This window comes from Vulpes lagopus, unplaced genomic scaffold, assembly GCF_018345385.1.
Source record: "Vulpes lagopus strain Blue_001 unplaced genomic scaffold, ASM1834538v1 ctg138, whole genome shotgun sequence".
In the NCBI taxonomy this organism is placed as follows: Eukaryota; Metazoa; Chordata; class Mammalia; order Carnivora; family Canidae; genus Vulpes; species Vulpes lagopus.
In genome coordinates this window covers 360,473-432,561 of record NW_024570577.1, presented here as the reverse complement: position 1 = coordinate 432,561, position 72,089 = coordinate 360,473, and positions in this window count along the sequence as shown.

Below are 72,089 nucleotides of genomic sequence, written 5' to 3'. Positions count from 1 at the left end.
CCCTAACCCTAACCCTAACCGTACCTAACCCTAACCGTATCCTAAACCTAAACCTTATTCTAACTCTAACCCGTACCCTTACCCTAACCCTAACCCTAACCCTCAACTTACCCCTAACCCGTACCTTAAACCTAACCCTAACCCTAACCCTCTTGCTAAACCATACCATAAACCTAACCCTAACCTTAACCCCAACCCGTTCCCTAAACCTAACCCTACCCCTAACCCATAACGTAACCCTTCCCTAACTCGAAACCTAACCCGTACCATAACCCTAACCAGTACCCTAACCCTAAACCTAACCGCAACCCATACCCTAACCATAACCCTAACCTTAACCCTAACCCTAACCTGTATCCTAACCCTAAACCTAACCCTCAACCTAACCCTAAACTGTATCCGAACCTAACCCTAACCCTAAACTTAACCAGTACCCTAACCCTAACCCTAACCCATAGCCTAACACGTACACTAACCCGTACACTTACCTAACCCTCACCCTAACCGGTACCCTAACCTAATCGTAACCCGTAGCCTAAGCCGTACACTAACCCTAACCCTCACCCGTACCCTAACCCGTACCCAAACCTAACCCTAACATTAAACCTAAACCTTAACCCGTACCCTAAACCTAACCCTAACCCAACCAGTGCCCTAACCCTAACCCTAACTTAATCCTAAACTGTACCCTAACCCTAACCCTAAAACTAACCCTAACCCATAACCTAACCCTAACCCTAACCTGTACCCTAACCCTGACCCTAAACCTAACCCTAACCCGTACGCTAACCCTAAACCTATCCGTAACCAGTTCCATAACCCTAAACCTAATCCTAACCCATGCCCTAACCCTAACCCTAACCCGTACCCTAAACCGTACCCTAACCCGTACCCTAACCCGAATCCTAACCCTAACCCTAATCCGTACCCTACCCTAACCCTATCCCGTATCCTAACCCTAACCCTAACCCTTACCAGTACCCTAAACCTTCCCCTTGCCCGTACTATAACCCGTACCCAAACCCAAACTCTAACCCTAACCAGTACCGTAACCATAATCCTAACCCATACACTTACCCTAACCCTAACCTTAACCCGTACCTATCCCTAACCATAACCCGTACCGTAAGCTGTACACTAACCCTAACCGTTACCGGTACCCTAACCCGTACCCTCAACCTAACCCTAACTCTAACCCTAAACCTAACCCGTACCATAAACCTAAACCTAATCCAAACCATTACCCTAACCCTAACACTACCCTAACTGTATACCGTACCCTAACGCTAACCCTAACCCGTAACTTAATTCTAACCCTAACCTGTACCCTAACCCTAACTGTAACTGTAACCATAAACCTAACCTTAACCCTAACCCGTACCCTAACCCTAACACTACCCTTTCTGTAACCCGTACCCTAATCCTAATCCTAACCTGTAACCTAACCTTAACCCTAACACGTACCCTAAACCTAACCCTAACAGTAACCTTAACCGTACCCTAAAACTAACCCTAACACTAACCAGTACCCTAAATCTAACCCTAACCCGTACCATAACACGTATCCTAACCGTTACACTAACCCTAAACCTAATCCTAACCTGTACCCTAAAGCAAAACCTAACCATAACACTAACCAGTACCCTTAACCAAACCTAACCCTAATCGTAACCCATACCTTAACCCTAATCCTAACCCTAATCCGTACCCTGAACCTAACCCTAACCCTAACCACTACCCTTACCCTAAATCTCACCCTAACCCGTACCCTAACCTGTACCCTAACCCTAACCCTAAACCGTACCCTAACCCTAACCCTAACCTTACTGCTAACCCGTACCCTCAACCTTACCCTAAGCCGTACTCTAACCCTAACGGTACCCTAACCCTAACCCTTACACTAACCCTAACCCGTATCCTAATCCGTACCCTAACCCGTACACTAACCCTAACCCTAACCCTAACCCTAAACCGTATCCTAACCCTAACCTTTACCCTAAACCTAACCCTAACCTGTAACCTAACCCTAACCTTAACCATTACCCTAACCCTTACCCTAACCCTAATCCTAACCTGTACACTATCCCTAACCCTAACCCTAATCCGTACCCTAACCCTAAGCTAACCCTAACCAGTAACCTAAACCTAACCCTAACCCGTACCGTAACCCATCCCCTAACCCTAACCCTAACCCGTAACCTTACCCTAACCCTAACCACTACCGTAACCCGTACCCGAACCCTAATCCTAAACCATAACCTAACCCTAACCCTAACCAGTACCCTAACACTAACCCTAACCCTAACCCGTACAATAACCCGTAACTTAACCCGTACCCTAACCCTAACTCTAACCCTACAGCTAACCCGTACCCTCACCCTTACCCGAAGCCGTACCCTAACCCTAACCCTTACCCTAAACCTAACCCTAACCCTACTGCTAACGCCGTACCCTCATCCTTACCCGAGGACGTACCCTAACCCTAATCCATACCCGAACCCTAACCATTACACTAACCCTAACCCGTACCCTAACCCTAACCCGTACCATAACCGTAACCCTAAACCTAACAAGTACCCTAACCCTAAACCTAAAACTAACGCGTACCCTAACACTAACCCTAACCCTTACACGTATCCTAACCCTAACCATCACCCTAAACCTAACCCTAACCCGTACCCTAAACCTAACACTAAACCTGATCGTACCCTTACCCGTACACTAACCGTAACCCTAACCCGTACCCTAACGCTGAACCTAACCCTAAACCTAACGCTAACCTTAACCCTAACCAGTACCCTAAACCTAACCTAACCGTAACCCTAACCCCTACCCTAACCCTCACCCTAACCTAACTAGTACCCTAACCCTCCCCTTACCCTAACCCTAATCGTACACTAACCCTAACCCTAACGCGTACCTTTACCCTAAACCTAACCCTAATCCGTACCTGAACCCTAACCCGTACCCTAAGCCGTACACTAACGCTAAACCTAAACCCTAACCCCAACCCTAAACCTTTCCATAACACAAACCCTAAACACTTACCCGTACCCTATCCCGTACCCTAAAAAATACCCTAACCCGTACCAACAACCTAACCCTAAACCTAAACCGTACCTTAATCCTAAACCTTACCCTAAACCTAACCCTAACCGGTTACCTAACCCTAAAACTAACCCGTACCCTACACCGGACCCTAATCCTGAACCTACGGCTAACCCTTACCCTAACCCTAACCCTAACCCTAACCTGTCACCTAACCGTAATCAGTACCCTATTCCTAACCCATACCCTAACCCTAACCCTAAACCTAAACCATACCCTAACCCTAACCCTAACTGTAAACCCAACCCATAACCTAAACCTAACCCTAAACCGTACCCTAACAGTACCCTAACCCTAATCGGTAACGTAACCCTAACACTAACCCTAAGCCTAATCAGTACCCTAACCCGTATCCTAACCCATACACTAACCCTAACCCTAACCCGTACCATAACACTAACCCTAACGCTAACCCGTACCGTAACCCTAGCACTAACTCTAACGCTAACCCTAATCATAATCCTAACCCGTACCTTAAGCCTAACTCTAACCCTAACCCGTACCCTAACCCTCACCCCAACCCTAACCCGTACCCTAACCCAAACCCTAACCCTAAACCTAACGCATACCCTAACCCTAACCCTAACCCTAAACAGTACCCTTACCCTAATCCTAACCCTAACCCGTACCCTACCCAATCCCTATCCCGTAACCTAACCCTAACCCTAACCCTAACCCGTAACCAAACCCTAACACTAACCCTAACCCTAACTCGTACCCTAACCCGAACCCTAACACTAACACTAACGCCTACCCTAAACTAACACTAACCCTAACCAGTACCCTAACCCTAACCCAAACCCATACCCTAACCCTAACCTTAACCCGTACACTTACCCTAACCCTAACCATAACCCGTACCCTAACTCTAAACCTAACCCGTACCCTAAGCCATACCCTAACCCTAACCCTAACCCGTACCCTAGCCTGTACCCTAAAACTAATCCTAACCCTATCCCTAAACCTAACCCGTACCCTAGCCCTAACCCTAAAACAAACCAGTACACTACCCCTAAACCTAACGCTAACGCTAACCCTAACGCGTACCCTAACCCTAACCCATACCCTAACCCGTACCCTAACCCTAACACTAACCAGTACCGTAACACAAACCCTAACCCTAAATGTAACCAGGACCCTCACACTTACCTTAAGCCGTACCCTAACCCGAACATGGACCCAAACCGTAACCCTTACACTTACTCTAACCTGTACCCTAACCCTAACCCTAACCGGTACCCTAACCCTAAGCCTAAATCTAACCCATTCCCTAATCCTAATGCTAACCCTAACCCTAAGCCCTAACCTAAACCTAACCCTGCCCCTAAACTGTACCCTAACCCTAACCCGTACCCTAACCCGTACCCTAACATGAACCCAGCCCTAACCCTAACCCGTAACCTAACCCTAACCCTAACCCTACTGCTAATCCGTACACTCACCCTAACCCTAACCCGTACCCTAACCCTAACCCTAACCCCAACCTGTACCCTTACCCTAACCGTAACTTTAAGTCATACAGTAACCCTAACCCTATCCCGTACAGTATACCTAACGCTAAAACTTACCCAATTACTAACTTGTACCCTAACCCCAACCCTAACCCTAACCCTAATGCGTACCCTTACACTAACCCTTAACCAAACCAGTACCCTATCCCTAACCCTAACCCGTACCCTCACCCTAACCCTAACTCTAACCCGTGACCTAAACCTAAACCTAACCCGTACCTTAACCCTAAACCTAACCCGTACCCTAACCCTAACCCTAACCCTTACCCTAACCCTCACCCGTACCCTAACCTTAACCCTACCCTTATCTCTACCCTAACCCTAACCCTAACCCTAACCCTAACCTGTACCCTAACCAAAACCCTAACCCTACCCCTAACCAGTACCCTAACCCTAACCCTAATCCGTATCCTAACCCTAACCCTAACCCTGATCCGTACCCTAACCCGAAAACTATTCCTAAGCAGTACCCTAAAAATAACCCTAAGCCGTAACATAACCCGAACCCTAACCCTTAACCTAAACCGTAACCTAATCCTAACCCTGACCCGTACCCGAACCTTAACCCGAACCCTAACCCTAACCCTCACCTTTACCCTAACCCTTACCCTCACCAATACCCTAACCCTAACCCGAACCTGAAACCGTACCCTAACCTGTATCCTAACCCTATCCCTAACCAGTACCCTAACCCTATCCCGAACGCTAAACCTAACTCTTAACCTCACCCTGACCCGAAGCGTAACCTAACCCTAACCCGTGACCTAACCCTGACCCTTAAACTAACCCTAACCCGTACCCTAACCCTAACCCTTAACAGTACCCTAACCCTAACCCGTACCCTAACCCGTACCCTAACCCTAACCCTAATCCTCACCTTTACCCTAACCCTAATCCTAACTCTTACCCTAACCAATACCCTAACACTAACCCTAACCCGAAACCGTACCCTAACCCGTACCCTATCCCTACCCCTAACCAGTACCCTAACCCTATCCCTAACGCTAAATCTAACTCATAACCTCACCCTTAACCGAAGCCATACCCTAACCCTAACCCATAACCTAACCCTAACCCTTAAACTAACCCTAACCCGTACCCTAACCCTAACCCTGACCACTACCCTAACCCTAACCCTAACCCTAAGCCGTACCCTAACCCTAACGTGTACCCTTCTACTAACGCCAAACAGTACCCTATTCCTAACCCTAACACTACCCCTAACCCATACCCTAACCCTAAACCAACACCTAATCCGTACCCTAAAACTAACCCTAACCCGTAACCTAATCCTAACCCTAACCCTAAACCGTACCCTACTCTAACATTAACCCTAACCCATACCCTAACCCTAACCCTAACCGTAACCCTAACCAGTACACTAATCCTAACCCTAAACGTAACCCTAAAGCTAAACCTAACCCGTACCATACCCTAAACCTAACCCTAAACCTAACCCGTACTCTAACCCAAACCCTAACCCAACCAGTACCCTAACCCTCACCAGACCCCTCACCCATACCCTGACCCTAACCCTATCCCTAAACCCAACCCATACCCTAACCATAAAGCTAACCCTAACCTGAAACTTAACCTTAATCCGTAACTTAACCTAACGCCTACCCTAACCCTAATCAGTACCCTAACCCGTGCCCTATCCCCTACCCTAAACCTAACACTAATCCGTACCATACCCTAACCCTAACCCGTACCCTGACGCTAACTCTAACCCGTGCACTAAACCTAACCCTAACCCTAACCCTATTGCTAAATCGTACCCTAACCCTAACACTAACACTAATCCTAATAAGTACCCAAACCCTATCCCTAACCCTAATCCTAACCCGTACACTCACCCTAACTCCAACCCGTACTCTAACCCTAACCCGTACCCTAACCCTAACCCTTAATCAAACCCTAACCCGTACCCTAACCCTAACACTAACCAGTACACTAAACCTAACCTTAACCTTAACCCTAACCGAACCCTAACCCTAACCCTTAGCTTTACCCTTACCCTTACCCTAACCCTAACCCATACCCTAACCCTCACCCTAAACAGTACTCTTAACCTAACCCTAACACTAACCCTATTGCTAAACCGTACCCTTATCCTAACCCTAACACTAACCCTAACCCGTACCCTAACCACTACCCTAACTGTAACCCTAATCCTAACCCTAACCATAACCATAACCCTAAACCTAACCCTAACACTAACCCTAACCCGTACCCTAACCGTACCCTAACCTTAACCCTAACCCTAAACCGCACCTTAACCCTAACCCTAACCTGTACCGTAACCCTAACTCTAACCCTAACCTGTACCCTAACCCTAACACGTACCTAACCCTTACCCTAACCCTAACCCATACCCTAACCCTAACCCTATACTTATCTCTACCCTAACCCTAACCCTAAACCTAACCCTAACCTGTACCCTAATCCAAACCCTAACACTTACCCTAACCAGTACCCTAACCCTAACCCTAAACCTAACCCGTACCCTAATTCTAACTCTAACCCTAACCCTAATCCGTACCCTAACCCTAAACCTATTCCTAACCTGTACCCTAACACTAACCTAACCCGTAACGTAACCCATACCCTAACACTTACCCTGAACCGTAACCTAATCCTAACCGTAACCCGTACCCGTACTTTAACCCGAAACCTAACCCTAACCCTCACCTTTACCCTAACCCTAACCCTAACACTTACCCTAACCAATACCCTAATCCTAACCCTAACCCGATACCGTACCCTAAACTGTACCCTAACCATACCGCTAACCAGTACTCTAAGCCTATCCCTAATGCTAAACCTATCTCGTAACCTCACCCTTACCCGACGCCGTACCCTAACCCTAACCCGTAACCTAACCCTGACCCTTAAACTAACCCTAACCCGTACCCTAACCCTAACCCTTACCAGTACCCTAACTCTAACCCTAACCCTAACCCGTACCCTAACCCTAACCCTAACCCTAATCCTAACCCGTACCCTAACCCTAACCCTTACCCTAATACGTACCCTAACCCTAAACCTATTCCTAACCAGTACCCTAAAACTAACCCTAACCCGTACCGTAACCCGTACCCTAACCCTTACCCTAAACCGTAACCTAATCCTAGCCCTAACACATACCCGTACCTTAACCCTAACACTAACCCTAACCCTCACCTTTACCCTAACCCTAAACATAACCCTTACCCTATCCAATACCCTAACCATAACCCTAACCTGAAACCGTACCCTAACCCATACCCTAACCCTACCCCTAACCAGTACCCTAACCCTATCCCTAACGCTAAACCTAACTCGTAAACTCACCCTTACCCGAAGCCACTCCCTAACCCTAACCCGTAACCTAACCCTAACCCTTAAACTAACCCTAACCCGGACCCTACCCTAACCCTTACTAGTACCCTAACACTAACCCTAACCTGTACCCTAACCCTAACCCTAACCCTAAACCGTACCCTAACCGTAACTCTAAACCTAACCGGTTCTCTAACCCTAACCCTAACCTGTACCCTAACCCTAACCCTAAACTTAAGCTGTACCCTAACCGTAACCTTAACCCTAAACCTTAACCTAACCCTTACCGTAACACTAACCATAACACTCACCCGTACCCTAACCCTAACTCTAACCCTACCCGTACCCATACCCTAATCCTTACTCTAACCCTAACCCTAACCCGAACCCTATCCCTAAACCGTACCCTAACCCTAACTCGAACCCTAAGCCGTACCCTAACCCTAACCCTAGTGCTAAACCTAACCCGGACCCTTACCCTAACCATAACCCTAACACTTTCCCTAACCCTAACCCTAAACACTTACCCCTACCCTAACGAGTACCCTAACCCATACCCTAACCTGTACCATAACCCTAAACCTAATCCTAACCCGTACCCTAATCCTAACCTTAACCGTCACCCTAACCCTAATCCGTACCCTCACCCAAACCCTTACCTGTATCCTAAGACTAACACTAATCCTAACCATTATCCTAAGAGTACCCCTAACTCTAACCCTAACCCGTTCCCTAACCCTAATCCTAACCGGTACCCTAAACCTAAACCTAAGCCTAACTCGTACCCTAACCCTAACCCTATCCCGTATTCGAAACCTAACCCTGACTGTAACCCGTACCCCATCCCGAACCCTAACCCTAAATCTGACCCATACCCTAACACTAACCCTGACCCTAACCAGGACCCTAAACCTAACCCTAACCCTATCCCTAACCAATACACTATCCCTATCCCTAACCCTAAACTGTACCCTAAACCTAACCCGTACCCTAACCCTTAACGTAACCCTAACCCTAACCCGTTCCAGTACCTTAACCCTAACACTAAACCTTAACCTAACCCTAACCCTAACCCGTAACCTAAACCTAACCCTAACCCTAAGACTATGCCTAACCTGTACACTAAACCATACCCTAACCCGTATCCTCACCCAAATCCTAACCCTAAACCTAACCCTAACCCTAACCCGTACCCTACCCTAACTCTAACCCGAAACCTAACCCTAACCCTAACCCTAACCCTAAACCGTATCCAAACCCTAACCCTAACCCGTAACCTAACCCTAACCCTAACCACAACCCGTACCCTAAACCTAACCCTAAACCTAACCCCTACCCTAAACATAACCCTAACCCTAACCTGTACCCTAAACTTAACCCTGACACTAACCCTAACCCGTACACGAACCATAACCCTAACCCATACCCTTACCCTAAAACTAACCCTAACCCGTACCCTAAACCTAATCCAAACCCGTACCCTAAGCTGTACCCTAACCCTAAACTTAACCCATACCCTAACTCGTACCTTAACCTATCCCATACCCTAAACCTAACCCGTACCCTAACCTTAACCCTAAACCAAACCAGTACCTTAACCCTACCCTAAACCATACCCTAACCCTAATAGTAACCCTAAACCTATCCCTAACCCATACCCTAACCCTAACCGTACCAAACCTAAGCCTACCCCTAACCCTAAACCTAAACCGTAGCCAAACCCTAACTAATCCTAACCCTAACCCGTACCCTAACACTAACCCGTACCCTAAACTGTACCCTATCCCTAACTCTAAGCCTCACCCCAAACTGTACCCTAACCCTGACCCTAACCCTAACGCATACCCTAGCCCAAACCCTAACCCTAACCAGTACCCTAACTCTAACCCTAACCCGTAACCTACCCTAAACATAACCGTAACACTAACCCTAAAGCTAACGCATACACTAACCCTAACCATAACCCAACCTAACCCTAACCCTAACCCGTACCCTTACCCTAAACCTAACCCTAAACTGTACCCTAACCCTAAACCTAACCCTAACCTAACCCTAACCCATAACCCTAACCCAAACCAGTACCCAAACCTAACCCTAAGCCTAACCCTAAACCTAAACAGTACCCTAAACCTAACCGTAAACCATACCGTAACCCGTAACCTAAACCAAATCCTAACCCTAACCGGTACCCTAACCCTAACCCTAACCCTAACCAGTTCCCTAACCCTAAACCTAACCCTAACCCTAACCCATACTCTAACCCTAACACTAACGCATACCCTTACCCTAACCCTAAACCAAACCAGTACCCTAACCCTAACCCTAACACTAACACTAAACAATACCCTAACCCTAACCCTAACCCGTAACCTAACCCTCACGGGTCCCTAACCCTAACCCTAACACTAACCCGTACCCTAACACTAACCCTAACCCTAACCAGTACCCTAACGCTAACCATAACCCATATCAGTACCCTAACCCTAACCCTAAACAATACCCTAACCCTAACCCTAACCCGTACCCTAACCATAACCCTAAACCTAACCAGTATCCTAAACCTAACCCTAAACCTAAACCTAACGCTAAACTCTACCCTAACCCTAACCCTAACCTTACCAGTACCCTATCCCTAACCCTGACCCTCACCCTACCCTAACCCTAACGCTAACATGTACCCTAACCCTAACCCTGACCCGTACCCTAACCGTACCCTTACACTAATCCGAACCTTAACCCTAACCCTAATCCGTCAACTAACCCTAAACCTAACCCGTACCCTAACCCTAACCCTAACCGGTAACCTAACCCTAACCCAAACGCTAACCCGTACCGTAACCCTATCCAAACCTAACACTAACCCGTACCCTTACCCTAAACCTAACCCTAACCAGTACCGTAACCCTATCACTAACCCTATCCCTAACTCATACTCCGACCCTAAACCTAACCCTAACCCTAAACCTAAACCTAACCATAACCCGAACACTAATGCGTACCCTAACCCTAACCCTAAACCTAACCCGAATCCGTACCCTAACCCTAACCCGTACCCAGCCCTAACCCTAACCCTAACCCGTATCCTAACTCGTACCCTAACCCTAACGCTAACACTAACCCTAAACCCTACACTATCACTAACCCTAACCCTAATCAGTACCCTAACCCTACCGCTAAACCAATGCAGTACCCTAACCCTAACCCTAACCCTAACGTTAAACTGTACCATAACCCTAACACTAACCCTAACCCTAAGCCATAACAAACGCTAACCCTAACCCGTACCCTAAAACTAATCCTAACCCTAACCCTAAACCGTACCCTAACCCTAACCCTAACCCTAACCAGTACCCTAACCCAACCCTAACCCTAACTCGTACCCTAAACCTAACCCTAAACCTAACCCGTATCCTAACCCTAATCCTAACGCTACACCTAACCCTAACCTCTACGCTAACCCTAACCCTAACCCTAAACCTAAAGAGTACCCTAACCCTAACCGTAACCCTAATCCTAACCCTAACACGTACCGTAACCCTAACCCTAACCCTAACCCTAACACGTACCCTAACCCGTACCCTAACCCTAACCGTAACCCATAACCTAACCCTAACCATAACCTTAACCAGTACCGTAACCCATACCCTAAACCTAACCCTAACCCGTAACCTCACCCTAACCCTAACCCTAACCGTACCCCCTAATCCTAACCCTAACCCTAACCCTCAGCCTCACCCGTACTCTAACCTTAACCCTAAACCTAACAAGTACCCAAACCTAAACCTAACCCGTACCCTAACCCGTATCCTAACCCTAAACCTAACCCGTACCTTAACCCTAACCCTAAACCTAAACCTAACCCGTACCCTCACCCTGAACCTAAGCTGTACCCTACCCCTAACCCGTACCCAAACCCTAACCCTTGCACTAACTCTGAACCATACCCTAACCCTAAACCTAACCAGTACCCTAACCCTAACCATAACCCTAACCCTAACCCTAACCTGTAACCTAACTCTAACCCTAACCCGTACCCTAACCCTAATCCGTACCCTAACCTGTATCCTAACCCGTACCCAGGCCTAACGCTAACCCGTAACCAAACCCTAAGGCTAACCCTACCGCTAACACGTACACTCACCCTAACCAGAACCCGTACCCTAACCCTAACCGGTTCCCTAACCCTAACCCTTACTCTAACGCTAACCCTAACCCTAAACCTATTGCTAAACTGTACACTTACTCTAACCCTTACACTAACCCTAAACCTAACCCTAACCCGTACCCTAACCTTAACCCTAACCCGTACCCTAACCCTAACCCTAACCCTAACCAGAACCCGATCCCTAACCCTAACCCTAACGCGTACCCTAAACCTAACCCTAAACCAAACCAGTACCCTAACCCTAACCCTAACCCTAACCAGTACCCTAACCGTATCCCTAACCTTAACACTATCCCGTACCCAAACCCTAATCCTAACGCTAACCCTAACACTAACCCTAACCCGTACAATAAACTTAACCCTAGCTCTAACCCTATTGCTATCCCGTACCGTAATCCTAACCCTAACACTAACCCTAACCATAACCCTAACCCTAAACCATACCCTAAACTTAACCCTAACCCGTACCCTAAACCTAACCCTAACCCTAAGCCTAACCCTAACCTGAACCCCTATCCTAACCCTAACCCTAACCGTAACCAGTACCCTAACCCTAACCCTAACCCGAACCCGTACACTAACCCTAACCGTAACACGTACCCTAAACCTACCCCTAAACCAAACCAGTACCCTAACCCTCACCCTAACCCTTACCAGTACCCTAACCCTAACCTTAATCCTAATCCTAACCCGTACCCTAACCCTAACCCTAACCCTAATCCGTACCCCAAAACGAACCCTCACCCTAACCACTCCCCTATACCTAAACCTAACCCGTACCGTAACCCGTATGCTAACCCTAACCCTAACCCTTAACCTAACCCTAAACCTAACCCAAAACCTAACCATGACCCTAACACATACCCTCACGCTAACCCTATACCTAACCCTAACCCTAACCTTAACCCTAACCTGTACCCTAACCCTAACCGAAACCCTAACGCTCACGCGTACCCTAACCCTAACCCTAACCTTAACCAGGACCCTAAACCTAACCCTAACCCGTACCCTAACCCGTACCCTAACCCTAAACCTAACCGTAACCTCATCCTTACCCTATGCCGTACCAAAACCCTAAACTGTACCATCACCCTAGCCCTTACACTAACCCTAACCCTAACGATTACCCTAACCCTAATCCTCACCCTAACCCTAACCCTAACCCTAACCAGTACCCTATCCTTAACCCTAAACCTAACCCGTACACTAACCCTTACCCGTTCCCTAACCCATACCCTTACGCATACCCTGCCCTACCCCTTACCCGTAACCTAATCCTAACCCGAAACCTACCCCTAACCCGTACACTCACCCTAACCCTAACCCGTACCCTAATCCTAACCCATACTCTAACTCTAACCCTTACTCTAACCCTAACCTGTACCCTAACCCTCACCAGTACCCTAACCCTAAACTTAACCCTAACTCGTAACCTAACCCTAACACTAACCCTAACCCTAATGCGTACCCTTACCCGAAACATAAACCTCACCCGTACCGTAACCCTAACCCTAACCCGTACACTAAACCTAACCCTAACCCTCACCCTATTGCTAACCCGTACCCTAACCCTAACTGTAACACTAACCCTAACCCCTACACTAACCCTAACACTAACCCTAACCAGTACCCTAACCCTAACCCTAACCCGTTCTCAACCCTTACCCTAACGCGTACCCTGGCCCTAACCCTAAACCTAACCCGTACCCTAAACCTAACCCTAAACCTAACCTGTACCCTAAGCCTAACCCTAAACGAAGCCGGTACCCTAACCCTTACCCTAACCCTAAACCTAAACCGTACCCTAACCCTACCCAAACCCTAACCCAAACCGTAACCAAACCCTAACCCTTACCCTAACCCTAACACGTACCCTAACACTAACGCTAACCAGTACCCTAACCCTAATCATAACCCTAACCGTACACTAACCCTAACCCTGACCGTAACCCTAACCCGTAATCTCACCATAATCGTACCGTAACCCGTACCCTAACCCGTACAATAACCCGTACCCAGCCCTAACCCTATCCTGTAACCTATCCTTAACCCTAACACTACTGCTAAAACGTACACTCACCCTAACACTAACCCGTACCCAAAGCCTTACCCGAACCCTAACCCTAACCCTTACTCTAAACCTAACCCGTACCCTAACCCTAACCGTAACCAGTACCCTAACCCTAACCCTAACCTTAACCCTATCCCGTACCCTAACCCTAACCTTAACCCGTACCCTTACCCTAACCCAAACCCTAACCCGTACACTAACCCTAACACTAACACTAACCTGTACAATAAACTTAACCCTAGCCCTAACCCTATGGCTAACCCGTACCGTAAGCCTAACCCTAACACTAACCCTAACCCGTCCCTAACCCGTACCCTAACCGTAACCCTAACCCATACCCTAACGCTAAACCTAACCCTAACCCTAAACCTAACCTTAACCCTAACCCGTACCCTAAACCTAACCCTAACCCTAACCCCAACCCAAAATCCTACCCTAACCCTAGGCCTAACCCTAACCCTAACCCATACCCTAACCCTAACCCTAAACCCCTATCCCGTACCCTAACTGTAAACCTATCACTAACCAGTACCCTAACACTATCCCTAACCCTAACCCGTACCCTAACCCTAACCCTAAAACTAATCCGTGTCCTAACCCTAAACCTAACCCTAAACCTAACCCTAACCTGTACGCTAAAGTAACCCTAACCCTAACCCTAACTAGTACCCTGACACTAACCCTATCCCAAATCCTAACCCATACCCTAACCCTAACACTAAACCTAATCCTTACCATAACACTAACCCTAACCCTGACCAGTACCCTAAACCTAACCCTAACCCGTACTATAACCCGTACCCTAACCCTATCCCTTACCCGTAACCTAACCTTAACCCTAACCCTAACAAGTACCGAAACCCATACCCAAACCCTAACGCTAACCCTCACCCTCTTCCGTACCCTAACCATAACCCGTACCCTAACCCTAACCCGTACCCTAACCTTAACCCTAAACCTAACCCTAATGTGTACCCTTACCCTAAACGTGAAGCAAACCTGTACCTTACCCTAACCCTAACTCTAACCCTAAACTGTACCCTAACCCTAACCCTAACACTAACCCTAACCCTAACCCTAACCCATACCCTAACCCTAACCCTAACACGTACACTAAACCTAAACCTAACCCTAACCCTTTTGTTAACCCGTACCCTTACCCTTCACCTAACACTACCCTAACGCTAACCCGTACCCTAACCCTAACCCTCACCCTAACCCGTGCACTAACCCTAACACTAACTTTAACCGTACTCAGTACTTTAACCCTAACCCTAACCCTACTGGTACCCTAACCCGTACACTAAACCTAACCCTAACCCGTACCCGTAACCTAACCCTAACCCGTACCCTAACAGTAACCCTAACCCGTACCCTAACCCCAACCCTATCTATAACCCTACGCCTCACCTGTAGCTAACCCTAACCCTAACACTTACCCGTACCCAAAGCCGTACCCTATCCCTTACCCGAAGCCTAACCCTAAACCAAACACGTACACAAACCGTAACCCTCACCGTAACCCTAACCCTCACCTGTAACCTAACCTAACCCTAACACGTATCCTAACCCTAACCCTAACCCGTACCCTAACCCTAACCGTAACCCGTACCCATACCCTAACCCTAACCCTCACTCTACCCCTATCCAGTACCCTAACCCTAACCCTAACCCTTATCCGTACCCTAACCATAACCCTAACCCTAACCCGTACCGGTACACTAACCTTTCCCGTACCCTAATCCTAATCCTAAACTTAACACTACGTCTAACCTATACCATAACCCTTACGCTAACCCTAACCTGTACTCTAACACTAACCCTAACCCTAACATGTACCCTAACCCTAAACCTCAGCCGTTCCCTAACCCTAACCCTAACCCTAACCCTAAACAGTACTCTAACCCAAACCATAACCCGTCGCCTAAGCCTATCCTGTAACCTAACCCTAAACCTAACCTAACCCTGACCCAAACCCTAACCCGTAACCTAACCCTAACCTAACGCTACCCCTAAACTGTACCCTAACACAAACCCGAAACCAAATCCTAACCCATAACCGAACCCTAACCCTAATCCTAAGCAGTACATTAACCCTAACCCTAACCCTTTCCCTAACCCGTACCCTAACACTAACCCTAACCAGTACACTAACCCTAACGCTAACTCATATCCTAACCCGTACCCTAACCCAAAACCTAAACCTTACCCTGACCGTACCCTACCCTAAAATGTACCCTAACCCTAACCTAACCCTAACCCTAACCCGTACACCTACCTACCCTAACCTCTAACCGTACCCTAACCTAAACCTAACCTAACGTAACCCGTCCCTAACCCTAACCCTAACCGTACCCTAACACTAACCTAACCCTAACACTACACACCCTAACCTACACCTAACCCTAACCACCTTACCCTAACACCTACCCTACCCTAACCTAACCGTACCTAACCTAACCCTAACCTACGTAACTAACCCGTACCTAACCCTAACCCTAAACCTAACCCTAACCCTAACCCTACCTTACCCTAACCGTACTAACCCTAACCGTACCCTAACTACTAACCTAACCCTAACCCTAACCCTAACCTAACCCTAACCCTAACCTAACCCTAACCCGTATACCTAACCCTAACCTAACCCTAACCATAACCAGTACCCTAACCCGAAACCTATCCTATCCCGTACCCTACCCACCTTAACCCTAAACCGCACTCTAACCCTAACCCTACCCCTAAACCGTCCCTAACACTGACCCTAACCCTACCCAGTACCCTAACCCTAAACCGTACCGTAAACCGTACCCTAACCCTAACCCATACCCTATACCTATCCATAACCCTAACCTGTACCCTAAACCTAACCCTAAACCTAACCCTAACCCTAACCCTAACCAGTACCCTAACCCTAACCCTAATCCTTACCTGTACCCTAATCCTAACCCTAAAACTAAACCGAACCCTAACCCTAACCCTAACTCGTATCCTAAACCGTACCCTAAACCTTACCCTAATCCGTATCCTAACCCTAAACCTAACACTAAACCGTACCCTAACCCTAACCCTAACCCTTACCCGTAACCTAACACTAACCCTAACCCGTACCCTAAACCTAACCCTAACCTGTACCCAAACTCTAACCCGTACCCTAACCCTAAACCGTAGCCTAAACCTAACCCTAACCCTAACCCTAACCCGTTGCCTAACCGTAATCAGTACCCTAAACCTAACCTGTGTCCTAACCCTAACCCTCAACAAAACACTAACCAGTACCCTAAACCTAACCCTAACACTAAACCTAAACCATACACTTACCCTAACCCTAAACCCAACCCGTACCTTAACCCTAACCCTAAACAGTACCTGAAACCCTACCCTAACCCGTACCCTACCCTAAACCATAACTTAACCCTAACCCTAACCCTAACCCTAATCCGAACACTAAACCATACCCTAACCCGTCCCCTAACCCTAACCCTAACCCTAACCTATACCCTAACCCGTACCCCAACCCGTACCCTTAACCTAACACTAACTCTAAACCTAACCGTAACCCATACCCTAACCGTAACCCTAATCCGTACGCTAACCCATATCCTAACCTGTACCGTAACCTGTACCCTAACCCTAACCCTAACCCATACACTAACCCGTACCCTAAACCCTTCCCTAACCCGTACCCTAACCCTAACCCTGAGCCGTAACCTAACCCTAAACCTAACACTAACCCTAACCCGTACCCTAACCCTAACCCTGAGCCGTACCCTAACCCTAAACCTAACACTAACCCTAACCTGTACCCTAACCCTAAACCTAACACTAACGCAAACCCTAACCCGTAACCCATCCCTATAGCCATACCCAGCCCTAACCCTAACCCGTAACCTAATCCTAACCCTAACCCTAACCCTACTGCTAACCCGTACACTCACCCTAAGCCTAACCCGTACCCTAACCCTAACCCGTACACTAACCCTAACCCTTACTCGGACCCTAACCCTTACCCTAACCCTAAACCAAACCAGTACCCTAACCCTAACCCTAACCTTAACCCTAACCCATACTCTAACCCTAATCCTAACCCCAAACCGTACCCTTACCCTAACCCTAACTTTAACTCGTACACTAACGCTAACCCGAACCCGTACACTATACCTAACCCTAAACCTAACACAATAACTAACCTGTACCCTAACCCGAACCCTAACACTAACCCTAATGCGTACCCTTACCCTAACCCTAAACCAAACCAGTACACTAACCCTAAACCTAACCTGTACCCTCACCCTAACCCTAACTCTAACCCGTAACCTAACCCTAAGCCTAACCCGTACCTTAACCCTAACCTTATCCCGTACCCTAACCCTAACCCTAAACCTAACCAGTACCCTAAACCTAACCCGTACCGTCACCCTAACCCTAACTATAATCCAAATCCTAACCCTAACCCTAACCCTAATACTAACCCTAAACTGTACTCTATCCCTAACCCTAACCCTAACCAGTAACCTAACCGTAATACTAACCCTAACCCGTACCGTAACCCGTAACCTAACCCTGACCCTAACCCTAACCATACCCTAACCCTAAGCCGTACCCTAAACCTAACCCTAACCCGTACCCTACCCTTACCCTAACGCTACCCCTAACCCTTACCGTACCTTTACCGTAACCCTAACACTCACACTAACCCTAACACGTACCCTTACCCTAAACCAAACACTAACCCAAAACCTAACCCGTAACCCATCCCTAAACCGTACCCTAACACTAACCCTAAGCCGTACCCTAACCCTAACCCTAAGCCTAACCCTAACCCGTACCCTAACCCCAAACTTAACCCTTTCGGTAACACTAACCCTAAAATCTAACCCGTACCCTAACCAGTACCCTAACCCGTACACTAACCCATACCATAAACCTAACCCTAAAACTAACCCGTACCCTAATCCTAACACTTACCCTAACCCTAAACCTAACCCTAACCCGTCCCCTAACCCTAACACTAACCTGTAACCTAACCGTAATCAGTACCCTAAACCTAACCCGTACACGAACCCTAACCCTAAACCTCAACCATACCCTATCCCTCACCCTAACCCTACACCCAACCCATACCCTAACCCTAACCTCAAGCCCTAACCCGTACCCTAACCCTATCCTAACCTTACCCTAAGCCTAACCCTAACCCTAACACTAACCCTAACCCTACCCTAATCTAACCCTAACCCTACCCTACCCTAACCCTATCGTAACCTAACCCTAAACCTATAACCTACCCTAAACCTAACCCTAACAACCCTAACCTAACCCTAACCGTACCTAACCTAACCGTACCGTACTTAATCCTAACCTAACCCTAACCCTAACCTAACCTAACAGTACCCTACCCTAACTCTAACCCTAACCTAACCGTACTAACCTACCTAAACCTACCCTAACCAGTACCCTAACTACCTAACTAACCTAACCCTAACCTACCTTCCCGAACCTACCTAACCTAACCGTACCTAACCCTCACCCTAACTAACCTAACCGACCCTAACCTAACCTAAACCGTACCTAATCCTAACCAACCCTAACCCGTACCCTAACCCTAACCTACCCTAACCCTAAAACCGTCAACCTAACACTCCTAACCTAACCTCTAACCTACTAACCCTAACTAACTGTACCCTACAACCTAAACCTACCTATACCTAACCTAACCTAACCCTTACCCTACCCTAGCTACACTCTAACCCTAAACCTAACAGTACCCTATCCCTAACTACCTACCTAACCCAACTATAACCCAACATCCCTAACCTAACCTAACCGTTTCCCTACCCTAAACGACCTAACCCGTTACCTACCTAACTAACCTAAACCTAATCCCTAACCGTACCTAACCTAACCTAACCCTAACCCTAACCACTACCTACCTAACCCTAACTTAACCTACCCTAACCTAACCTAACCCTAAACTACCTAACCTAACCTACCCTAACCGTAACTATCCCTAACCCTAACCTAACCCTACCCTACTACCTAAACCTACCTAAACCCGTACCTAACCCTAACCCTAACCTAAACACCGTACCTACCACTAACCCTAACCTAATCTAACCGTACCTTACTAACCTAACCTCGTAAATAACCTACCTAACCATACCCTAAACCTAACCTAACCTAACCCTTACCTGAACCCGTACCTAATCCTAATCTAACCCTAACCCTCACTTTACCCTAACCCTAACACTAACCTTCCCTAACATACCTAACCCTAACCCTAACTTAACCGTACCCTAACCCGTACCTAAACCTACCCTAACGTACCTACCCTACCTAATCTAAACTACGTAACCTACCCTAAGCGTACCTAACCTACCTAACTAACCTAACCCTTAACCCAACCCTACCCGTCCCTAACACGTACCTAACCCCTAAACCCTACCTAACCTAACCTAACCTACTAACCTAACCCTACTACCCTACCTAACTCCTCTAACCTTACGTACCTAACCTAACCCTAATCCCCTACCCGACCTAAACCCTAACACCGCTACCATCCCTACCTAACTACCCTAACCGTACCATCCTAACTACCTAACCCTAACCCACTACCCTAACCCTAACCGTACCCTAACAACCTAACATCCCTTAAAACCTAACCGTACCTATCCTACATACCCTAAACCACTAACCTACCCTAACCTAACCTCACCCTAACCCTAACCCTAACCCGTACCCACCTAACCTACCTGTATCCTAACCCTAACACTAATCCTAACCAGTACCCTAACACTACCCCTAACTCTAACCCTAACCCGTACCACAAGCATAACCCTAACCGGTCCCCTAAACCTAAACCTAAGCCTAACCTGTACCCTACCCCTAACCCTAACACGTATTCTAAACTTAACACTGACCCTAACCCGAACTCCAACCCTAAACCTAACCCTAAAACTGACCCATTCTCGAACAATAACCCTGACCCTACCCAGTACCCTAAACCTAAACCTAACCCTATCCTTAACCAATACACTATCCCTATCCCTAACTCTAACCTGTACCCTAAACCTAACCTGTACCCTAACCCTAAACCTAACCCTAAACCTAACCATAACACTTACCCTAACCCTAACCCTAACCCTAACCAGTACCCTAACCCTAAACTATCCCTAACACTAACCCGTACCCTAATCCTAAACCTAACCCTAACCCTAACACGTAGCAGTACCCTCACCCTAACACTAAACTCCTACCTAAACATAACCTTAGCACCGTCCTAACCCGTACCCACCTAAAACCTACACCCTACCTAACCCTAAACCTAACCCGTTCCCTAAGCCGATACCTAACCCCTAACCAGTACCCGAACCTAAACCTAACCGTATACCGTACCTTATCCCTAAACCTAGCCTAAACCATAACCCTTAACTTTAACCCTAACCTAACCAGTTCTTATCCCTTAACGTCCCCTCTAACTAACCCTACCCTAAACCTAACCCCCTACTTTACCTAACCTAACCAGTTTCTATCCTTAACCGTACCTAACCCTAACCCTAAACCTAACCCGTATCCTTACCCTAACCCTAACCCTAACCTTAACCCTATGCCTAACCCTAAGCCTTACTCTAACTCCTAACCTAACCCAAACCCTAATCTGTACCCTAACCCTAACCCTAACCCTAACCAGTACCCTAACCCTAACCGTAAACCTAACCAGTCCACTAACCCTAATCCAAAGCCTAACCCGTACCCTAAACCTAACCCTAACTCTAAGCCTATCCCTAAACCGTACCCTAACCCTAACCTTAACCCTGAACCTAACCCTAACCTGTACCCTAAACCAAACCCTTACCCTAACCCTAACCAGTACCCTAACCCTAACCCTAATCATATCCCGTACCCTTACTCTCACCCTAACCCTAACCCATTCCCTAACCCTAACCCTAACCCGTTCCCTAACACTAACCCTAAACCTGTACCTAACCCTAAACTGTACCCTAAACCAAACCCTAACCCTAACCCTAACCAGTACCCTAACCCTAACCCTAATCATATCCCGTTCACTAACCCTCACCCTAATCCTAACCCGTTCCCTAACCCTAACCCTAACCTGTACCCTAACACTAACCCTAACCCTACCCAGTACCCTAACCCTAACCATAACATGTAGCGTAAACTATACCCTATCCCTAACCAATACCCTATCCCCATCCATAACCCTAACCTGTACCCTAAACCTTAACCGTACCCTAACCCTAAACCTAACTCTAACCCTAACCCTAACCCTAAATAGTACCCAAACCCTAACCTCACCCTAACCCTAACCCGTGCCCTAAACCTAACCCTAACCCTAACCCGACACTAAACCTAACCCTTACCCTAACCCTATTGCTAACCCGTATCCTAACCCTAAACCTAACACTAACCCTAACCCTAACCCTAACCCGTACCCTAACGCTAAACCTAACCCTAATCCTAACACTAACCTTAACCCTAAACCGTACCCAAAACCTAAACCTAACCCTAACCCTAACCCTTACCCTAACCCTAACCCTCACCGTACCCCTACCCAAAACCTAACCCTACCTTAACCCTAACCCTTACTCATAACCTTACACTAACCCTAACCCTAATCCGTACCTTAATCCTAACCCTAAACCGTACCCTAAGCCGTACACTAACCCTAACCCTAACCCGTACCCTAACCAGTACCCTAAACCAAACCCTAAAACTAACCCGTGCACTAACCCTAACCCTAAAACAACCAGTACACTAACCCTAAGTCTATCCCTAATCCTAATCCGTTCCTTAATCCTAAACCTAACCCTAACCCTAAACCTAACCCTACACCTAAGCCGTACCCTAACACTAAAACTAACCCAAACCCGTATCATAACCCTAACCCTAAACCTAACACTAACCCATACCCTAACCCTAACCCTATCCTGTACCGTAACCCGTACCCTAAACCTAACTCTAACCCGTAACCTACGCCTAACCATAACCCTAACCCGTACCCTAAACCTAACCCTAACACTTACCCAAACCCGTACCCTTACTCTAACCCTAACCCTAAGCAATACACTAACCCTAACCCTAACCCGTACCCTAACCAGTACCCTAAACCTACCCCGTACCCTAACACTAACCGTTATTCTAACCCTAACCCATACCCTAAACCTAACCCTAACCAGTACCCTAAACCTAACCCTAAACTTAACCCTAACCCGTACCCTAAACATAACCCGAATCCTAACCCTAACCCGTAACCTTACCCTAACCCTAACCCTAACCTGTTCCCTTTCCCTAACCCTAACCCGTACCCTAAACCTAACCCTCACCCTAACCCTATCGCTAACCCGAACCCTAACCCTAATCCTAACATGAACCCTATCCTGTACCCTAACCCTTACCCTAAGAGTAACCCTTACCCGTACCCTAACCCTAGCCCTAACCCTAAACCTAACCTAACCCTAATCCGTAACCTAAACCTAACCCTAACCCTAACCCTAAACCGTACTCTAACCCTAACCCTAACACTAACCAGTACCCTAACCCTAACCCTAACCTGTACCCTAAGCTTAATCCTAACCCGTACCCTTACCTTAACCCTAACCCTAACCCGTACCCTACCCTAACCCTAACCCGTACCCTAAGCCGTACACTAAACCTAACCCTCACCCTAAACCGAAACCTAAACTTAAACCTAACCCATACCCTAAACTTAACCCTAACCCTAACCCTAACCCTAAACCCTATTCTAACCCTAACCCTAAACGTAACCAATACCCTAACCCGTAACCTAACCCTAACCCGTACCCTAACCCTAACCCTAACCCATACGATTATCCTAACCCTAACCGTAACCTGTACCCTCCCGTAAACCTAGTCCGTACCCTAAGCCGTACACTAACCCTTACCCTAACCCATACTGTAACCCGTACCCTAAACTTAACTCTAACATTAAAACTAAACCTGACCCGTACCCTAACCCTAACCCTAATCAAACCAGTAACCTAACCCTAACCCTAAGCCTAACCCTAAACCGTACCCTAAACCTAACCCTAAACTTAACCCTAACGCGATCCTAACCCTAACCCTAAGCCTAACCCTAACCCTAACCTAACCCTAACCTAACTCTAATCAGTACCCTAACCCTAACCCTAACCCTAATCCTAATCTGTGCCCTAACCTTAACCCTAACCCTAATCCGTACCCCAACCCTAACCCGATACCTAACCAGTACCCTAACCCTAACCCGTACCCTAACCCGTACCCATTCCCTAACCCGTACACAAAACCTAACCCTAACAATAACCCGTATACTAACCCGTACCCTAAACTTAACCCTAAACCTAAACCTAACCCATACCCACACACTAACTGTAACCCTAACCCTAAAACCTAACTCTAACCCTAACCCTACGCAAACCCTAATCCTAACCTTTACCCCAACACTAACCCATACCATACCTAACCCGACCCTAAACCTAAACCTACCCATACCCTAACACTAATCCTAACCCAAACCAGTACCCTAAGCCTAACCTTAAAACTAACCCGTACCCGTACCCTTACCCTGACCCTAACCCTAAACCTAACCTGTAACCTAATCCTTACCTTGACCCGTTTCCTAACCTTAACCCTAACCCTTACCCTATCCCTAACCCTAACCCTAACCCTAACTCTAACCCTAACCAGTACCCTAAATCTAACCCTAACCCTATCCCGTACCCTAACCCTAACCGTAACCCTAAACTTAACGCTAACACATACCCGTACTCTAACCCTAAACCTAACCAGTACCCTAGCACAAACCCTAACCCCACGCTCAACCTGTACCATAACCCTTACCCTAACCCTAACACTAACCCTCACCCGTGCCGTACCACATAACTTAACCCTAAACATAACTCGTAACCTAAACCTAATCTAACCCTAACCCGTACCCTAACCCTAACCCTAACCCTAAGCCATACCCACCCTAACCCTAACACGTACCATAAACCTTACCGTAACGCTCATCCTAACCCATACCCGTACCCTAGCAAAACCCTAACTCTAACCCTAACCCTAAACCGTACCCTATCCCTAAACAGTTCCCTACCCCTAACCCTATCACTAACCCTAAGCCGTACCCTAAACCTAGCCCTAAGATTAACCCTAACCCGTACCCTAACCCTAACCCGTACCCTAACCCTAACCCTAACCTTAACCCTAACCCTAACCCGAACCCTAAACCTAACCCTAACCCTAACCAGTACCAATACCCTAAATCTAATCCTAAACCATACCCTAAACCTAACCTTAAAACTAACCCCTATCCTAAACCTAACCCTAACCCTAAACCTAACCCAAACTGTACCCTAACCCTAACACTAACCCTAACCCTAACCAGTTACCTAACCCTAACCATAACCAGAACCATAACCCGTAACCTAACCCGTACCCGTACCCTAAACCTAACCCGTACCCTCACCCGTACCCTAAACCGTAACCAGCCTTAACACTAGCCCGTAACCGACCCCGAACCCTAATCCTAAATCTAACCCTAACCCTTACCCTAACCCGTACTCTAACCCTAAACCTAACCGGTAACATAACCCTAAACCTAATCCTAACACTTACACTAAACCTAACCCTAACACGAACCCTAACCCGTATCCTAACCCTAACCCTAAACCTAAACCTAACCCTAACCTATACCCTAAACCAAACCCTAACCCTAAACCTAACCAGTACCCTAACCCTAACCCTAACCCTAACCATAACCCTAACCTATAACCTAACCCTAATCCTAACCGGTACCCGTACCCTAACCCTAACCCGTACCCTAACCCGTACAATGAAGCGTACCCAGGCTTAACACTAAACCGTAACCGAACCCTAACCGTAACCCTAACCCTATCCCTAACCTGTACACTCACCCTACACCTACTCGTACCCTAACCTGTCCCCTAACCCTAACCCTTACTCTAACCCTAAACTGTTCCCTAACCCTAACACTAACCAGTACCCTAACCCTAAACCTAAACTTAACCCTAACACGTACCCTATCCCTAACCCGTACCCTAACCCTAACCCTCACCATAACCCGTAACCTAAACTTAACACTAACCTGTACACTAAACCTTACCCTAAACCTAACCGTATGCCTAACCTGTACCCTAACTTTAACTCTAACACTAACCCTAACCCTAACCCGTACCCTACCCGTAATGTAAACCTAACCCTAAACCTAACTGCAAACCTAATACATACCCTAACCCTAACCCTAAGGCAAACCATTACCCTAATCCTAATACTAAACCGTACCCAAAACCTAATCCGTACCATAAACCTAACCCTAACGCTAACCCATACCCTCACCCTAACCCTAAACCAAGGCAGTACCCGAACCCTAACCCTAACCCGTACCCTAACCTTAACCCTAAACTTAACCCTAACGCATATCCTAACCCTAACCCTATCCCTAACCCTAACCTGTACCCTAACCCTAACCCTAACCCTAACCCTAACCAGGACACTAACCCTAACCCAAATCCTAACCCGTACCCTAAACTTAACCCTAACCCTAATTCGTACCCTAACCCTAAACCTAACCCTAACCCTAACCCTAACCCTAACCCTAATCCGTACCCTAACCCTAAACCTATTCCTATCCAGTACCCTAAAACTAACCCTAACCCGTACCGTAACCCATACCCTAACACTTACCCTAAACCATAACCTTATCCTAACCCTAAGCAGACCCATACCTTAACCCTAACCCTAACCCTAACCCTCACCTTTACCCTAACCCTAAACCTAACCCTTACCCTAACCAATACCCTAACCCTAACCCTAACCCGAAACCGTACCCTAACTCGTACCCTAACCCTACCCCTAACCAGTACCCTGACCCTATCCCTAATGCTAAACCTAACTCGTAACCTCACCCGTAACCGAAGCCATACCCTAACCCTAACCCGTAACCTAACCCTAAGCCTTAAACTAACCCTAACCCATACCCTAACCTAACCCTTACCAGTACCCTAACCCTAACCCTAACCCTAAACCGTACCCTAACCCTAACTCTAAACCTAGCCCGTTCCCTAACCCTAACCCTGACTTGTACCCTAACTCTAACCCTAACCTTAAGCCATACCGTAACCCTAGTCCTAAACCATAACCTAACCCTTACCGTAACGCTAACCCTAACCCTTACCCGTACCCTACTCCTAAATCTAACCCTACCCATACCCGTACCCTAATCCTAACTCCAACCCTAACCCTAACCCGTACCCTATCCCTAACCCTAAACCTAAACCGTACCCTAACCCTAACCCTTATCCTAGACCTAACCCTAACCCGTACGCTTACCCTAACCCTAACCCTAAACACTTACACTTACCCTAACCAGTACGCTAACACCTACCCTAACCCATACCATAACCCTAACCTAATCCTAACCCGTACCCTAATCCTAACCCTAACCATCACCCTAACCCTAACCCGTACCTTCACCAAAACCCTACCTGTATTCTAACCCTAACACTAATCCTAACCATTACTCTAATAACTAGCCCTAACTCTAACCCTAACCCGTACCCTAACTCTAACCCTTACCGGTACCCTAAACCTAAACCTAAGCCTAAACCGTACCCTAACCCTAACCCGAAACAGTATTCTAAACCTAACCCTGACCCTAACCCAAACCCCAACATAACCCTAACCCTAAGCCTGACCCATACCCTAACACTAACCCTCACCCTAACCCGGGCCTTAAACCTAACCCTAACCCTATCCCTAACCAATACACTATCCCCATCCCTAACCCTAAACTGTACCCTAAACCTAACCCGTACCCTAACCCTAAACCGTAACCTAACCCTAACCCTAATCACAACCCGTACCCTAAACCTCACCCTAACCCTAACCCAAACCCCTACCCTAAATATAACCCTAACCCTAACCAGTATTCAAAACCTAACCCTAACACTAACTCTAACCCGTACCCTAACCATAACCCTAACCCGTACCGTTACCCTAAAACTAACACTAACCCGTACCCTAAACCTAACCCAAACCCGTACCCTAGCCGTAACCTAACCGTAAACCTAACCCGTAACTTACCTCGTACCCTAACCTAACCCGTACCCTCAACCTAACCCGTACCCTAACCCTAACCCTAAACCAAACCAGCACCTTAACCCTACCCCTAAACTGTACCCTAACCCTAACAGTAACCCTAAACCTATCCCTAACCCATACCCTAACCCTAACCCATACCAAACCTAACCCTAACCCTAACTCTAACCCTAAACCGAATCCAAACCCTAACTAATCTTAAACCTAACCCGTACCCTAACACTAACCCTAACCCTAACCTGTACCCTAAACTTAACACTAAGCTTGCCCTAAACTGTACCCTAACCCTAACCCTAAGGCGTACCCTAACCCAAACCCTGAACCTAACCAGTACCCTAACTCTAACCCTAACCCGTAACCTACCCTAACCCTAACCCGTAACCTAACCCTAACACTAACCGTAACTCTAACCCATACACTAACCCTAACGATAACCCTAACCCTAACCCTAACCCGTACCCTAACCCTAACCCTAACCCTAAACCGTACCCTAACCCTAAACCTAACCTAACCCTAACCCATAACCCTAACCCTAACCAGTACCCAAACCTAACCCTAACCCTAACCCTAAAACTAACCCGTACCCTAAACTTAACCCTAAACCAAACCAGTACCCTAACCTTAACCCTAACCCTAAACCTAAACCTTACCTTAACCCTAACCCTAACCCTAACCCGTAACCTAAACCTAACCCTAAACCGTACCCTAAGCCTAAACCTAACCCTAACCCTAACCCATACCCTAACCCTAACCATAACCCTAACCAGTACCCTAACCCTAAACCTAACCCGTACCCTAACCCTACCGCTAACTCTAACCCGAACTCGTATCCTAACCCTTAACCTAACCCTAAACCTAACCCTTACCTGTACCCTAAACCTAACCCTAACAATAACCCTAACCCTAACCAGTACCCTAAATCTAACCCTAACCCTATTCATAACCCGTACCCTAAACCTAACCCTAAACTTAACCCGGACGCTAACCCTAACCCTAACCAGTACCCTAATGCTAAACCTAACCCGTAACCTAATCCTAACCCTAACCATAACCTGTACTGTAAATCGTACCCTAACCCTACCCGAAATCATAAGCAAACCCTAACCCAAACCCTAACCCGTACCCTATACCTAACCGTTACCCTAACCCTAAACCGTACCCTAACCCTAACCCTAACCCTAACCAGTACCCTAAACCTAACCTAACCCTAACCAGTACCCTAACCCGTACCCTATCCCTAACCCTAACCCATACCCTAGCCCTAACCCTAACCCTAAACCTAACCCGTACCCACACCCTAACCCTAAGCCATCCCTTAACCCTAACCGGTACCCTAACCCTATCCCTTACACTAAACCTAACCCGTACCCTAAACCTAACCCTAACCCTAACCCTAAATCATAACCCATACCCTAACCAGTACTCTTACCCGTACCCTAACCCATACAATTACCCATTCCATAACCCTAACCACAAGCCTAAACTGTACCCTTATCCTAACCCAAACCCTAAATCTAACGTGTACCCTACTCCTAACGCCAACCCGTACCCTACCCCTAAACCTAACTCTAACCCTAACCCATAGCTTAACCCTAAACCAACCCCTAACCTGTACCCTAAACCTTACCCTAACCCTTAACCTAACCCTAAGCCTAACCCTTAACCGTACCCTACCCTAACCCTAACCGTAACTGTACCCTAACCCTAACCCTAACCGTAACCCTAACCAGTACACTATTCCTAACCCTAAACGTAACCCTAAACCTAAACCTAACCCGTACCATACCCTAACCCTAACCCTAACCCTAACCCGTACTCTAACCCAAACCCTAACCCTAACCAGTAACCTAACCCTAACCAGACCCCTAACCCATACCCTAACCCTAACCCTATCCCTAAACCCAACCCATACCCTAACCCTAAAGCTAACCCTAACCCGTAACTTAACTCTAATCCATAACTTAACACTAACGCCTACCCTAACCCTAATCAGTACCCTAAACCGTGCCCTAACCCCTACCCTAAACCTAACACTAACCCGTACCCTTACCCTAACCCTAACCCTAACCCATACCCTGACCCTAACCCTAACCCTTACCCGTACACTAAACCTAACCCTAACCCTAACCCTATTGCTAACCCGTACCCTAACCCTAACCCTAACACTAATCCTAACAAGTACCCTAACCCTATCCCTAACCCTAATCCTAACCGTTACACTCACCCTAACCCTAACCCGTACTCTAACCCTAACCCGTACCCTAAACCTAACCCTAACCGTAACCCTAACCCTTTCGCTAACTGTACCCTAACCCTACACCTAACACTAACCCTAAACCGTACCCTAACCCTAACCCTAACCCGTACCCTTACCCTAACCCTAATCCTAACCCGTACCCTACCCTAACCCTAACCCGTACCCTAAGCCGTACACTAATCCTAACCCTAAGCCATACCCTAAGCCCTAATCTAAACATAACCCTAATCCTAACCCTAAACCTCTCCCGTACCCTAACCCTAACCCTAAACCAAATGAATACCCTAACCCTAACCCTAACCTAACACTAAACTGTACCCTAACCCTAACCCTAAACCTAACCAGTACCCTAGCCCTAACACTAACCCAAATCCTAACCCGTAACTTAAACCTAACCCTAACCCTAACCCTAACACTAACCTGTACCCTAACCCTGACCCGTCCCCTAACTCGTACCCAGTGCTAACCCTAAACCGTAACCTATCACTAACCCTAACCCTAAACCTAACCCGTACCCTCACCCTAAACCAAACCCGTACCCTTACCCTAACCCTAACCCTATGACGTACCCTAAACCTAACCCTAACCCGTACCCTATGCCGTACACTAACTCTAACCCTAATCCGTGCCCTAACCCGTACCGTTAACCTAACCCTAACCCTATCCCTGATACTATCCCATACCCTAACCCTACCCTAAACCAAACCAGTACCCACCCCAAACCCTAACCCTAACCCTTAACCGTACCCTAACCCTAACCCTAAACCTAACCCGTAACCTATACCTTACCATAACCATTACACTAACCCTAACCCTAACCCTTACCCTAACCGGTACCCTAACCGGTACCCTGACCCTAACCCTAACCCTAACCGTAACCATTACCTGAACCCTAACCCTAACCCTAATTTGTACCCTACCCTAACCCTAACCCTAACCCGTTCCTAACCATAACCCTAACCATTACCCAAACCTTAACACTAACCCTAAACCGTACCCTAACCCGTACCATGATGCTAACCCTAACCCTTACCCTAACCCTTTACCTAACCCTTACCCTAACACTAAACTGTACCCTAACCCTAACCCGTACCCTAACCCGTACCCTAAACGTAAATCTCAACTTAACCAGTATCCTAACCCTAACCCACACCCTAACGCGGAACCTCACCTTAACCCTAAACTGTACCCTAACCCTAACCTTAACCCTTAACCTAACCCTAAACCTAACACTAACCCATACCCTAACCCTAACTCTAACCCTAACCCTAAGCAGTACCCTAACCCTAATCCTAACCCTAACCAATACCCTCACCCTAACCCTAAACCTAATCCTACCCCGTACCCTAAACCAAACCCTAACCCTAATACATATCCTAACACTAAACCTAACCCTAACCAGCACCCTAAAACTAAACCTAACCCGTACCATAACCCTTACCCTAACCCTTAACCTAAACCGTAAACTAATCCTAAACCTAACCCGTACCCGTACCTTAACCCTAACCCTAATTCTAACCCTTACCTGTACCCTAAACCTAACCCTAATCCTTACCGTAAACAGTACCCTAACCCTAACTCTAACCTGAAACCATACGCTAACCTGTACCCTAACCCTAACCCTAACCAGTACCCTAACCCTATCCCTATCGCTAAACCTTACCCGTAACCTCACCCTTACCCGAAGCTGTACCCTAACCCTAAACCGTAACCTAAACCTAACCCTTACACTAACCTTAACCCATCCCCTAACACAAACCTTACCCCTAACCAGTACCCGAACCCTAACCCTTACCCTAATCCATACCCTAACGCTAACCCTAAACCTAACCCGTGCCCTCACCCTAAACCGTACCCTAAACCATACCCTATCCCATACCCAGCCCTAACAATAACCTGTAACCTAACCCTAACCCTAACACTAACACTCACTCGTACAATCACCCTAACCCTAACCCGTACCCTAAAACTAACCCGTAACCTATCCCTAACCCTTCCTCTATCCCTAACCCATACCCTTACCCTAACCCTAAACCTAACCAGTACACTAAATCTAACCATAACCCATACTGTAACCCGTACACTAACCCTAACCCTAACCAGTAACCTAACCCTAATCCTAACTCTAACCAGTACCGTAACCCGTACCCTAACCCTAACCCTAAAGTGTAACCTAACCCTAACCCTAACGCTAACCAGTACCCTAACCCTAACTCTAAACCTAACCCGTACCTTAACCCTAACCATAACCCTAACCCTACCCCGAACACTTACCCTAACCCTAACCATAACCCGTACCATGATCCTAACCCTAACCCGTACACTAAACCTAACCCTAAACCTAACCCTATTGCTAACCCTTACCCTACCCCTAAACCTAACACCCACCCTAACCCGTACCCGAACCCGTACCCTAACCGTAACCCTAACCCGTACCATAACACTAACCCTAACCCTAACTCTAACCCTAACCTTAACCCTACCCATACCCTAAAGTTAACGCTAACACTAACCCTAACCCCTACCCTAACCTTAACCCTAACCTGTACCCTTACCCTAACCCTAACCCGAACCCGAACCCATACCCTAACCCTAACCCTAACACTAACGCCTATCCTTACCCTAACCCTAAACCAAACCAGTACCATAAACCCTAACCATTACCCTAAATCGTACCCTATCCCTAACCCTAAACCTATCACATAACCTAACCCTAACCCTAACCTGTACCTTAACACTAAACCTAAACCTAACCCATACACTAACCCTAACCCTAAACCAAACCAGTACCCTAACCCTACCCTAACCCTAACCCTAACTCTAACCTGTATCCTAACCCTAACCCTAAACCTAATCCTAACCCTCAACTGTACCCTAACCCTAACCAGTACCCTAATCCTAACCCTAACCCTAACCCTAACCCGTACCCTAACCCTATCCCTTAACACTACCCTAAACCTAACCCTAACCCGTACCATAAACCGTACCCTAATCCTAAACCTAACTATTAACCTAACCCTAACCCAAACCCTAACCAGTACCATAACCCGTAACCTAACCCTAACCCTAAACCGTAACCTAACCCTCACCCTAACCCTAACCCGTGCCCTAACCCTAACCCTAACTCTAACCCTCACCCGTATTCTAATCCTAACCCTAACCCTAACCCTAACCAGTACCCTAACCTTCAACCTAACCCGTACCCTAACCCTAACCCGTACCCTTATCCTAACCATAACCCCAACCCGTAGCCTAACCCTTAACCTTACTCTAAAAGTACCCTAACACTAACCCTACTCCTAACCCGTAACCTAACACTAACCCTAACCCTAACCCGTATCCTAACGCTAACCCTAATCCTAACCCTAACCCGTACCATAATTCTAAACCTAACCCTAAACATCACCCGTACACTAATCCTAACCCTAACCCTAACCAGTACCCTAACCCTAACCCAAACACTAACCAGTACCCTAACACGTACCCTATACCTAACCTTAACCCATACCCTAACCCTAACCCTAAACCTAAACCTAACCCGTATCCTCACCCTAACCCTATGCCGTACACTAACCCTAATCCTAACTAGTACACTAAACCTAACCCTAACCCTAACCCGTACCCTAAACCTAACCCTAACCCGTACACTCACCCTAAACGTAAACCGTACCGTAACCCTAAACCGTACCCTAACCCTAACCCTTCATGTAACCCTAACCTGTACCCTAACCCTAACCCTAACCAGTACCCTAACCCTAAACTTAACCTTAACCCTAATCTGTACTGTAACGCTAAACCAACCCTAAAACGGACCCTTAACCTAACCATAACCCTAAACCGTACCCTAAACCTATCCCTAACCCATCCCTGAAGCCTAACCCTAACCCTTACCCTATTGCTAACCCTTACCCTACCCTAACCCTAACACAAACCCTACCCCGTACCCTAACCCGTACCCTAATCTTAATCCGTACCCTAACCCTAAACCTAACCCGTAAAATAACCCTAACCCTAACCCATATCCTAACCCTAAACCTAACCCTAACCCTAACACTAACCTTAACCCTAACCCTTACCCTAACCCTAACCCCTACCCTAACCCTAACCTTAACCCTAACCAGTATCCTAACCCTAACTCTAACCCTATCCCGTATCCTAACCCTAACCCTAACCCTAAACCAAACCCTAAACTGTACCCAAACCCTAACCCTAACCCGTACCCTAACCCTAACCCTAACAGTAACCCTAACCCTAACTCGTACTTTTTTTTTAATTTTTATTTTTGATAGTCACAGAGAAAGAGAGAGAGGCAGAGACATAGGCAGAGTGAGAGGCATGCTACATTCACCGGGAGCTTGACATGAGATTCGATCCCGGGTCTACAGGATCGCGCCCTCGGCCAATGGCAGGCGCCACACCGCTGCGCCACCCAGGGATCCCCCTAACTCGTACTCTAAACCTAAACCTAAACCTAACCCTAAACCTAAACAGAACCATAACCATAACACTAACCCGTACCCAAACCCTAACCCTAAACATTACCCTATCCGGTACCCTAACCCTATAACGTACGCAGCCCTAACCCTAACAGTAACCCGTACCCTAACCCGTATCCTAAACCAAACCAGTACCTAACCCTAACCCTAAACCGTACCCTAATCCTAACCCTAACACGTACCTAACCCTAACCCTAACCCTAACCCAAACCCGTACCTTAACACTAACCCTACCCTAACCTGTACCCTAACCCTAACCCTACACCTAAGCCTAAACAGTACACTAAACTTAACCCTAACCCTAACCCATACCCTAACCCTAACCCTAATGCGTACCCTACACCTAACCCTAACACTAACCAGTACCTTAACCCTAACCCAAAACCTAACCCTAATCTGTACCCTACCCAAACCCTAACCCGTAACCTTACCCTAACCCTAACCCTAACCATAAACCGTACTCTAATCCTAACCCTAACCCGTAACCTAAACCTAACCCTAACCCTAACCAGTACCCTAACCCGTACCCTATCCCTAACCCTAACCCATACCCTAGCCCTAACCCTAACCCTAAACCTAACCCGTACCCACACCCTAACCCTAAGCCATCCCTTAACCCTAACCAGTACCCTAACCCTAACCCTTACACTAAACCTAACCCGTACCCTAAACCTAACCCTAACCCTAACCCTAAATCATAACCCATACCCTAACCAGTACTCTTACCCGTACCCTAACCCATACAATTACCCATTCCATAACCCTAACCACAAGCCTAAACTGTACCCTTATCCTAACCCAAACCCTAAATCTAACGTGTACCCTACTCCTAACGCCAACCCGTACCCTACCCCTAAACCTAACTCTAACCCTAACCCATAGCTTAACCCTAAACCAACCCCTAACCTGTACCCTAAACCTTACCCTAACCCTTAACCTAACCCTAAGCCTAACCCTTAACCGTACCCTACCCTAACCCTAACCGTAACTGTACCCTAACCCTAACCCTAACCGTAACCCTAACCAGTACACTATTCCTAACCCTAAACGTAACCCTAAACCTAAACCTAACCCGTACCATACCCTAACCCTAACCCTAACCCTAACCCGTACTCTAACCCAAACCCTAACCCTAACCAGTAACCTAACCCTAACCAGACCCCTAACCCATACCCTAACCCTAACCCTATCCCTAAACCCAACCCATACCCTAACCCTAAAGCTAACCCTAACCCGTAACTTAACTCTAATCCATAACTTAACACTAACGCCTACCCTAACCCTAATCAGTACCCTAAACCGTGCCCTAACCCCTACCCTAAACCTAACACTAACCCGTACCCTTACCCTAACCCTAACCCTAACCCATACCCTGACCCTAACCCTAACCCTTACCCGTACACTAAACCTAACCCTAACCCTAACCCTATTGCTAACCCGTACCCTAACCCTAACCCTAACACTAATCCTAACAAGTACCCTAACCCTATCCCTAACCCTAATCCTAACCCTTACACTCACCCTAACCCTAACACTAACCCTAACACTAACCCGTACCCTAACCTGTACCATAACCCTAACCATAACCCGTAAAATAACCCTAACCCGAACCCGTACCCTAACCCTAACACTAACCCTATACCTAACCCTAACCCGTAACCTAAGCCTAACCCTGAGGCTAACCCGTACCCTAACCCTAACACTATCCTGAACCCTAACCCTAACCCGTACCCTAACCCTAAACCTAACCCTAACACGAACCCTAACCCTAACTCATACTCTAAACCTAAACCTAATCCTAACCCTAATCCTAAACCTTACCATAACCATAACACTAACCCTAAACCTAACCCTAACACAAACCGTAACCCGTACTCTACCCATTCCCTAACCCTAAACCTAACACGTAAAATAACCCTAAACCTAACCCATACACTAACCCTAACCCTAACCCTAACCCGTAACATAACCCTAACCCGTGCCCTAACACTAACCCGTAACCTAACCCTAACCCTAACACTAACCCGTACCCTAACCCTAACCCGTCCCCTAACACGTACCCTAACCCGTACCCAGCGTTAACCCTAAACCGTAACCTAACACTAACCCTAACCCTAACCCTAACCCGTACACTCACCCTAACCCTAACCCGTACACTAACCCTAACCCGTACCCTAACACTAACCCTTAATGTAACCCTAACCCGTACCCTAACCCTAACCGTAACCAGTACCCTAAACCTAACCTTAACCTTAACCCGTACTGTAACCCTAAACCAAACCTTAACCCGTACCCTTACCCTAACAGTAAACCTAACCCGTACCCTAACCCTAAACCTTACCCGTACCCTAAACCTAACCCTAACCCTAAACCTATTGCTAACCCGTACACTAACACTAACCCTAACACTAACCCTAACCCGTACCCTAACCCTAACCCTTCCTGTAACCCTACCCGCACCCTAACCCTAAACCTAACCCTAAACCTAACCCTAACCTTAACCCTTACCCGTACCCAAATCCTAAACCTAACCCTAACTCTAACCCCTACCCTAACCCTAAACCTAACCCTAAACAGTACCCTAACCCTAACCCTAAACCTAACCCGTCCCCTAACCCGTAACCCTAACCCTAACCCTAACCATTACCCAAAACCTAACCCTGACCCTAAACTGTACCCTAACCCTAACAGTACCCCTAACCCAATCCTACCACATACCTTAACCCTAAACCTAACCAGAACCCTAAACCTAATCTAACCCTCACCCGTACCCTAACCCTTACCATAACGCTAACCCTTACCTTTACCCATACCCTTACCCTAACCCTAAACCTAACCTTAACCCTAACCCGTACCCATTCCCTAAACCGTACCCTAAACCTAACCCTAACTCTAAGCCATACCCTAACCCTAACACTAACCCTAACCCTAACCCGTACACTACCCTAAACCTAAACCTACCCAGGACCCTAAACCTAACCCTAACCCTATCCTAACCTTTTGCTAACCCGTACCCTAAACATAACCCTAACACTAACCCTATCCCGTACTCTAATCTGTACCCTAACCGTAACCCTAACCCGTACCTTAACCCTAACCCAAACCCTAACCTTAACCTTAACCCTAACCCGTACCCTAAACCTAACCCTAACCCTAACCTAACCCTAACCCTAACCCTACCCTAACCTACACTAACCCTAACCTACCATACTCTAACCCAACCCTAACCGTACCTTACCCTAACCCTAACCCTAACCTAGCTTACACTAACCTACCAACCCTAACCATACCCTAAACTCTAACTACCTAACCTTACGTACCACCTAACCTATCCCTACCCTAACCTATCCTAACCCTAACCCTACCTAACCCTAATACAACGTTAACCCTAACAAACCTACCTAACCTAACCTAACCCTACCCTAACTTACCGTACCCTAACCCTAACCTAAACAACCAGTACCCTAACCCTAACTCTAACCCTTACCAGTACCTAACACTAACCCGAACCCTAAACTGTCCTAAACTTAACCGTACCCTAACCTAAACTAACATACCTGACCCTAACCCTAAACCTAACCCGTACACGTACCTTAACCCTAAACCTAACCGACTAACCCAACCCTACTCCCTAACCCATACCATAACCAACCGAACCCTAACTCTAACCTTACACAAACCAAACCAAATTCCCTAACCCTAAACCTAACCCGTATCCAAAACCTAATCTAACCCTAACCCGTACCCTAAGCCTAACCCTAAACCTAAGCCCTACCCTAACCCGTACTCTAACACTTACCGTAATGCTAAACCTTACCCTTTCCCGTACCCTTACCCTAACCCTAACCCGAACATTAACCCTAACCCATAACCTATCCCTAAACCGACCCTAACCATCACCCTAACCCTCAGCCATACCCTAACCCGATTGCTAACCCGTACCCTAAACATAACCCTAACACTAACCCTAATCCTAAACCCACCCAGTTCCCTAACCTAATCCTAACCCAAACACTAACCCTATTGCTAACCCATACCCTAAACATAACCGTAACACTAACCGTAACCCGTACCCTAATCCATCCCCTAACCGTAACCCTAACCCATATCTTAACCCTAAACCTAACCCTAACCCTAGCCTTAACCCAAAACCGTACCCTAAACCTAACCCTAACCCTAACCCTACCCCTAACCCCTACCCTAACCCTAACCCTAACCCTAACCGGTACCACTAACGCTAACCAATAACTCTTACCCGTACCCTAACCTAACGCTAACACGTACCCTTACCCTAACCATAACCCACACCCGTGCCTAACACTAACCCTAAACCATAACCCTAAGCCATACACTAACCCTAATCTAATCCCGTGCCCTAACCCATACCCTAAACCTAACCGTAACCCTAACCCTAAAGCTTACCCGTACCCTAACCCTAATCCTAAACCGAACCAGTACCCTAACCCTAACTCTAACCCTTACCAGTACCTAACACTAACCCGAACCCTAAACCATTCCCTAAACTTAACCGTAACCCTAACCTTAAACCTAACCCGTACCTGTACCCTAACCCTAAACCTAACCCGTACACGTACCTTAACCCTAAACACTAACCCGAACACTAACCCAAACCCTACTCCCCGCTAACCCATACCATAACCCGAACCCGAACCCTAACTCTAACCCTACACAAACCAAACCAAATACCCTAACCCTAAACCTAACCCGTATCCAAAACCTAATCGAACCCTAACCCGTACCCTAATCCTAACGCTAACCCTAGGCCATACCCTAACCCATACCCTAACCCGTACTCTAACACTTACCGTAATGCTAAACCTTACCCTTACCCATACCCTTACCCTAACCCTAACCCGAACATTAACCCTAACCCGTAACCTATCCCTAAACCGACCCTAACCATCACCCTAACCCTCAGCCATACCCTAACCCGATTGCTAACCCGTACCCTAAACATAACCCTAACACTAACCCTAATCCTAAACCCACCCAGTTCCCTAACCTAATCCTAACCCAAACACTAACCCTATTGCTAACCCATACCCTAAACATAACCGTAACACTAACCGTAACCCGTACCCTAATCCATCCCCTAACCGTAACCCTAACCTGTATCTTAACCCTAAACCTAACCCTAACCCTAGCCTTAACCCAAAACCGTACCCTAAACCTAACCCTAACCCTAACCCTACCCCTAACCCCTACCCTAACCCTAACCCTAACCCTAACCGGTACCCTAACGCTAAAAATAACTCTTACCCGTACCCTAACCCTAACGCTAACACGTACCCTTACCCTAACCATAACCCACACCCGTAGCCTAACACTAACCCTAAACCATACCCTAAGCCATACACTAACCTTAACTCTATCCCGTGCCCTAACCCATACCCTAAACCTAACCGTAACCCTAACCCTAAAGCTTACCCGTACCCTAACCCTAATCCTAAACTGAACCAGTACCCTAACCCTAACTCTAACCCTAACCAGTACCCTAACACTAACCCGAACCCTAAACCATTCCCTAAACTTAACCGTAACCCTAACCTTAAACCTAACCCGTACCTGTACCCTAACCCTAAACCTAACCCGTACACGTACCTTAACCCTAAACACTAACCCGAACACTAACCCAAACCCTACTCCCTGCTAACCCATACCATAACCCGAACCCGAACCCTAACTCTAACCCTACACAAATCAAACCAAATACCCTAACCCTAAACCTAACCCGTATCCAAAATCTAATCGAACCCTAACCCGTACCCTAATCCTAACGCTAACCCTAAGCCATACCCTAACCCATACCCTAACCCGTACTCTAACACTTACGTAACGCTAAACCTTACCCATACCCATAACCTTTACCAACCCTAACCGAACATTAAACCCGTAACCCGTAACCTATCCTAAACCCGCCCTAACCATCACCCTAACCCTCAGCCATACCCAAACCCGATGCTAACCTACCCTAAACATAACCCTAACACTAACCCTAATCCTAAAACCCACCCATTTCCCTAACCTAATCCTAAACCCAAACCACTAACCCTATTGCTACCATACCCTAAAAATAACCGTAACACTAACCGTAAACCGTACCCTAATCATCCCTAAACCGTATACCCTAAACCTGGTATCTTACCCTAAACTAACCCTAAACCCAAGCTTAACCCAAATCCGTAACCTAAACCTAACCATAACCCTAACCCTACCCCTAACCCCTACCCTAACCCTAACCAAACCGGTACCCTAACGCTAAAATAACCCTTAACCCTTACCCTACCCTAACGCTAACACGTCCCTTACCTAACCATAACCCTAACCCGTACCCTAACCCTAACCCGTACCCTGAGCCGTACACTATCCCTAACCCTAACCCGTACCCTAAAACTAAACCTAAAACTAACCCTAAACGTAACCTGTACTCTAAACGAAACCAGTACCCTACCCGAACACTAACACTAACCCTAAACCGTCCCCTTACCCTAACCCTAACCCTAACCCGTACCCGAAGCCTAACCATACCCTAAGCAGTACACTAACCCTAAACCTATCCCTAACCTGTACCTTAACCCTAACCCGTACCCTAAGCCGTACACTAACCCTAACCCTAGCCCGTACCATAACCCGTACCCTAAACCTAAACCTAAACCTAACCCTAAACGTAACCCGTACTCTAAACGAAACCAATACCCTACCCTAACCCTAACACTAACCCTAACCCATCCCCTTACCCTAACCCTGACCCTAACTCGTACCCTAACCCTAACCCATACACTAAGCAGTACACTAACCCTAACCCTAACCCGTACCCTAACCCGTACACTAAACCTGAACCTAAACCTAACCCTAAACCTAACCCGTAACCTAACCCTATCCCTAACCCGTAACCTAACCCTAAACCTAACCCTAACCCGTACTCTAAGCCCTGACCTAAACCTAACAGTAACGCTAACCAGTACACTAACCCTAAACCTAACCCTAACCCTTATCCTAACCCTAACCCTAACCCTAACAAGTACCCTAACCTTAACCCTAACCGTAACTCTAACCAGTACCCTGACCCTAAACCAAATCCTAACCCGTACCCTAACCCTAACCCTATCCCTAATGGGTACCCTAACCCTAACCCTAACCCAAACCAGTACCCTAACCCTAACCCTAGCCGTAACCCATACCCTAACCTAAACCAATCCTAACCCTAAACCTAATCTGTATCCTTAACCCAACCCTAACCCTAACTTTAACCCTAACCCTAACCCTAAACCTAACACTACCACGTACCATAAAATCCACCTGACCACTGACACTTGACCGTAACCTAACCACGTTTCCCTAAACCCTAAACCTAACCCCTACCCTAACCCTAAACCTAACCCTTACCTGTACCCATACACTAACCCAACCTAACACTAACCCTCACCTAACCCGTACCCTACCTCTAATCCTAACTCTAACCCTCATCCGTACCCTAACCCTAAACCAAACCCTAACCCATACCATAACCCGTACCATAACGCGTGCCCTAACCGGTACCCTTAACCGTATCCTAACCCTAAACCTAAACCTAACCCTAAACTGTACCCTACCCTAACCCTAACGCGTAATCTAACCCTAACCATACCCCTAATCTTAAACCGTACCCCTACCCTAACCCTAACCCGTAACCTAACCCTAACCCTAACCCATACCCTAAACCTAATCCTAACCCTAACCCTAACCCCTACCCTAATCCTAACCCTATACCTAACCCTAACCCTAACCCTAACGCCTACCCTAACCCTAACCCTAACCCGTACCCTTACCCTAAAACTAACCCTAACCCGTACCCTAAACCTAACCCTTACCCAAACTATAAGCCGTACGCTAACTCTAAACCTGACCCGTACTCTAACCTGTACCCTAACCTAACCCTACCCAAATCCTAACCCTAACCCTAACCCTCACCATACCCTAACCCTAAACCTAGCCCTAAACCTAAACCGTTCCCTAACCCTAACCCTAAACCTAACCCTAAACCGTACCCTAACACTAACCGTAACCCTAACCTGTACCCTAACCCTAACCATTACCCTGACCCTAAACAGTACCCTAACCCTAAACCTAACCCGTACCCTAACCCTAACCCTAAGCCTAACGCATACCCTAACCCAAACCCTATCTCTAACCAGTACCCTTAGCCTAAACCTAACCAGTACCCTACCCTAACCCTAACCCGTAGCCTGACCCTAACACTAACCCTAAACCTAACCCACACGCTAACCCTAACCCTAACCCTAACCCTAAACTCTACCCTAACCCAAAACCTAACACTAACCAGTACCGTAAACCTCACCCTAACCCGTACAGTAACCCGTACCCTAACCCTAACGCTAACCAGTACCCTGACCCTAACCCTAAACTGTACCCTCAACACAACCCTAATACGTACCCTTACCCTAACCATAAACCTAACCTGTACCCTATCCCTAACCCTAACCCGTACCCTAAGCCATACACTAACCTCACGTAACCCAAACACTAACGCGTACCCTAACCCTAAACCTAACCCTAATCCTAATCCTAAACCTAACCCTAACACTAAACATAACCATACCACTAACCCGTACACTAACCGTAACACTCACCCTACCCAGTACTCTAACCCTAACCCTAACCCTAACTCGAACCCATAACCTAACGCTAACCGTAACCCGTTCCTAAACCGTATCCTAACCGTAACCCTAACCGTAACCCTAACCCTAACCCTAAACCTAACCCGTACCCTAACCCTAACTCGTACCATGACCCTAACCCTAACCCGAACCCATACCCTAAACCTAACTCTAACCCTAACCCTGACGCTAACCCGTACACTAACCCTAACCCTATCCCGAACCCTAATTCTAACCCGTACCCTAACCCCAACCCTAACACTAACCCTCACCCTAACTCATACTCTAAACCTAAACCTAAACCGAACCCTAAACCTAAACCTTACAATAACCATAACCATAACACTAACCCTAACCCTAATCCTAACCTAACCCTAACCCTAAGCCGTACCCTAACAGGTACACTTACACTAAACCTAACCCCCACCTTAACCCGTACCCTAACACTAGCCCGTAACCTAACCTAACCCTAACACTAACCAGTACCCTAACTCTAACCCGTCCCCTAACACGTACCCTAACCCTTACGTAACGCTAACCCTAAAACGTAACCTAAAACTAACCCTAACCCTAACCCTAACCCGTACACTCACCCTAACTCCTAACTCCGTACACTAACCCTAACCCGAACGCTAACCCTAACCCTTAATGTAACCCTAACCCTAAACCTAACCCTAACCCTAACAAGTACAATAACCCTAACCCTAACCTTCACCTTAATCCGTACCGTAACCCTAACCCTAAACTTTACCCGTACCCTTACACTAACCGTAAACCTAACCAGTACCCTAACCCAAAACCTAACCCGTACCCTAAACCTAACCCTAACACTACCCCTAACCCGTACCCTAACCCTACCCCTACCTGTAACCCTACCTGTACCGTAATCCTAAACCTAACCCTAACCCTAATCCTAACCTTAACCCTAACCAGTACCTTACCTAACACTAACCCTAACCCAAACCCCTACCCTAACCCTAACCTAACCCTAACCCATACCCTATCCCTAACCCTATGCCTAAACCTAACCTGTACCCTCACCCTAACCAACCCGTAAACCCTTACCCTAACCCTAACCCTAAGACGTACCCTAAACCTAACCGTAACCCATACCCTAAGCCGTACACTAACCCTAACACTAATCCAGGCCCTAACCCGAACCCTAAACCTAAACCTAATCTTATTCCTAAAACTAATCCGTACCCTAACCCTACCCTAAACCAAACCAGTACCCTAACACGAACCCTAACCCTAACCCTAAACCGTAACCTAACCCTAACCCTTACCCTAACCCTAACCCGTAACCTAACCTTAACCATAACCAGTACCCTAACAGTAACCCTAACCCTAACCCTAATCCATACCCTATCCCGTACCCTGACCCTTACCCTAACCCGAACGATTACCCTAACCCTAACCCTAACCCCAACAATTACCCTAACCCTAACTCTAACCCGTTTAACCCTAACCCTAAACCTAACCCTAACCCTAACCCTAACTGTAACCATTACCCTAACCCTAACCTTAACCCTAACCCGTACCCTAACCCGTACCCTGACCCTAACCCTAAACCCAACCCTAAACATTACCCTAATCCTAACCCTCACCCTAAACTGTACCCTAACCCTAACCCTAACCTTAACTCCTACCCTAAACCTAACCCTCAACTTAACCAGTACCCTAACCCTAACCCGCACCCTAACGCGTAACCTCACCTTAACCCTAAGCCGTACCCTAACCCTAACCCTAACCCGTAACCTAACCCTAACCCTGACGTTAACCCATACCCTAACCCTAACCCTAAACCTAAACCTAAGCAGTACCCTAACCCTAACCCTAACCCTAAACAGTACCCTCACCCTAACCCTAACCCTAACCCTAATCTGTACCTTACCCTAAACCTATCCCTAACCAGTACCCTAAAACTAACCCTAACCCATACTGTAACCCGTACCATAACCCTTACGCTAAACTGTAACTTAATCTTAACCCTAACCCGTACCCGTCCCTTAACCATAACCCTAACCCTAAACCTTACCTGTACCCGAACCCTAACCATAACCCTTACCCTAACCAGTAACCTCACCCTTTCCCGATGCCGTACCCTACCCCTAAACCGTAACCTACCCCTAACCCTTACACTAAACTTAACCCGTACCCTAACCCTAACCCTAACTAGTACCGTAACCCTAACCCATACCCTAACCCGTACCCTAACCCGAACCCTAAACCTACCCGTTCCCAAACCCTACCCTTACCCTAAAACGTACCCTAACCCATACCCAGTCCGAACAATAACCCGTAACCTAACCCTAACCCTAACCCTACATTCACCCTAAACCCTAACCCGTAACCTAACCCTAACCCTTACTCTATCCCTAACCCATACCCGTTGACCCTAACCTAAACCTAACCAGTACACTAACCCTAACCCTAACCCGTACCGTAACCCGTACCCTAACCCTAACTCTAACACTTAACCTAACACTAACCATAACCTTAACCAGTACCATAACCCGTACCGTAACCCTAACAATAACCCGTAACCTAACCCTAACCCTAATCCTAAATCGTACCCTAAACCTCACCCTAACCCTAACCCTCACCCACACCCGTACTCTAACACTAAACCTAAACCTCACAAGGACCCTAACCCTAACCCTAAACTGTACCCACAACCTGACCCTAAGCCGTACCCTAACCCTTTCCCGTACCCAAAGCCTAACCCTTACACTAACTCTAAAACGTACCTTAACCCTAAACCTAACCAGTACCCTAACCCTAACCCTAACCGTAACCCTAACCCTAAGCCTAATCCTACCTGTAACCTAACCCTAACCCCTAACCCTTACCCTAAACCTAACCCGTACCCTAACCTGTACCCTAACCCGTACCCAGCCCTAACCCTAACCCCTAACCTAACCCTAACCCTAACCCTACCGCTAACCCGTATACTCACCCTAACCTAACCCATACCCTAAACCTTAGCCTAACCCTAACCCTAACCCGTACCCTTGCCCTAACCCTCACCCTAACTCGTACACTAACCCTAACCCTAACCCGTACACTAAACCTAAACCTATTCCTAACCCTATTGCTAACCCGTACCATAACCCTAACCCTAACACTAACCCTAACCCGTACCCAACCCTAACTCTAACCCTAATCCAACTCGTACCTTAACCCTAAAACCAATCCTAAACCTAACCTGTACCCTAACGCTAATCCTAACCCTAACCCTAACTAGTACCATAACCCTCATCCTAAACCTAATCCTAACCCGTACCCTAACCTTAACCCTAACTCTAATCCGTACCTAACCCTAACCCAAACCGTAACCAGTACCCTAAACCTAACCCTAACCCGCACCGTACCCGTACCCTAACCCTAACCCTAACCCTCAACCTCACCCGTACCCTAACCCTAACCCGTACCCTAACCCTAACCCGTACCCTAACCCTAACCCGAACCTGAACCCGTACCCTAATCCTAAACCTAACACGTACGCATACCCTAACCCTAAACCAAACCAGTACCCTAACCCTAACCCTAACCCGTACCCTCACCCTAACACTGACTCTAACCCTAATCCTAACCCGTTCCCTAAACCTAACCCTAACCCTAACCCTAACCTAACCCTAACCCTAACCCTAACTAACCCTAACCTGTGCCCTAACTGTATCCCTAACCCGTACACTAAACCTATCCCTAATCCTATTGCTAACCCGAACCCTAACCCTAAATCTAACACTAACCCTAACCCTAACCCAAACCCTGACCCCTACCTTAACCTAACCCTAACCATAACCCGTGCTCTACTCCTAACACTAATGCGTCCCCTTACCCTATTCCTAACCCTAATCCAAATCCTAAACCTAACACTATCCCACCTTTAACCCGTACCCTATACCTACACCTACCCTAACCCTATTGCTATCAAACCTAAGCCTAACCCTAACTCTAACCCTAACCTAACCCTATCCAGTACCTACCCTAACCCTAAACCTGACCCTAACCCTAAACCAAACCCCTTTAACCCTTAACCTCCCTGTAACCTAACCGTAACTAAACCTAACCCTAACACTTCCCTAAACCTAACCCTAACCCTAACCCTATTGCTAAACCAGTACCCTAAACCTAACCAAAACCAACCCTAACCCTAACCTAACCACTAACCTAACCCTAACCCTAACCCTAACCTTTAAACCCTAACATCCTACCCTAACCCTTACACTTCCCATAATCCTTACCCTAACCTACCTAAACCTAACCTGACCCTAACCCATACCCTAAACCTAACCGTTATAACCTAACCTAACCCTAACCCTATACCTAACCCTAACCCTTACCCTTACCTAACACCCAAACCGTACCTAAACCTAACACTAAACCTAACCCTAACCATACCCTAACCCACCCTGAACCAAACCGTAACCCTAACCATAACCCTAACCTAACCCTAACCTAACCCTAACCCATACACTAACCCTAACCCTATACCCTACCCTAACCCTAACCTTAACCCTAACCCGTACCCTAACCCTAACCAACCTAACCCTCTAACCTAACCTAACCCTAACCCTCACCTACCCTAACCCTAACCCTAACACTAACCCTAACTAACCCTAACCCTAACACCTAACCCTTACCAACCCTATCCCTTACCCTAACGTCCTACCCTAACCCTAACCGTAACCCTAAACCTACCTAACCCTATCTAACCTAACCCTACCTAACCGTACCCTAACCTAACCCTAACTTACCCTAATACCCTAACCTAACCCTAACACTAACCCTATCCTTACCTGTACCTAACCTAACCTAACGTAACCTAACCTAACCTATCCTAACCCTACCCTAACCCTAACCCTAACCCTAACCAGTACCCTAACCCTAACCCTAAAACTAACCCTAACCCTAACCACTAACCCGTACCCTATACCTAACCCTAACCCGTATCCTACCCATACCCTAACCCTAAACACTAACCTAAACTCCTAACCCTAACCCTAAGCTAACCAGTACCCTTACCTCCTAAACCTAACCTAACCGTACCCTAACCCCTCCCACCCTAACCTAACCTAACTACTAACCCTAAACCCTAACCCTACCCTAACCTACCTACCCTAACCCGTACCCTAACCCTAAACCTAACCATCCTACCCTAAACCCTATACCTAACCCTAAACCGTCCTACCCTACCTAACCCATACCCAACAACCACCTAACCTAAACCTAACCTACTCTACATAACCCTAACCCATACCAGTACCCTACCTAACCCTAACCCATAACCTAACCCTAACCAGTACCCTAACCCTAACCCTACCCAACCTAACCCGTACCTAACTCCTAAACCTACCCGTACCCTAACCCGTAAACCTAACATAACCCTAACCCTACCCTAACCCAACCCTAACCCTAAACATACCTACCTAACCTAACCCTAACCCTAACCCTACTAACCTAACCTACCCTAAACCTAACCCTAACCCTAACCTAACCCAACCAACCTAACCCTAATCTACCTAAACCTAACCTAACACCCTACCAACCCCTAAGCCCTAACCTACCCAACCCTAACATACCCTAACCCTAACACTACCTAACCCTAACCACCTAACCCTAACCTAACCCAACCCAACCTTAACCTAACCTAACCTCACTAACCTACCCTAACCTAACCTAAACTAACTAACTACCCTAACCCTACCTACCCACCTAACCCAACCTAACCTTCCCTAACCCATTCCCTAACCCTACCATAATCCTACCAACCCTAACTTACCCTAACCCAAACCAACCTAACCTAACCCGTACCCTACCCTAACCTAACCTATTAACCTACTCTAACCAACCCTACCTAACCTAACCCTAACAAACGTAACCCTAACCCTAACCTAACCTACCTACCCATACCCTAACCTAACCCTAACCCTAACCTACCCTAACCCTAACCCTAACCCTAACCCTAACCAACCTAACACTACCCTAACCTAACTCTAACCCTAACCCGTAACCTAACCTAACCTAACCTAACCCTAACCCTACCCTAACCCTAACCTAACCTAAACCCTAACCTAACCCTAACCCTACCTACCTAACCCTAACCCTAAACCTACATACCACACCTAACCCTAACCCTAACCCTACATACCCTAACCCTAACCTAACCCTAACCTACCTAACCCTAACCCTAACCCTCCCCTATACCCTAAACCTAACCCTAACCGTACCCTAAACCTAACACTAACCCTACCCTAACCATACCCTAACCTAACCCTAACTTGTCCCTAACCAATACACTATCCCTATCCCTAACCCTAACCTGTACCCTAAACCTAACCCGTACCCTAACCCTAAACCTAACCCTAACACATATCCTAACCCTAACCCTAAACCTAAGCAGTACCCTAGCCCTAACCTAACCCAACACTAACCCGTACCCTAATCCTAAACCTAACCCTAACCCCTAACCCGTAATATTACACTAACCCTAACCCTAACCCGTACCCTAACCCTAACCTAACTCTAAACAGTACCCTATCCCTAAACCTAACCCTGATACCCTAACCCTAACCCTAAGCCTAAACCTAACCGTAACCTTACCATAAACCGTACCCTAACCCGTACCCTAACCTTCACCCTATCCGTACCCTAAACCTAACCCTAACCCTATTTCTAACCCGTACCCTAACCCTAACTCTAACAGAAACCCTAATCCGTACCCCCCTAACCATACCCTAACCTAACCCTAAACATAACACTAAACCTAACCCTAAACCAGTTGCTTACCCTAACCCTAAACCTAAACCTACAACCCTAACCCTAACCCGTACCCTAAACCTTACCCTAACCCTTTCATATCCCTAACCCTAATACCCTAACCGTACCATAACCATTACCTAAACCGTATATAACCGTACATGACGTAACCCAACCCAAAACCTGTACCCTATCCTAACCCTAACCTATCCCAAATGACCCTAACTCCCAAACCTATCCCTACCCCCTAACCCTAACTATAAACATAACCGTACCTAACCCTAAACTACCCATAAACCTCAACCCTAACCTAACCCTAACCCGTACCCTAACCTAACCCTACGTACCCTAACCCTAAGCTACCCTACCGTTACCCTAACCATACACCTAAACCTACACAACACCTAACCCTAAACTAAAAACCTAACCCATAAATAACCCTAAACCTAAATCCGTACCCTACCCTAACCTAACCCTAACCAGTACCTAATCCCTAACCATAAACCTAACCCTAACACTAAACCTAACCCGTACCAGAACCCTAAACTAACCCACTACCCTAACCTAACCTAGTCCCTACCCAAACCCTAACAACATGTACCCTAAACCTAACCCTAACCTAACAGGTATCCTAACCCAAACCCTAACCTTAAACCTAACCCTAACCTCTACCCTAACCCTAACACTAACCCTCACCAGTACCCTATCCCTAACCCTAACCCTAATCCTAATACTAATCCGTACCCGAACCCTATCCCTAACCCTAACCAGTTCCCTAACCCTAACCCTAACACAGTCCGTAACGCGTACCCTAACCCTAACCCTAACCCGGAAACTAACCCTAACCCTAACCGTAACATTAACTCTATTGCTAACCTGTACCCTCATCCTAACCCTAACACTAATCCTATCCCTTATTCTAACCCGAACCCTAACCCTAACCCTAACCAGTACCCTCACCCTAATCCTAACCCTTACCCTAACCCTAACCCTAACACTAATCCGTACCCTAACCTTAACCCTAAACCTAACCAGTACCCTAAACCTAACCCTAACCCGGACCGTAACACGTACCCTAACCGTAACCCTAATCAGTAACTTAACCCTAACCCTAAACCTATCCAGTACCATCACCTGTACCCTAACCTTAACCCTAAACCGTAACCTAACCCTATCCCTAACCCTAACCTGTACCATAACCCTAACCCTAAACCTAACCCTCAACCGTACCGAAAACCTAACCTTAACCCTAACCATTACCCTAACCCTAACCTGTACCCTATCCGGTACCCTAACCCGTTACCTACCCTAAACCTAAAACGTACCCTAACCCTAACCCTAATCCGGAACCTAACCGGTAACCTCACCCTTTCCCGAAGCCATAACCTAACCTTAATCCGTACCCTAACCGAAACCTATCCCGTACCCTAAGCCACACACTAACCCTAACACAAAGCCGTACCCGAACCCGTACCCTAAACCTAACCCTAAACCTAACCCGTACCCTAACTCCAAACCTAAACGAAACCAGTAACCTAACCCTTACCCTAACCCTAACCGTGTACCGTGCCCTAAACGTTACCCTTACCCTAACCCTAAACCCAACCCGTAACCTAACCCTAACCCCAACCATTACCCTAACCCTAAACCTAACCCTGACCCTACTCCGTACCCTAACCTAACCCTGACCAGTACCCTAACCCTATCCTAACCCGTAACCTAACCCTAACCCTAACCATAACCCTAAACCGTACACCAAGCCTAACCCTAAACCTAACCCGTACCCCTAACCCTAATTCGTACCCTAACCCGTACCCTAACCCGTACCAAGCCCTAACCCTAACCCATAACCTAACACTAACCCGTACCCTAACCATGACCCTGACACTTACCTAACCCTAATCCTAAACCTAAGCCTAACCCTAACCCGTACCCTAACACTAACCCTACCCTAACCTGTACCCTAACCCTAACACTAATCCTAACCCTAACCCGTACCCTCAAACTAACCCTAGCCCTAACCTTAACCCTAACCTGTACCCTAAACCTAACCCTAACTCGTACCCTAAACCATACCCTAACCCTAACCCGTACCCTAACCCTAACCCTAACCCGTACCCGTTCCACTAACTTAACCCTAACCCGTACCCTTACCCTAACCCTAACACTAACCCGTACCTAAAGCCGTGCACTAAACCTAAACCTAAGCCGTACCCTAACCAGTACCCTAACCTACTCCAAACTCTATACCTAAATGTAACCCCTACCTTAAACCTAAAACTAAACCAAACCAGTACCCTAACCCTAACCCCAAACCTAACCCTAGCCCTAAACCGTACCATAACCCTAGCCCAAACCCAAACCAGTAACCTAAACCTAACCCTAACCCCTACCCTAACCTAACCCTAACCCTATTTCCTAACCAGTCCCCTAAACCTAAAGCTAACCCAAACGCATATCCTAACCCTACCCTAACCCTAAACCTACCTAACCAAACCTGTACCCCTCACCCTCACCCAACACTAACCCTATACCCTCTAACTGTCGCCCGAACTGTAACCCTAACCTTAATCCGTAACCCTAAACACCTAAACCCAAACCTTAAACCAATATAACCTATAACCTAACTCGTACCCTAACCCTAACCCTAACCCTAACCCGTACCCTAACCTAACCCTACCTACCCTAACCCTAAACCTTTCACCTATACCGTACCCTCAACCCGATCTCTAAACCCGTTCCCTAACCTCATACCTTACAAACCTAACCCCTAAACGATAACCCTCACCTAACCCTAGACTACCCTAACCATAAACCGGATATCCCCTTACCCGTAACCCTAAGCCTAAACCTAACCCTAACGCATATCATAAACCTAACCCTTACCCTAAACTTAACCCTAACCTCAACCCTAACCCTAACCCTAAACCTAACCCTAACAATAAACCTAAACCTAATTCGTACCCTAACCCTAACCCTAACCCGTAACCTAACCCTAACCCTAACCCTAACCCATACCCTAACTCTAACCCTAACACGTACCTAAACCTAACCCTAACCCTAACCCGAACCCTAACACTAACCCTACCCTAACCTGTACCCTAACCCTAACCCTAATCCTATGCCGAACCCTTACCCTAACCCTAACCCTTACCCGTACCCTAACCGTAACCTTAACCCGTACCCTTACCAAACCCTAACCCTAACCCGTACCGTAACCCTAACCCATTCCCTTAGCTGTACACTAAACCTAAACCCAAGCCGTACCCTAATGCGTAACCTAAGCTAACCCTAACCCTAACCCTAAACCTATCCTGTCCCCTAACCCTAACCCTAAACCAAACCAGTGTCCTAACCCTAACCCTAACCCTAACCCTAACCCTAACCCTAAAGTGTATCCTAACCCTAACCCTAACCCTAACCCAAAACCTAACCATAAATTGTACCCTAACCCTAACGCTAACCCTAACACTAACCACTACCCTAACCCTAACCCTATCCCTAATCCTAACCCTAAGCCGTATCCGAACCCTAACCTAACCCTAACCAGTACCCTAACCCACACCCTAACCCGTTCTGTAACCTGTACCGTAACCCTAACCCTAACCCTTTACCTAACCCTAACCCTAACCTTAACCAGTACCGTAACCCGTACCCTTACCCTAAACCTAACCCTAACCCGTACCCTAAACCTAACCCTAACCCTAACCCATACCCTAACCCGAACCCTAACTCATCCCCTAACCTTAAACCTAACCCATTCCCTAACGCTTAAACTAACCCTAACCCTAAACCTAACCTTAACCTTAACCTTAGCCCTAACCCTAACCCTAACCCTAACCCTAACCCTAACCCGTAACCTAACCCTAACCCTAAAACTAACCCTAACCCCTACCCTAACCCTAAACCTAAACCGTAACTTAACCCTAACCCTAACCCGTACCGTAACCCTAACTCTAAACCTAACCATTTTCCTAACCTTAACCCTAACCCTATACCTAAACCTAACCTCTACCCTAAACCTACACCGAACACTAAACCTAAGCAGTCCCCTAACCGTAACCATAATGCTTATCCTAACCCGTACGCTACACCTAAGCCTAACCCTAATCCGTACCCTAATCCTAACCCTAACCCTAACACGTACCCTACCCTAACCCTAACCTATAACCTAACCCTAACCCTAACCCTAACCCTAACCCTAACCGGTACCCTAACCCTAACTCTAACACTAACCCTAACCAGTAACCTAACGCTGACCCTAACCGTACCATAACCTGTACCCTAACACTAACCCTAACACGTTTACCTAACCCTAAACCTAAACTTAACCAGTACCGTAACCCGTACCCTAACCCTAAACCTAACCCTTAACAAAACCGTAATCCTAACCCTAACCCTAACCCTCACCCTAACCGGGACCCTAACCCAAACCCTAACCCTTACCCTAACTCTAACCCGTACGCTAAACCATACCTTAACCCGTACCCAGCCCTAACCCTAAACCGTAACCTAACCCTAACACCAACCCTAACCCTAACCCCTACCCTAACCCTAACCCTAACCAGAACCCTTACCCTAACCCTAACCCTAACCTGAACCCGTACCCTAACCCTAACCCTAACGTGTACCCTTCCCCTATCCCTAAACCAAACCAGTACCCTAACCCTAACCCTAACCCTAACCCTAACCTTAAACCGTACCCTAACACTAAACCTAAACCTAACCCTAACCCGTACCTAACCCTAACACTAACCCTAACCTGTACTCTAACCCTAACCCTAACAGAAAACAGTACCCTAACGCTAACCCTAACCCTAAGCCGTACCCTAAACCTAACCCTACCCTAACCCGTATCCTAACCCTAACCCTCACCCCAAATCTAACCCTCAACTGTACCCTAACGCTAACCCTAAACCTAACCCTAACTAGTACCCTAACCCTAACCCTAATCCTCACACCTCCCCTAACCCTAACCCTAATCCTAACCCGTACCCTAATCCTAACCCTAACCCTAATCCATTCCCTAACCCTATCCCTAACACTCACCCATACCCTAACCCATTCCCTAACACAAACCCTAAAGTGTTCCCTTACCCTAACACTAAACCAAACCAGTACCCTAACCCTAAACCTAACCCTAACCCTGAACCGTAGCCTAACCATAAAACTAACCCTAACCCTAACATGTAACCTATCCCTAACCCTAACCCTAACCAGTACCCTAACCCGAACCCTAACCCCAACCCTAACCCGTACCCTAACCCTATCCCTAACCCTAAGCCTATCCCGAACCCTAAACCTAACCCTAACCCTAACCTGTACCCTAACCCTAACCCTAACCCTAAACCGTAACCTAACCCTAATGCTAACCCTCACCCTAACCCTAACCCTAACCCAGTACCATAACCCTAACCTTAAACCGTAATCTAAACCTAACCCTAATCTTCACCCGTACCTTAAACCTAACCCTAACCCTAACCCCTACCCTAACCCTAACTCTAAACCTAACTAGTACCCTAACACTAACCCTAACCCTAACCCTACGCCTTACCCGAACCCTAACCAAACCCCTGACCTTACCCTAACCCTAACCCTAACCCGTACCCTAACCCTAACCATAACCTATACCCAAGGCTGTACCATAACCCTAACCCTAACCCTAACCCTAACCCGTACCCTAAAACTAACTCTAACCCTAACCTGTATCCTAACCCTAACACTAACCCTAACACTAACTCTAAACCTAGCCAGTACCCTAACCCTAACTGGTACCCTAACCCTAACCGTAACCCTAAGCCTTAACCTAACCGTAACCCTAACCCATAACCTAACACTTACCTTAACGCTAACACTAACCTTTACCCATACCCTAAACCTAACCCTAACCCTAACCGTAACACTTTCTCTAACCCTAACTCTAAACCCGAACCCCTACCCTAACCAGTACCCTAACCCATAATCTAACCCGTACCATAACCCTAAACCCAATCCTAACCCGTACCCTAATCCTAACCCTAACCCTTAACCTAACCTAACACTAACCCTAACCTGTATCCTAACCCTAACGCTAATCCACACCAGTACCCTAACACTAACCCTAACTCAAATCTAAACCGTTCCCTAACCCTAACCCTAACCGGTACCCTAAACCTAACCCTAAGCCTAACCCGTACCCAATCCCTAAACCTAACCCGTAACTTAAACCTAACCCTGACCCTAACCCGTAACCCAACCCTCACCCTAACCCTTACCCTGACCCATAACCTAACCCTAACATTTACCCTAACCAGTTCCCTAAACCTGACCCTTTCCCTAACCCTAACCAACACACTATCCCTATCCCTAACCCTAACCTGTACCCTAAACCTAACCCGTACCCTAACCCTTAACCTAACTCTAACCCTAACCCTAACACGTACCCTAACCCTAACCCTAACTCTAACCAGTACCCTAACCCTAACCTATCCCTAACACTAACCCGTACCCTGATCCTAACCCGAACCCTAACCCTAACCTGTATCACTACCCTAACCCTAACACTAAACCTTACCCTAACCCTAACCCTAACCCGTACCCTAACCCTAACCCTAAACCTAACACTACGCCTAACCCGTACCCTTACAAAAACCCTAACCGTAACCCTAACCCGTACCCTAACCCTTACCCTAAACCGTACCCTATCCCGTATCCTAACCCTAACCCTAACCCTAACCCTAAACCTAACCCTAACCCTTACCCGTACGCTCCCCTTACCCTAACCCGTAAAATAACCCTAACCCTAACCCTAACCCTAAACCGTCCCCTCACCCTAATCCTAACCGTAAACAGTAGCCTAAACCTAACCCTAACCCGTACCGGAACCCTTACCCTAACCCTAAAACTAACCAGTACACTAACCCTAACCCTAACCCCAACCCTAATCCCTACCCTAACCATAACCCTAACCCGTACCCTTACCCTAACACGAACCCTAACCCGTTCCCTATCCCTAACCCTAACCCGTACACTAACCCTAACCATAACCCGTACCCTAACCCGTTCCCTAAACCTAACCCTAACCCTAAACCTAACCCGTACCATAACCCTAACACTAAACCAAACCAGTACCCTAACCCTAACACGAACCTAACCCTATCCCATACCCTAACCCTAACCCTAACCCTAACCCTAACCCTAACCCTAATCCTAACCTTAACCCTAAACCTAACCCCAGAGTGTATACTGCCCAGGATGGGTGGGGAATGGGGTGCCACCCTTTCCAAGGCTGGACCAGCCTTGTCCTACTGGCCATGGCTAAAGACTACGAAAGAGGGAGGATGAGAGGGGTGCCAGGCCCCCAGTCTGGATTAGAGGGACAAGGTCTCTAGCTTCTACCACCCCCCCCCAGCCCTCAGATACTAGTGCTTCAAATCCTTCTCAGCTCATCTCAGGTGTCTCCTTCTGTCATCCCACATAGCCCTGGGGTGAATGTGAATTCAGAGTCTATTTTTTCTAAATAAATTGGAAAACCACGCCAGACTCTATTCTTTTGCCAGCTCTGCCTCACCAAGAAGTTCCAGCTCAGTCCAGACCTTAGGGCTGCCTCCTGTTTTTCAGAGGAGGGTGGGAAAAGTGGCATTACATGTCCCCTCAAAATCCAGTTAGGTCAAGTTGAGCAATGCAGCAAATTGAGCACTAGTCCATTGAGCACCAGTCCACCCAAATTTACAAGCAGCTGGTTCACATCTCTTTAATGAGATCAAAGGCTCCTGTGTGGTTTTTGGGGGTAGAGCTAGCACAGTCCCCCAAACACTGCCTCTCTTTTCAAGACTCCAGCTCTTTCAGGCGGATTAGAAGTGGCAGGGAGAGGCCAAAGAGAACTTGGGCCCAGGGCAGTTTCTGGTGGGCAAGTAATCCACCCACCCTCCCAAAACTGTTTATGGGATGTCCCCTTCACTGGAAGCTACCTCCACAGGGGATTCCTGGGGTACAGGATTGAGGGGCAGGACACAAGGGTCCTCCAGATCTGGTGGGGTGGCACCAGCCCTAGCCTCCTTGACTGGCTTGCCCTCGGTAGAGTCAGGACAAGGGCAGAGCTCAATACCTGAGTCACCAGTCAGGCGGTGATAGCGGCAGGAAGGGGGTGTGGGGGTAGGGCTCATCCTAGCCCTGGCTCACCCTCCTGATGAGGGGGTGCACTCTGGTGGGAGGAACCACCTTCCATATTTGTTCCCTCGCAGGGGGCAGGGAAGCTAGAAGCAGAGGAGCGGCAGGTGCGTTCACTGGAAGCAGGCAAGGGGCAGCCTGAGGCTGCAGTGTAAGGAGGTGGTGGTGTGCCAGGCCGGTGAACCACATCCTCATAGGCTGGGGTTTGAAAGAAAAAAAAAAACCTAACCCAAACCCTAACCCTAAACCTAACCCTAACCCGTACCCTAACCCTAAAACAAACCAGTACCCTAACCCTAACCCAACCCTAACCCTAACCCTAAACAGTACCCTAACCATAACCCTAACCCTAACTCGTAACCTAACCCTAACCATCACCCGTCCCTAACCTTAAACCTATCCCTAAACCTAACCCATACCCTAACCCGTACCCTAACACTAACCCTAACCCTAACCAGTACCCTAAAGCTAACACTAACCCTAATAAGTACCCTAAACGCAAACAAACCTAACCCTAAACCCTAAACCCTAACCCTAAACCCGTACCCTAACCCTAACCTACACCAGTACCTAAAACCTAACCTAACCTAACCTAAACCTAAACTCTAACCCTAACCCCTAACTCCTAACCAACCTACCTACCTAACCTAACCCGTGACCCTAACCCTAATAACACCTAACCCTAACCCTAACCTAACCCTAACCCTAACTGCTAACCCCTACCCTTAAACCGTAACCCTCTAACACTAACCCTAACCCTAACGTACCCTAACCTAACCTAACCCAGTCCCTAACCCTACCAACTACCCTACCCTAACCTAACCCTAACCAACCATACCCTAACCCTAACGATAACCCTAACCTAACCCTAACCCTAAACCTAACCTAGTAACCCATAACCCTAACCCTAACCGTACCCTATCCTTCCCTACCCTAACCTAACCGTACCCTAACCAACCCTAACCTTCTACCCTAACCATAACACTATTGCTAACCCTAATCCTTCCCTAACCCGTACCTAACCTAAACCTAACCTCCCTAACCCGTACCTAACCTAACCCTAACTCAACGACCCTAACCTAACCCTAACCTAACCTAACCCTAACCCTAACCTAACCGACCTACCCTAACTCAACCCTAACCGTACCCTAACCTAACCTACCAACCGTACCCTAAACCCTAACCTAACCTAACCCTACCTAAACTAACCTAACCTAACCATACCTAACCTAACCCTAACCCTAAACCCTAACCTAACCAAACATACCCTAACCCTACCCTAACCTAACATCCTAACCCTACCCTAACCCTAACCTACTACTAACCCGTACCCTAACCCCTTACCCATAACCCTAACCTAACCCTAATTAACCCTACACGCTAACCCTAACCCTAACCCTAACCTAACCCTAACCCAATCCTACCCTAACCCTAACCCTACCCTAACCATAACCCTACCTATATACCCTAACCCTAACCTACCCTAACCCTAACCCTAACCCCTAACCCTAACCCTAACCCTAACCCTAAACCCTAACCTAACCTAACCCTAACACCTAACCCTTAACCCTACCCTAACCCTAACCCTAACCCTAACCCTACCCTAACCTAACCCTAACGAACCTTACCCTAACCTTAACCCTAACCCGTACCCTAACCTAACACCTAACCTAACCCTAACCGATTACCCTAACCCTAACCTACCCTAACCCTAACCCTAACCTAAACCCACACCTAATAACTAACCCTAACCCTAACCTAACCCTAACCTAAACAAACCAGTACCCTAACCCTAACCCTAACCCTAACCTTACCCTAACCCTAACCCTAACCTATCACATACCCGAAACTACCCTAACCCTAACACTAACCCTAACCCTAACCCCTACCCTAACCTAACCCTAATACCTTAACCTACCCTACCTAACATAACCTAACCTAACCTAACCCTAACCCTAACCTACCTAAACCTAAACCTAAACCGTACCTAACCCTAACCCTAACCCTAAACATAACCCTATAACCTACCCTAACCCTAACCTAACCCTAACCCTAACTCGTACCTAACCCTAACCCTAACCCTAACCTACCGTAACCCTAACTACCTAACCCGTAACCTAACCCTAACTACCTAACCCTTAACAACTAACCTACCTAACCCTAACCCTAACCCTAACCCTACCCTAAACCTATATACCTACCTAACCCTAACCCTAACCGTAACAACCCTAACCCTAACCTAACCCTAACCCACAACCTAACCAACCCTAACCCCTACCCTAACCCTAACCTAACTACCCAAACCTAACCCTAACCCTAACCCTACCTAACCCTAACATAACCCTATACCTAACCCTACCTCTACCCTAACCTACCACTAACCCTAACCCACTAAACCTAACCTAAACCTACCTAACCTAACCCTAACCCTAACCTACCAACCTAAACTACCTAACCCTAACCCTAACCCCTATACAACCCATACCCTAACCCGTACCCTACCCTACCCTAACTAACCTAACCCTAACCCTAACACGTACCTATACCCATCCCTAACCCTAACCTAACCCTACCCCTACCCTACCCCTAACCCTAACCAATACCCACCACCTAACCCTAACCTACCCTACAAACCGTAACCCTACCCACCCATACCCTACCTAACCACCTAACCCTAACCTCCCTAACTCCTATAAACAAACCTAAACTCTAACCTAAACCTAACCTAACCTAACTACCTAACCCTAACACTAACCCTAACTAAACCCAACCTAACCCTAACCCACCTAACCTATACCGTAACACCTAACCCTTAACCCAGATCCAACCCTAACCCTACCACAACCCTAAACCCTAACCCTAACCTTACCAAACCTAACCCAACCCTAACCCTACATAACCTAACCTTAACCAAACCCTACCCACCTAACCCAACCCACCTAACCCTAACCCTAACCCTAAACCGTCCCTAACCTAACCCTACTAACCCTACCCTAACCCTAACCTAACCACTAACCTAACCTACCACCCTAACCCTAACCCGTACCCTAACCCTAACCCTAACCATAACCCTAACCCGTACCCTAATATTAACCCTAAAACTAACCCTAACCCTAAAGCTAACCCGTACCATAAACCTAACCCTAACCCTAACCCTAACCCTAATCCTTACCCTAACCCAAACCCTAGCCTTAACCAGTACCCTAAACCTAACACTACCTCTTACCCATACCCTAACCCTAAAACTATCCCTAACCCCAAACCATACCCTAACCCTAAACCTAACCCGTACCTTAACCCATAACGTAACCCTAATCCACAACTTAACACTGACGCTAACCCTAACCCTAATCAGTACCATAACCCATGCCCTAACCCCTACCCTAAACCCACACCTAACCCGTACCATAATCCTAACCCCAACCCTAACCTGACCCTAAACCTAGACTAACCCTAACCCTAACCCTAACCCTAAACCTTACCCGTACCGTAAACCTCACTCTCACCCTAACCAGTACCCTAACCCTAACCCTAACACTAACACGTACCCTAAAGCTAATCCTAACTCTAACCCTAACCAGTAACCTAACCCTAACCCTAATCCGTACCCAAAACCTAACCTAACCCGTAACCTAACGTTAATCCTAACACTAACCCGTACCCTAACCCTAACCCTAACCCTAACCCTAACCATACTCAGACCCTAACCAAAACCTAAACTTAACCAATAACCTAACCCTAAACCTAACACTAACCCTAACTCGTACCCTAACCCTAAACCTAACACTAACCCTAATCCTAAACCTAACCATAAACTGAACACTAACCCGTAACCTAATCCTAACCCTAAACCTAACCCTAATCCATACCCTAACCCTAACCCGTACCCAGCCCTAACCCACACCCTAACCTGTACCGTCACCCGTACCCTAACCCTAAACCTAACACGTAGCCTAAACCTAACCCTAACCCTAACCCTATCCCTAAACCTAATCCGAACCCTAACCCTAAACCTAACCCGTATCCTAACACATACCCTAACCCTACGCCTAACCCTGACCCTAACCCGTACCCTAACCCTAACCCTAACCCTAAACAGTACCCTAAACCTAACCCTAACCTGTACCCTAAACCTAACCCTAAACCTAACCAGTACACTAACCCTAACCCTAACCCTAACACTAACCCGTAACCTCCCACGTACCCTAACCATAACCCTATCCTGAACCCTAACCTGAACCAGAACCCTATCCCATACCCTAATCCTAACCCTAACACTAAACCGTACCCTAACCCTAACCCTAACCCTAAACCATAACCTAACCGTAATCAGTACCCAAAACCTAACCCGTGTCCTAACTCTAACCCTAAATCATACACTAACCCGTACCTTGCCCTAAACCATAACTTAACCCTAACCCTAATCTGTACCCTAACCCCTACCCTAACCCGTATCCTCACCCTAACCCTAACCTGTAACCTAACCCGTACCCTAACCCTAACACTTAAACTAACCCTAACTCTAAACCTAACCGTAACCCGTACCCTAACCCTAACCCTAATTTGTACACTAACCCGTACCCTAACCCGTAACGTAACCCGTACCCTAAACCAAACCCTAACACTTACCCGTACCCTAACCCTAAACCGTACCCTAATCTGTGCCCTAACCCTAACCCTAACGCTAAGCCGTACCCTAACCCTAACACTAACACTAACCCTATCCGTACCCTAACCCTAAACCTAACACCAACCCAAAGCCTAACCCGTAACCCATCCCTAAAAGTACCCTAAACCTAACCCTAACCCTAACCCTAACCCTAAGCCGTACCCTAACCCTAACCCTAAACCTAGCCCTAACCCGTAGCCTAACCCTATCCTCAACACTAACCCTTTCCCTAAAACTAACCTTAAAACCTAAACCGTACCCTAACCTTTACCCTAACCCGGACCCTAACCCATACCATAAACCTAACCCTAAACCTAACCCGTACCCTAATCCTACCCCTTAACCTAACCCTAAAACTAACCCGTACCCTAACCCTAAACCTAACCCGTACCCTAAACCTAACCCTAAACGAAACCAGTACCCCAACTGTAACCCTAACCCTAACCCTAAACCGTACCCTAACCCTAACCCTAACCCTAAACTGCAACCTAACCCTACCCCTAACCAATACCGTAAACCTACCCCTAACCCTAACCCGTTCCCTAACCCTAACCCTAACGCTAAACAGTACCCTAACCCTAATTCTAACCCAAATCCATACCCTAACCCTATCCCTAACCCTAACCTAACCAACCCTAAATCTAACCCTAAACCGAACCGTAACCCATTCCCTAACCCTAACCCATACATAACCCTAAACCTAACCCTAACCAGTACCGTAACCCGTACCCTAAACCTAACCCTAAACCGTAACCCTACGCTAACCCTAACCCTTACCATACCCTAACCCTCACCCGTACTCTAACTCTAACCCTAACCCTAACCAGTACCCTAAACCAAATCCTAACCCGCACCCATACCCTAACACGTACACTAAACCTGACCCTAAACAGTAACATAACCCTAAACCTAACCCGTAACCTAACCCTCACCCTAACCAGTACCCTAAACCTAACCCTAACCCTAAACATAACTCGTACCCTCACCCTTACTCTAAGCCGTACATTAACCCTAACCCGTACCCTAACCCTAACCCTTACACTAACCCTAACCAGTACCCTAAATCTAACCCGTACCCTAACCCGTAACCTAAACCTAACCCTAACCCTGACCCTATGACGTACCCTAACAATAACCCTAACCTTAACCCGTACCCTAACCCGAACCCGTACCATAACCCGTACCCTAACCCGTACCAAGCCCTAACCCTATCCCGTAACATAACCCTAACCTTAACCCTACTGCTAACCCGTACACTCACCCTAAAGATAACCCGTACCCTAGCCCTATCCCGTTCCCTAACCCTAACCCTTTTCTAACCCTAACCGGTACCGTTACCCTAACCCTAACAGGTTCCCTAACCCTAACCCTAACCTTAACCCTAACCCTAACCCTAGCCCTAACCCTAACCCGTACCCTAAACCTAACCCTAACACTAACCCTATTGCTAAACAGTATCCTAACCCTAACACTAACCGTAACACTAACCCGTACCCTAACCGTACCCTAAATGTAACCCTAACCCGTACCCTAAACCTAAACCTAACCCTAACACTAACCCTAACCTTAACCTAACCCGTAACCGAAACCTAACCCTAACACAACCCTAACATCTACCCTAACCCTAACCTTAACTCTAAAACATAACCTAACCCTAACTCTAACCCTAACCCATACTCACCCTAACCCTAACACTTACCCTAACCCTAATCCATACCCTAACCCTTAACCTTACTCGAACCCTAACCCGTACCCTAACCCTAACACTAACCAGTACCCTAAACCTAAGCTTAACCTAAACCCTAACCCGAACCCGAACCCTAACCCTAACACCTTCCCTAACCCTAATCTTAACTCTAAACACTAACCTAACCCTAACCCTAACCCTAACCCGTTCACTCACCCTAACCCTTACACTTACCCTAACCCTAATCCGTACCCTAACCCTTAACCTTACTCGAACTCTAAGCCATACCCTAACCCTAAACCTAACCAGTAAACTAACCCTAACCCTAACCCTTAATCCTAACCCTTACCCAAACCCTAACCCTACCCTAACCTGTCACCTAACCCTAACCCTAATCCTAACGCTAACCCTAACCTGTACCCTAACCCAAACCCTAACCATAACCCTAAACAGTACCCTAACCCTAACCGTAACCCTAACCCTAATCCTAACCCGTACCCTAACCCTAAACCTAACCCTAATCTGTACCCTAACACTAAACCTATTCCTAACCAGTACCCTAAAACTAACCCTAACCCATACCGTGTCCCGTACACTAACCCTGACCCTAAACAGTACCCTAACCCTATTCCTAACGCTAAACGTAACACGTAACCTCACCCTTAACTGAAGCCGTACCCTAACCTTAACCCATAACCTAACCCTAACCCTTAACCTAACCCTAACAAGTACCCTAACCCTAACCTTAACCAGTACTCTAACTCTAACCATAACCCTAACCCGTACCCTAAACCGACCCTAACCCTATCCCTAACCTAACCAGTACCCTAACGCTAACCCTAAACCTAAACCGTACCCTAACCCTAACCCGTACCCTAACCCTAACCCGTAAGCTAACCCTAACCCTTACTCTAACGCTAACACATACCCTGATCCTAAACCTAATCCTAACCAGTACCCTCAACCTAACCCCAACCTGACCGTAACCCGTACACTAAGCCTAACCCAACCCGTAACCTAACCCTAAACCTAACTCTAACCAGTACCGTAACCCTTACCATAACCTAACCCTAAACCGTACCCTAACCCTAACCCTAAAACTAAACCTAACCCTAACCAGTATCCTAACCTAACACTAACGCGTACCATTACCCTAACCCTAACCCTAATCCGTACCCTATCCCTAACCCTAACCTTGCCCTAAGCCGTACACTAACACTAAACCTAACCCGGACCGTAACCCGTACCCTAAACCTAATCCGTACCCTAACCCTAAACCTAACCCGTACCCTAACCCTAACCCTAAACGAAACCATTACCCTAACCCTAACCCTAACACTAACCCTAAACCATACCCTAACCCTAACCCTAACCCTAAACCGTAACCTAACCCTACCCCTAAACAGTACCGTACACCTAACCCTAACCCTAACCCGTACCCTAACCCTAACCCTAACGCTAACCAGTACCCTAACCCTAACCCTAACCCTAACCCTAATCCTAACCCTAACCTAACCTGTACCCTAAATCTAACCCTAACCCGACCGTGATCCGTACCTTAACCCTAACCCTAACCCATACACAACCCTAAACTTAACCCTAACCCTTACCCTAACCCTAACCCTTACACGTACACTAACCCTAACCCTAAACCTAAGCAGTACCCTAACCCTAACCTAACCCGTACCCGTACCCTAGCATGTACACTAACCCTGGCCCTAACCAGTAACCTAACCCTAACCCTAACCCGTAACCTAACCCTAACCCTAACCAGTACCCTAAACCTAACCCTAACCCTAAACCTAACCTGTACTCTCAACCTTACCCTAAGCCGTACCTTAACCCTAACCCATACCCGTAACCATAACCATAACACTAACCCTAACCAGTACCCTAACCCTAACCCGTACCCTAACCCGTACCCTAAACCTAACCCTAACCCTAACCATATGACGTAACCTAACAATAACCCGAACCATAACCCGTACCCTAACCCTTACCCGTACCATAACACGTACCCTAACCGGTACCAAGCCCTAACCCTACCCCGTAACCTAACCCTAACCCTAACCCTAACCCTAACCCTAAATCATACCCTAACCCTAACACTAACACTAACACTAACCCGTACCCTAACCCGTACCCTAAATGTAACCCTAAACCGTACCCTAACCCTAAACCTAACCATAACACTAACCCTAACCTTAACCCTAACCCGTAACCGAAACCTAACCCTAACAGTAAACCTAACACCTACCCTAACCCTAACCTTAACTCTAAGCAGTAACGTAACCCGAACCCTAACCCTAACCCGTACACTCACCCTAACCCTAACACTTACCCTAACCCTAATCCATAACCTAACCCTTAACCTTACTCGAACCCTAACCCGTACCCTAACCCTAACCCTAACCAGTACCCTAAACCTAACCTTAACCTTAACCCTAACCCGAACCCTAACCCTAACCCTAACACCTACGCTAACCCTAACTTTAACTCTAAACAGTAACCTATCCCTAACACTAACCCTAACCCGTACACTCACCCTAACCCTAACACTTACCCTAAACCTAATCCATACCCTAACCCTTAACCTTACTCGAACTCTAAGCCGTACCCTAACCCTAACCCTAACCAGTAACCTAACACTAACCCTAACCCTTAACCCTACCCCGAACCCTAAACCTAACCATAAACCTAACACTAACATGTACCCCACCACAAGCCCTAACCCTAACCCTAAACAATACCCTAACCCTAACTCTAATCCTAACCGGTACCCTATCCCTCATCCTAACCCTTTCCCGTTCCCTAACCCTAAACCTAAACCTAACCCTAACACTAACCTTAAACCTAACCCGTACCCTATCCCTAACCTTTATCATAATGCTAACCATAACCCTTACGGGTATCCTAAATCTAACCCTAATCCAAACCCTAATCTGTACCCAATCCCTGAACCGTACCCTAACCCTAACACTAATCCTAACCCAAAGCCGTACCCTAACACTAAATCTAACCTTACCCCTAACCCGTACCCTAACCCTAACCCGTACCCTAACCCGTACCCTAACCCTAACCCTAAAGCAAACCAGTACCCTAAACCTAACCCTAACCCTAAACCGTACCCTAAACCTAAACCTAACCCTAACCTGTAACCTAACCCTAACCCTTTCCAGGACCCTAACCCTAACCCTAACCCTAACCCGTATCCTAACCCTAACCCTAACCCTAACCAGTACCCTAAGACTAACCCTAACCCTAACCCGTATCCTAACCCTAATGCTAAACCTAACCCTAAACTGTACGCTAACCCTAATCCTCACCCTAAGCAGTACCCTAAACCAAACCCTAATTCTAACCCGTGCCCTAACCCTAACCCTAAACCTAACCCTAACCCGTAACTTAACCCTAACCAGTACCCTAACCCTAACCCTAACCTGTACCGAAACCCGTACCCTAACCCTAACCCTAAGACGTAACCTAGCCCTAACCCTACCTGTACCGTAACCCGTACCATAACACTAACTCTAACCCTTAACCTTACCCTAACCCTAAACCTATCCTTTACCCTAACCCTAACCCTAACACAAACCCTAAACCGTACCCTAACCCTAAGCCTAACCCTAACCAGTACCCTAACCCTAACCCGAACTGTAACCCGTACCCTAACCCTAACCCGTAACCTAACCCTAACACTTACTCTAACCCTAACACATACCCTAACCCTAACCCTAACCCCTACCCTTACCCTAACCCTAACCCGTACCCTAAACCTAACACTTACCCTATTGCTAACCCGTACACTAACATTAACCCTAACACTAACACTAACCCATAACCTAACCCATACCCTTACCGTAACCTTACATGTACCCTAAACCTTACCCTAAACCTAACCTTAACCCTAACCCGTACCCTAAAACTAACCCTAACCCTAACCCTAACCCTAAACCTAACCCTAACCCATACCCTAAACCTAACCCGTACCCTAACACTAACCCTAAACCAAACCAGTACCCTGACCCGTAACCTAACCCTAAACCTAACCCTTACCCTAACCTTAACGATAACACTAACCCATACCACAAACCTAACCCTAAAACTAACCCTAAACCTAACCCATACACTAACCCTAATCCTAACCCAAACCAGTACCCTAACCCGTACCCTAACCCGTACACTAACCCTAACCCTAACCCGTACCCTAAACCTAACCCTAACTCTAACCATAACCCGACCCTAACCCTAACCCCAACCAGTACCCTAATCCTAACCCTAAACCTAACCATATACCTATTCCATACCCTAACCCGTACCCACCCTAACCCTAACTCTTAACCTTACCCTAACCCTAACCCGAACCCGTACCCTAAATCTAACCATTAACCTGTACCCTAAACCTATCCCTAACCCTCACCCTGCTGCTAACCCGTACCCTAACACTAACCCTAACACTAACGTTAAGCTGTACCCTAGTCTGTACCCTAACCATGACCTTAACCTGCCCTAACCCTAACCTTAACCTAACCCGTACCCTAAAACTAATCCTAACCCTAACCCTTACTGAAACGCTAACCTTAACCTTAACCCGTGTCCTAACCCTAAACCTAACCCTAACACTAACCCTAATCCGTACCCTATCCCTAAACCGAAGCCTAACCCTAACCCTAACCCTAATCCTAAACCTAACCAGTACCCTAATCCTAACCCTAACCCTAACCCGTACCCTAACCCTAACCCTAACCCGTATCCTAAACCTAACCATAAGCTTAAACCTAACCCTAACCTGTACTCTAACCCTAAACCTAACCCTAAGCCTAACCAGACCCTAACCCTGACCATTAAGGCTAACCTGTACCCTAACCCTCACCCTAAACCTAACTCGTACCCTAACCCTAACCCGTACCCTAACCCTAAACCTAATCATAATCCTAACCCGTACTCTGTCCCTCATCCTAACCCTATCCCGTACCCTAACCCTAACCCTAACCCTAAACCTAACCCTAAGCTTGTCCCTAACCCTAACCCTAACCCCAACCCTAAGCAGTACCCTAACCTTTTCTCTGCCCTACCCCTTACCCTAACTCTAACCCTAACCTTACGCTAACCCTAATTCTGACCTATATGCTAACACTAACCCATACCCTAAACCTAACCCTAACCCTAACCCTAACACTAACCATAACGCTAACACTAACCCTTACCCGTATCCTAACCCTAACCCTAAATCTAACCCTAACCCTAACCCTAACCAGTACCCTAACCCTAACCCTAACCCTAACAAGTACCCTCACCCTAACCCTAACCCGTACACTAACCCTAACCCTAACCCTACCCTGTACCCTTACCGTAACCCGTACCCTAATCCGTACCCTGACCCTAACCCTAACCCGTACACTAAACCTAACCCTAACCTAACCCTATTGCTAACCCGTACCCTAACGCTAACACTAACACTAGCCTGACAAGGACACTAACACTAACCCTAACCCTAACCCTAACCCATATCTGAACCCTAACCCTAACCCAAACCTTTACCCTATCTCTAACCCTAAACCTAACCCGTACCCTCACCCTAACCCTAAGCCGTACCCTAACCCTAACCCGAAACTAACCCAAACCCTAACCCTAACCCTAAACATAACCAGGACACTAAACCTAACCAATACCCTAACCTGTACCCCAACCCGTTCCCAGCACTAACCCTAACCCGTAACCTAACCCTACCCTAACCCTAACCATAACATATACACTCACCCTATCCTTAACCCATACCGAACCCAAAACTGTACCCTAACCCTAACCCTTACACTAACCCTAACCGGTACCCTAACCCGAACCCTAACCATTACCCGAAACCCTACCCCTAACTTTAACCCTAACCGACACACTAACCCTACCCCTAACTCGTACCCTTACCCTAACGCTAACCCTAACACGTAACTTTCCCCTAACACTAACCCTAACCTGTACCCTAACCCGTACCCTAAGCGTAACCCTAACACTTACCCTAACACTAACCCTAACCTTAACCCTAAACCGTACCCTAATCCTAACCTTAACCCTAACCCTAATCCTAACCCTAACCCCTACCCTAACCCTAAACCTAACCCTAAACAGTAACCTAACACTAACCCTAACCCTAGCCCTTACCCGTACCCTACCCTAACCCTAAACCATACCATTAACCTAACCCTAACCCTATTCCGTACCTTACCCTAACCGTAACCCGTACTCTAAGTCGTACACTAACCCGAAACCTACCCATACCCTTACCCATACCCTAAAACTAACCCTAACCCTAAACCTAAACCTAACACTTACCCTAACCCTAACCCTAAACCAAGCAAGTACCCTAACCCTAACCCTTACCCTAACCCTAACCCGAACCCTAAGCCATACCCTAACCCTAAACCTTACCTAACCCTAAGCCTAACCCGTACCCAAACCTAAACCTAACCCTAACAAGTACCCTTACACTAAACCTATCCCTAACACGTAACCTAACCCTCACCCTAACCCAAACCCTAACCCGTACCCTAACCCTAACCCTAACACTAACCCTAAAACTAACACTAACCAGTACCCTAACCCTAACCCTAACCTTGAGCAGTACCCTAATCCTAACCCGTACCCAAACCCTAACCCTAACCCGTAACCTAAACCCAACCCTAACCCATTACCTAACACGTACCCTAACCTAACCCTAAGCTGCTCCAACCCGTACCTTAAACCTAACCCTAACCAATACCCTTACCCATAACCTAACCCTAACCCTAACCCATACACTAAACCGTACCCTAACCCTAACCATAACCGTAACCCTAACCCAAACCCGTTCCCTAACCCTAACACTAACCCTAACCAGGACCCTAACCCTAACCCTAACCCTAACCCTTACCTTAACCCGTACCATAACCGTAACCCTAACCCAATTCTAACCCTTATCCAAACCCTAACCCTAACCCTAACCCTAAACCTAAACCTAACCTGTACCCTAACCCTAACCCTAAGCATAACCCTAAATAGGACCCTAACCGTAACCGTAACCCTAATCCTAACCCGTACACTAACCCTGACCCT